This window comes from Medicago truncatula, chromosome 2 (genome assembly GCF_003473485.1).
Source record: "Medicago truncatula cultivar Jemalong A17 chromosome 2, MtrunA17r5.0-ANR, whole genome shotgun sequence".
NCBI lineage: Eukaryota > Viridiplantae > Streptophyta > Magnoliopsida > Fabales > Fabaceae > Medicago > Medicago truncatula.
The window spans coordinates 19932702-19993823 of NC_053043.1; the positions used below are offsets into that span (position 1 = coordinate 19932702).

The following is a 61122-nucleotide window of genomic DNA, read 5'->3' on the forward strand; positions in this document are numbered from 1 at the left end:
ACTAGTGGTGTGTAGAAGTTCCATCAACTGAATCTGCTGGCTGCACTCCCCTTATATATATATAGTTTATGCATCAAAAGTTAGATCCTCACATGAACTATAGAGCATCAATCAACACAAAGGCTACATAAAATGGAAGAAAAAATTCAAACAATGAAATTGCTAGAACTTGATGAAAGGCCACCATATGATGATAACAATAAAGATCTACAAAACAAGATCGATGAACCCTCTTCCTTCCATAAGAATACTGTAAGTTTTCATTTATGTCATGTTTGTGTATACTGGATTAATTTCCATATTTTATATTTGATTGTTAGCTTTGATGATCTTGATTCATTCATACATAAAATTAACAATTTTGTTCATTGTTTTATTTTCTTTTGTTTATTAAGAATCATTTACTTTGTTTTGGTGAATATACTTGATTATCTAATCTAATGCTTTATAAGTTGAAGTAGTTTTTGTTGTTTAATAAAACTTTTAGCTTATGATGAAAATCATGGGTGTGGACAAAGATTTCATCTCATCATTCTTTTATTTCAATTACTTGCTTTCTTAAAAAAGAAAACCTAAAAAACTTGACATTTTGATTGGAAAATCATGCAGCCAGGATCTACTCTTTTATTAAGTTTAAGCCTTAATAACACAACACAACCTCCCCATCAAATTCAAGGAGAGCCCCAAATCCAAGTAAGTAATTAATCTTATTAGTGAATTAAGAGCATATAGTATTTTTAATTAACTTTCATACATATATTTTATTTTATTTTATTTTATTTTATTTATGATAGTATATAAATTAATTTTTTGAAATTGATAATTGCTCTAAGATTGGCAATATACGAGTGAAGCTTGATGAAGCAAAGAAGGAGAATGAAAATTTAAGAGGTATGCTAAATCTGGTCAACGATCGATGCAATGTTCTTCAGAATCGTTTACTTTTGGCTATGCATATGCATCAATCATCTTCATTGTCTCAAAATAATCACAACTTGCTGCTGGTAAGTTTGACTTCAAAATTTTGTTCACACTCATTTTTTTGTTCTATTAAATTTGCTTTAAATATTTTACTATTATTTAGTTATACGAAAATGATCTTATGTCTTTGGTCAACACGTCTTAATATTTTCAATACTTATAGCTACAATTAATTAATTATATCTCGTCTAGCTACAAATAGATAAACACAAAAAATTAATGATTATAAAAAATTAGAAACGTATAATTTTTTGTTGTTTATGTAGTTAACATGGCATAGATGCTGTAGTGTTGTCGATCATCAATAGGTTGGACACATCCAATATGATAAATTAAACTTTAATTTTGGATTTGGTGAATGTGGTCAATTAAACTTTTTAAACCTATGTTATTTTCAATATGTTATAAATATAATTAAATATATTAATCTTTGTACATTTTTTCTTCATAATTAATTAGAAGGAAAATACACAAGATGCGGGGAAATCAGTGTTACCTACTCGGCAGTTCTTTGATGAGCCTTCACCTTCAAATTGTAGCAAAAATAATGGATTTGCCATAGTGGAAAACAATGAAAACAACATGGGAAGAAATCTTGCATGTGAATACATTAATGAAGGTGAAATAAATAGCAAAATAGAGGACCAATCATCTGAGGTTGGATGCAGGAGAGCTAGAGTGTCCATTAGGGCACGATCAGATTTTGCATTTGTAAGGACATGCATGCAACTCTTCTTTTTTTAATATGTACAATAATATACTAATCAATTACTACTTATGATTGATTAGTATTTTAATTATTTGTTAATTTGTTTAGATGGTTGATGGGTGTCAATGGAGAAAATATGGACAAAAGACGGCCAAGGGAAACCCTTGTCCACGAGCCTACTATCGTTGCAGTATGGGAACTTCATGCCCAGTTCGAAAGCAGGTAAACTATTATTTATTTCGTTAGCTCGTACAATTTTGTTACGATATGATATGACCTAAAAATTATTATAAGTTCGAGTTGTTTTTTATCTTACAAATCGATTTTATAGAAGTGTGTTGGCTTTTATATGAATATAAGAATTTCATTTGGAAATCGATAAATATAAGCCCAACCTAAATTCTAAAAAAAAATTATTTCAAAAATTGAACTGTTTTTTGTTATATATATGTGGTATCACTTCACTTGCTTCCTCTCTATTGAGAATGATACGCACAAACTATTTATTTGAGGGGAAATTTTAAAGAAAAAAATACAATGCTCTCAATAATTTGTATCTTGATATTTAAGCAAATATCTTATTGTGGGTTACTTTGTTCTGGTGTTCCTCCTTAATTGATGATGCACTACAATGAGACATCACAAAAATTTTCATGCATTAAAAAAGGGGAGGAACATTGCAAGCTCTTCAAATTTAGGCTCTAATTATTTTCTAAAAACTTTTTCAGTTTTTATTTTTTAATATGGGGTTCATCTGTTTTTGAATATATGAAAAAAATATGATGGTGAAAGTATTCTCTTATGTTTAATAGTTTAAGTTGAAATGAAACCAGAAACATGGCAAGGAAACAATACCTTATTTATTTGAGCTTTGATACCTACAAATTAAACCTAAAAGAATGAAACTGAGAATTTCTCTAGCTCCTATACTTGAAAAAAATTAATTCTCCTCCAATAGTCAGTTCTTTAATTTGCAACACTTTGAATAAAAATTATTTTAACATATTTTTCACTTATTTATATTCTCAAATATGTACTTCTGTTCAAAACCATGAAAACTTGTCTCATTTACTATACATTGGTGTAATTGTAAGTGCACTTCTTCGTAAAAAGTCATAAATACTCCCCCGTTCCAAAATGTAAGTAAAAGTTAGTCAATAAAAGTTAATGTATATGGTTCAAAATTTGTACCAAATACATCAACTTACGTTGACCCATTACTTACAATTTGGGACGGAGGGAGTACATCATAAGGATGGATGAGACTCTTTTAAGGATCAAATGATTATGGTGTAATTCTCTTTTAAAATGGTGTGTATATGAATGAAATTTTCTTGCATAAAGTTAACTCAATATATGATATTAACTACATTGCAATTAACAGGTTCAAAGGTGTTTTAAGGATGAGAGTGTGTTCATCACAACCTATGAAGGAAACCATAATCATCAACTTCCACCAGCAGCAAAACCAATAGCAAACCTAACATCATCAGCACTCAACACATTCCTTCCTACCTCATCAACAACTTTACAACAATATGGCAACAATCTAACAAACACATTCCTCTTCTCTTCACCATTATCTCCACCAAACTCAAATGCTATAGCTACTTTCTCTCCATCTCCAACATGCCCTACAATTACACTTGATTTTACACTCCCTCCAAGTAACTATTTACAATTCAAAAATCATAAACAATCATCATTGCTCCCTTTTCCATTCCAAGGTCATTACAATCAATCATTTGAGGTGTTTCCAAATATGATAAATAATGAGAGAAAACTTGCTTTGGTTGATGTTGTGAGTGAAGCTCTAGAGAAAGATCCTTCTCTAAAGGAAGCATTGTTTTCAGCCATGTCTTCATTCACAAATGGAGATTCTTCAAATATTATTAATAAGCAAAGCCAATTACCTAGTAAGAGTAGTGGTTAGTTATAAAAAGTTGGGACTCGGATCCTCTCCCATCGTATACAACGGTGCAGCAAACAACGTGGGAGAGGATCGGAATCCAAAAAATTGTCATAAAATTAATAATCAAGCAGTAAATGTGGCTTGTGTACTAGATGAATAGGTGAATGTATATACATACATATATACATGTATAGGTAAGTTTTTTTTTGAGAAATCTACAATATCTTTACTCCAAGACATTAATCTATCTTGGCACAATATATAAATTATTGAAGATTTTTTGGTTCTTTGTCATGTAATATTACTTTGTAAGAACAAAGGAAGCATGCATGTGTCTCATTAGTATCACTTTTTGTTTATATCCTTTTTGAGCTTTTAATTGTGAGAATGATTCACAGTCTAGGATTATTTTCTGTAGAATTTTCAGGCATTCTGTTATTTTCTTTAGAATTTTCTGGCATTCTATTTATGTATCACTTTTTGTTTATTCCGATCGTCGTTTTAAAAAAAATACCATACTTAAAAATTATGCGTTTCTCTCTAATCGTCGTTTTTTATAAAAGCATAACAATTTGTCAGATTTTATGCAAAGGCGATTAAGAGTAAATATTTCAACATATTCAGCATTTCGAATTCAAGAGCTATATTTTTGCATGTTAATTAATATTGTGGAGTTACACATAAATGATAATCCAACAATTGATAGAGTTGTTCAACATATTATAAATAATGTTACTGCTCATGAATGTGTTGAAAATAATCATAAATAGAGATTTGTGGACTCTATAGTAAATTGAAAAGCATTTTTTATGAGAAAATTGTTAGTGTTGATATCTTGCAACATGAAGACATATGAGTCCTCAAATTGTTGAACAAAAGTGGTTTAAACATTATTGTGTTGACATTGAAGAGAGTTCTAAAACTTCGAGTCATGAGTTCTTTGGCTCCATCTAACTCGGCTACTCAGAGATATTGAAGAAATTCCAGACATGCGTATCGTAGGACCCTGGGTTATATAGTGTAAGAGGAGGACAATCATCAAACTGTGAAATTTTGAGAGATAGAGTTAGGAGAGAAAGAAGAGAAGAGGAAAGGAGATGATCAAATTTGCTCACTAAACCCCAAAATACAAATGTTTAGAGTTTGTTTAGATTGAGAGTTTAAAATTAAGAGGGGAGAAATGATTTGCTCTTTTAAATTAAAAACACTGTATAGTATTTTTAAAATAAATAAATGAGATTAAAGTATTATTTGATCATTAATCATATGTTCTTTTAATTTTTTTAATAGACACACTTGGCCCTCCAAAACTCTCTCCTCCCTAAAATTTAAACATTTTTTTTCAAAATATTTCAAATTTTTTTTTTTCAAAATGAAGACAACTTTATTTTTTCTTCAAAAATACATCATAGACACATTATAACTGAAATATGGTAACATAATACATAATTCTATAACCCATTCTCAAGTGTCACTTTCAGAGATTGGGGCTTCTCCTATCTTGACCTTCAAGATTTCATGAACATTTTTTTTTTGAAGGAAGATTTCATGAACATTGATGAGTTACTCATCAATTAGTTATTTTAATATAATACTCCCTCCGGTCCTTTATACAAGAAACAAAAGCCATAAAACATCAGGACCAAGGAAATACATTGAAAATATTTATCTTCATTTAATACACCTCTACTTTTTTTTCTTCTTCAAGAATACCCCTAAATTAATTACTCTTTATTCCACCAACTTACTTACTTTTAATATTCTCTCATAATAAATAAGGGCACAAATGAAATTTAGTTTCAAACATACTTAAAACTTGGTCAATATTTCTTATAAAAAGGACCAAAAAAAATTTCACTTTTGTTTCTAATAAAAAGGACCGGAGGGAGTATTTAAGTCTATTTTATTTATATTTGAGTTTATTTTATTTAAGTTTATTTCCTTTTTAGAACTCTTTTACTATAATTGCATATTATTATATTTTAGGAACAAATATTCTAAAGATTGAGTCTTGGAGCAAAAGAAAAATGAATTAGAGCTGATTCGTGCCAAAAATATAAAAGATCTTATACAAAAATATCTGGTGCAAGGATTGAGGACAAAAATATCAATATCTCATACAAAAATATCCTGCGCAAAGAATTTGAAGATCTTGTACAAATATATTTAAGAGGCAGCCCCACTTTAGTCCTTTTGCTTAGATTTTAAGCTACTCTATTTTAGTTTTCTTGTGGAACATTCTAGTGATGTAATTGCTTAGATTCTAAGTCGAATGTTAACTATAAATAGAGTAGCTAGTGTAACGCCCACTTTCGTTTAATTATTTATTTAATCGAGTTTAGGCGATTATATTATATTTTTATAATATATGTGTGAGTTTTGTTGATTTAAGATGATTTAGTTGATTTGAATAGAAAATAAAAATATAAAAAATATTTAGTTGAGGGATGTTTTGAGATTTTAGAGAGTTTTGGGGGAGAAAGTGAGATAAGATAAGAATTTAGGAAGAGGTATATAAAAGATAGACCTAGTTTTAGAAAAACAATTGCACGTACGACTGTTTTGGAGAAAAAGGGAGAAAAAGCCAAGAGAAGAGAGAATCACCTAGGAGAGCTGCGATTTCTTCATACAAGGTAAGGGTGAGACGATTAATTCAGTATTGTTAATTGATATAATTCTGATGATTAATTGACAAAGTTAGGATTGATTTAGAAAAGTTTTGAAATTAGGTCAAATCCCTAAAATTGATGATCAAACGGTAAAACTTGGTTAGATTGATGTAGAAACCGTCCTATAACCTTAAAATATGTTTAGGATGAATTCTGGAATTGAAATTAGGCTTAGAGCCTTGTTAGTTGATGAAAATTGTGTGAAAACTGCATTCTGCCCGAGCCAAAATTCATCGCTCGCCATAGCGAGCTATGATCCTCGCCTCGCGAGTGATGAAGTTCATCGCTCGCCACGCGAGCCATTCCCTTCGCCTCACGAGTTACAAGTCGTAGCTCGCCACAGCGAACAACCCTGCTCGCCATAGCGAGCTTGACCAGATAGCATGTCATTTTCTGAGTTTTTGACTTTTGAGTTGAACCTTAGATGCCTTTGAGTACCTTTAGGTGCCTACTATTGATTAGGGAATGATTTAGAACGAGATTGAACCTGGAACAACCTTAGTCGGGAATCTGGCTTGTACTCGCCATGGCGAGCAGATGCTCTCGCCTCGCGAGCACTTCCAGAATTGAGTGTTTTAGAGGATTGTGAGACCTGAGTGGTTTGGATCGGTTAGGAAAGGAACTTTAGGTACTAATGTGACCTATTAAAGATAATGACTGTGAACTGTGAAGTTTTTATGAATTGTTAGGAGATTATGAAATGAAATATGGATTGATTGTCTTTATTTGAATTATTGTTGAATGATCAAGAAATTGTTGAGAATGATTTGTTATTAAACCTGATGTGATTTGATTATGCTGCAAATGTTATTTAACTAAGTTGCATGTTTATGAATAAGCTGATGATGAACTCCAAATTATTGGATGTATAAGTGATAAGTTGATTAAGATGTTTTGTTGTTAGAGTCCATGCATTAGCATTCATTGAGCTTTGTCCTCACCATGATAGGAGCTTTGTCCTCCGCACGTTTAGGAGCTTTGTCCTCCGCACGATGAAAGTATATTAATACTTATGATGACGATCGGTACCACATGCATATAAGTGTCTAAGTTGCATTGTCACATTTGTCGAGTTTAAAGATGTATATGTTATTGATTATGATTGAAGCTGTGATTACTTGATAATTGTTTATCAAAGATGCTATATTGTTTAAGACTGATTATGATGTTAATTATGATTCGAATTACATTGATTAATGTTATTGTGTTATGAAATCTCACCCCTTCTGCTTGAAAATGTTGCTCTTCGTATGAGTAACTTGCAGGTGATCATGCTTAAGTTTGCAGTTGCTGTCGTGAGTGGCCCTTCCTCACTGAGTCGTCTAGGTCTCTCTGATACGTAACGGGATGGGGTGTTTGTTATGCATGCTTCATTCTCTTACGTGAACATTTATGTTATTTTTATAATGTTGATTAACTATTGAAATATTTTGATGGGGCCTACGTGCCAAAATGATTTATGGATTATGAAATAATTTCCGCTGCATTGTTTAAGTAATTCGTTGAAAGTTAAATTGTTATTTAACTGATTTTGGATTAAATTTGTATGTGATATCCCGTTTATGCTGTTTACTCTGATAAATGTTTAAGAAATTTTTATATTGGGAAAACGGGGTGTTACAGCTAGCCATCACAAATATTCATCTTTTGTTCTCTGAAATAATAAGTGACAATTGTTTCTTTGAATAAAAGTTCACCTTTATTTTATGTTCTTCTTCTTCTTCTTCTCTTCTATGTCTACAATGAACGTTAGTGAGTAGACTTCTCTTGTCTTGGGATTGTTGGATAAGTCTAAATGACATAATCCTAATCAAACCAAGCTTTAAACCTTAATCTTATGTAACCCTAATATGTAACCTTAATCCTAATCTAAATTCACCATTTTAACATGAATTAATCATTATCAAACTGTGGAAACGAAAGTGGAGGGTTTGATAATTGTTAATCCATCATCTCAAATATCAATTCATAAAATGAAAGTGGAGCTTTGATATTCGAACAAGTGAATTTAGACAAAGATTGTAAAGGCAGCGAAATGGTCTTTACAATCTTTGAGACATATAGTTTCGAACTTCAAGGATTCTAATTGTGATCAAGTCAGCGAAATAGGCTTGGTTGCAACCTAGAACCGAAATCTAATAGTAATCAAGTCAGCGAAATAGGCTTGGTTGCTAGAGGAACAAAAGAGAAAATGTCTTTAGAAGTTAGGTCTAACATCTAATCATTATTTAAAGTTAATTGAATTCATAATTCCCTGTCGAAATGATACTCTATTTTTACTATTTCGATAGAACCGTGCACTTGCGGTTTTATCCCATCAAACATGTATTTACTGCAATTTCGCAAAGCTAAGTTCAAGCCAAACAAACATATTAAATGAGTGAGTTTCAAAAAACATGTAATAGTATATAATAACTACAATGATCACGTAAATTATCAAGTGTTGTTCTTATCAAATGATTTTTATTAGGAATCATCAACATAAAAAAAAATATAGTTCATACCATCAAAATATTATATCAAATCATCAAGAAAAACATCAATATTTCCTTCAAAAAAGTAAAACATCAATATTATTTGCAACATAAATAAAAAATCAAGCAATGACATGCATATGCTCCTTGACTCTAGATTTTCCCTCTTTCATTAGTACCACTATACTATGAAACACTTGGTTAGAAGGTTTTATGCTATGCCACCACATCGATGGACGGACAATTCACGATTGGCCATGCCTGTGCAAACAATTTAAAGTTGGCCCTGCCATCATAGACTTATCCTCAACTCGAGATACACTTTTATAGTTCATTCAATAGTACTTTTCCGAAATGTACCCAATGTGCACACGATCATTCTCTGGACAAACATGTTCGGAAATTCCCTAACCCTTTTATGAAAGGGCTTGGGCGCTGGTTTTGTTCAAATTGAAGTTACGACGAGGAAGAACAAAACTAAATTAATGAATTTGATCAATGGGGAAAGAGTAATGATACATAGACACCTTTTATTCCCATACACCCTTGTACACCTCATGCATTAGGAAGAGAGAAGAGGAGAGAAAAGAGAAAGTGTGTTTGTGCGGGGTCCACATGACTACGTGTCAGATTTTTGTGTGGATGTCAAAGGGTGTATTGCCACCTAAGGGTGTCTATGTATCATTATTCATGGGGAAATTGGGGTTTTTGAGAGCGATATTTAAATGGCTAAAATTTAAATGAACATATTAAAATAATTAACTCAATGTTTGTAAAATCATACTGAAATTTTAATACGAATATATGAAGTTTATTGGAAATTTATTTGTCGTCTTAGTGGATTTCCTCTTTGTAATTTTCTATTGTCCCTACATTGTTTCTTTGCATGAGCTTATGTTTCTTTGAGCACTACAATAAATGTTGGAATCAATGTTAAATTATCGTTTAAAAATAATTTTCGGCCATTAAAGCGATTATTGGGATGAGTTGCATACTAGGTCACTCTATTTAGACGTTTCATGACACTTTCTGAAAATGTGCAGTAGACAATCAACCACGACGTCTCCAAAATAAAACTTTTGAAATTTGGGTCTAACTCTTGGGCTTGTTTGTCCACCAATTATTGGGTCTGACACTTCCTTTAAAAAAATTGAATGAAATCGGAAGTGAATTATTTTCATCTGCAAATTATTGGCTTGTTTCGGGTATTTTTCCACCAATTATGAATGCTACAAATATTGTTCTTCCACCTAAAGGGGATCATCCATAATCTACGAAGGACCTTCGTCCCATGTCTCTTTACAATGTATTAAACAAAGGTTTTTCTAACTGGCTTTGCCCATTGATTAACAAATGGATCTCCCAATAGCATGCTACCTTTGTTCACTCATGTTCTATCATGTACAACGCTCTGACGGCCTTGGAAGTTTTACATATATCATATGCATTGCAAAACAAAGGGTAAAAATTGGTGAGGTAGCCTTGAAACTTGATATTTCTAAAGATTTTGATAGTGTTAGTTGGTCTTATCTTCAAGAATTTATTTGTAAGATGGTTTTCTACACTTAGTGGGTCTCTTGGATGATTATATGCGCATTACCACGATGGAATATAATGTCATTTTTAATGGTGATCGCATTGGTCCTATTGTTCCTGAACTAGGGCTTCAACAAGGCCGCCCCTTTCGCATTGGTAAGCTTCATGGTGGCTAGTTGCATTTGCCGCACGACTCCACCTATTAGCCACCTACTTTATGCAGATGATAGCTTTATATTTGGCAAGGTTACAACTGCTGAAGCCCAAAGGCTTAAAGATATTCTTATTCATTATGAATGTTCTTCAGATCAAGCGATCAATGATGGGAAATTCGCTATCTCTTTTTGTGCCAATACTCTTCATGATACTATTGTTGTTATTTCCAACTCTCTTGTTGTTTGCGGTCAATTGGTAGTGGTAAATATTTGGGACTCCCTTCTATGCTAGGACGTAGCAAGAAAGCAATTTTATCTTATTTAAACGATTACATGTTGAAAAAATATTAATCTTGGAATGCTAGATCACTCTCTTGTGTCAGTAAAGAAGTTCTAATTAAATTAGTAGCACAAGCAATCCCCTCATATTGTATGGCTGCCTTTCTTATCCCCACCTCTATTTGTGATAAGTTAAAAAAGTAAATTATGAATTCATTTTATTGGGGCTCTCAAAAAAATTATCGACATGGTATAAATTGGATGTGGTGGGACAAACTCACTTTACACAAAAGTCTTGGTGGCCTTAGATTTCGTAACATGGTAGCTTTCAGTCTCTCAATGCTTGATAAACAAAGTTGGAAACTCTTGACCAGCTTAAATTACTTACTTACTCAGATTCTCAAAGCCAGACAATTCTCACAAAGGGATTTCTTATATGCCTCTCTTGGACATAATCCAAGATATATCTGGAGGAGTTTTTAAGTACTCAGTCTTCACTTACACCTTTAAGGCATAGATGGAAGATTGGAGACAGTACTATAATAAATGGTTGGGATATGCTTTGGATTCGCAACCTCCCTTCACTCAAGCCTTCCACTACTCCACCATTACACTATGAAGACCAATATGTTTCAAATCCCATAAACACGGTTACTAACTCTTGGAATCGAATGATTGTGCAATCCATATTTAATCATTTTGATGCTTCACTTATACTCACGGCTCCTCTGTATTCAGGCATGATGGGGGATACTCGCATCTGGAAGGCTTTGGTAGATTGTTCTTACTCTATCAAGACAGCCTACCGTATTTGTATGGACCTTCTCTGTGTATCCACAACTTCAAGTAAACGTTTGAGTAACTAGTACAACAGATTATTTGACCTTCTTCGTCTCATATACAATTGTCTATATGAGGGGGGAGAGATAATGTGTTATGTACTCCTTTTCTCTTAACCTTGATTTTATCCACGTGGATTTTCCTAGTAAGAATTTTAACGATGCAGATTATCACACAAAATGATGCTGTACTTTTTTCCTTCAATAAGATTTTGTTTGGATTTTTTTTAGTAACGTTTTAATGATTCATATCCTCGATGGACATCCAAGGAAAAATTTACGAATATTATAAGGAGATGTTCTTTAGTTTTTGAGTTGTTGTGTCATACTATATATTACCTCATATCATATTATTTTATTTTGCTATAAATAGAGTTCACATGTAACATAAATGTAAACTTATAGAATAATAGAGTACTCTCATCTTCTCTTTCTCTCTTTTCTTTTCTCTATTTTGGTAATATCAAAGAGTTTAATAATATATATTGAGTTTTAGGCGAGTTAACCCATCAAATCAAAAATAAAACTTAAAGATTTTTGGAAATTAGATTTTTAAAACACCAATTATTTCGAAACATAATAAAATATTAAAACAACAAAGTTTTGGAATAAAAGTAATACAAATATTAAAGTTTATTAATGATTGACTCCGGAGTACTTTTTAAAGACATTAAAGTAAGAAATTATTTTTTAGGAAAGTCCAATATTTTACTTTCCAAACATTAATTACAAAAGTTTCAATAAAAACCGATTATTTAAAGCTCTTAAAAAGACCGTCTTGGGACCGTTGTTTTTGAGAGGGAAAACCTTATAACATATCATTAATTAAAATGTGTTCAATACAATGTGGTGGCGTAACCAAAATATGGAAACTAGCCGATAATGTGGCAGCCTTTGCTAATTCATGGGCAGCCTCATTTGCTTGTCTCCGAACAAACTCTACACTCGAGTTTTCATAAAAATGATTAAACAAAGTTTTACAGTCATTAATAATAGCTCCAAATTCCGTCGAATCATGCCTATTAGCTCCAAAGCTATCAACCACTTTTTTGGAATCAAGTTCGAACTCTATAGGACCTAACTGTAACTCATGCACCCATTGAAGAGCTGTCAACAAACCCAATGCTTCACCAATATGCACATCACACTTTGGAGTTAAACATTTTGTTCTTGCAATCACAAATGCACCTTCATCATCCCGAATGCAAATGCCTATTCCAATTCGGTTCTCATTATTAGGAAACGATGCATCAATATTACATTTCATTCGACCTCTATTCGGCTTACTCCATTTAATCACCCTTGTTGACTGCGAGTGCTCACCATCTCCGTTAACAACATTGTTGTTCAGCCTTGCGTTTCGAGCTGCATTCCAATCATACAACAAAGAAGATGCTCTCTCCAAGACAAAGTTTTGCGCATCTGTGACGTCATTCCAAATCTTGTTGTTCCGCTGTTTCCATATGCTCCATAAAATAGTTGCAAATAAGGCTGATTCTCCCGCGGACAGAACCTGTAGCAGATGAAAAATGACAGCGCTGCTGTTCAAACCTTGAGAAACAACAATTTTGACATCATTTGACAGATTTGACAAGTTCCAAATATTGCTACTACTAGGACAATTAAAGAAAAGATGCAAGCTATCTTCATCTGCTGAATTGCATAGCACACAATGTGGCGGACAATTGACTATCTTTTCCCTCAACCGCATCCTAGTTGGCAGAATATTTCTAGCAACTCTCCACACCAAGTTTTTCACTTTAGGGGGCACTTTAAGGTTCCAAATATAATCCCACGCTCCCAGAACTTTAAACTCAGATATATCTAGTAGCTTCTGCATGCAGAGTCGGTATGCACTTCTGACAGAATATTCTCCGTTGTTCTCTTTATTCCACACAAATCTATCCTCCTTGATAGATGTATATAGCGACGTTTTGATAATAGCAGCTACAGTTTGCTGATCAAAAATAGTTTCCAAGAATGGAACATCCCACATCTTATGGTGTTGAAGCATACAATGAGAAACTCTTAGATGAGAAAGGTGAAAATCACCTACAGTGGGTGGAATTAAAGTAATATCACCTGCAATCCACTTATTGTTCCAAATTGAAATCGTGTCGCCATCTCCTATCCGCCATCTACTCCCCGCCTTTAGAATGAATTTTGAATTACATAAGCTTCTCCAAACATAACTGGGATTGTGTCCTAGAGAGGATTGAAGAAAATCACATCGTGGAAAGTACCGGGCCTTATAAATTCGAGCAATAAGAGTATCCGGGTTAGTCATACTACGCCATCCTTGCTTTCCAAGCATTGCCAAATTAAACACGGGTAAGCTTTTAAAACTCATTCCTCCATCATTTTTATGGGCAGCTAACCTGTCCCAAGACAACCAATGCAAACCTCTGCCTTGTGTACCAGAGTGACCCCACCAGAATGAATTAAGCATTTTTTCAATCTCATCACATAAAGAGGTAGGGAGGGTGAAGATACTCATAAAATATGTAGGTATAGATTGAAGCATTGATTTCATAAGTACTTCACGTCCTGCCTTTGACAAACATTTACTGCTCCATGAGTTAATTTTCTTCCAAATGCGATCTTTGATGAAATTGAACGTCGCTTTTTTACTTCTTCCAGTCATAGAAGGTAAGCCCAAGTATTTTCCGGTGCCAAGAACAGCTTGAACTTGAAGAATATTTGGGATGTTAAGTTGCTTAGATTGTGATCCATTCCTGCTGAAAAAAATTTCTGATTTTTGGTAATTGATAGCTTGCCCTGATGCACTTTCATTCACCTCTAAAATATTCTTCATTACCATAGCCTCAGATGGTTCAGCTCTAAAGAATAAAAAACAATCGTCCGCAAATAGAAGATGAGAGACAATAGGAGCATTGTTACATATTTTCACACCATGAATAGTACCACTAGCCTCTGCCTTCCGAATAAGAGAAGATAAACCTTCAGCACATATAATGAAGAGATAAGTTGACAAAGGATCGCCTTGACGGAGACCTCTCCCATGAATAATCGGCCCAGCAATCTCCTCATTAACAATAACCGAGTAGTCGACAGTCTCCACACACATCATTATCCATTTGACCCACTGAATAGAAAATCCCATTTTAAGCATAACGCATTTGAGATAATTCCAGTCTATTCTGTCATAAGCTTTGCTTATATCAAGCTTGAAAGCCACATCCCCTTGCGTACCTTTGACTTTGGTTTTCTTATAATGAACCAGCTCAATAGCCGCCATAGCATTATCCAAGATTGACCTGCCTGGAACAAAGGGAGATTGATTATCCGAGATGCATTTGTCTAACACTCTTTTAAGCCTATTCGCAAGAACTTTAGCCGCAATTTTGTAAACAACATTACACAAAGCAATCGGACGCCAGTCCTTCATAGAGACCTGCATATCACCTTTAGGAATCAAGGCGATATTTGTCATATTTAGCGTTGTTGGGAAAACGCCTGTGTTCAGCCAATTGCAACATTGCTTAAAAATTTCAGCACCACAAGTAGAAGTAATCAAAATACAGGTAATATATATACTAGGGGTGTTCAAAACCGAACCAACCCAATAGAAAAACCGTGAACCAAACCAATCCAAACCGAAACCGCAAAAAACCGCACTTGGTTCGGATGAATTCAGATGTCTTTTTCACTGAACTGCGCGGTTCGGTTCGGTTTGCAGTTTGTATCTCAGCAACCAAACCAAACCAAACCGCAAGAATAATGAATATTACTTATACATGTACTAGCTCAAATACATAGCTCAAGAATAATATATTTTGATTCGATTTTTTCATTGTTGCACCATCATGTTCGATTCTAATTTCTTTCCATCTCATTCAATTCATTTCCAGTGCTGAATTTGTTTCCTTTACTTCCCAATAATTTGTTTCATGCTTATGTTTCTTCTTAATTTTACTTATTTTGATATAAATTTTACCTAATATTTTATCATATAAACAACAAAATAAAATGTCTTATGTTTATTTTGTAACAAGTTGGCAATATTAGAGTTAATGTAATATTTTTGTATCTCACGATAAACCGCACACACCAAACCAATCCAAACCGCATTGGTTTGCTTTGGTTTGATTTGGATGACTTTTTAAAAATCAATCGAACCAAACCAAACCCATGTTTTTTTATCTCGCGGTTTGGATGACTTTTATGCTCAAATCCTAACCAAACCGCACCGCGAACACCCCTAATATATACTCCCTCCGTCTCATGATAATTGTTTTTTTAGTTTTTTTTCTTTTTCTCATAATAATTGTCACTTTAGTATAACAATGCAACATTTAATTTTTTTTTCCCATTATTATACCTTTATTTATTGAATTTTATTCAACTTAACTACTCCACTAACTACAATTAATAAGAGTATTGTACTTGCAAAAGTACAATAATCAATATTAGGGTTTAGACTGTTTATGTGATGCCTTGGGAATGATCCCAAGAGGGTTATTTATAGCCCTTTGTGGGCTTGTTTTCGTGTGACTTAAGCCCCAAGCAAGTTGGGCCTTACTTAATTTTACTAAGTTGTAGATGCTTCTAGAAGCTAGTTGAGGCGGCGCCTCTGGAAGGGCGCGCCTATGCCGTAGGAGCCCTTCTAGAGGGCGCTCAAGCCTTTCTATAGGGTATTCGAGCCCTTGGGAATATATTAACGGTCCAGGTATTTTAGTAAATGATATTAATTTTACCATTGAAATCAACACAATTAATCATTTCCTTAATAATCGTGCACAAACCTTAAACGACTATAATTTTAGAACGGCGGGAGTACTCATATAGGTTTAATGTTGAATGGCATTAGGCACAGGAAGAGACCCAGCCTCTCATGCACATCCAACTATGAACGTTGTGCAACCTTCCAGATGCATTTTTCCTTGACCCTTGAGTTCAAAATAACGAGTTTTCCCTTCCCAAAAATATTTGATGGACTCAACATTGTATATTCCAGATGAAACTGGAGACAACACTGGTTTTGCTTTTCGGTCAACATATCATGCTACTGCGATGTATCATCGTAATAATGACAAGGAATTATGCACTTATGTAGGATCTATGTTATGCTCAGTGGTTCCTGGATTCAGAAACTCGATCGAGGAAGCATTAAATGGAATAGGCGTCAGACCTCGATTCATCAGCTTACCATCTCAGTCCCAAGTCCACAACATCGTTGAAGCTGAGTTTCCTTTGTTAGACTGGCCTTCCATCCTTGTTATCTACGGGTATTGTTTCCTTACTATTTTCAAGCTTATAAAGTTTGATGAAGATGCAAATAGTTTTCGAAACAAAATGACCAAGTGGATTTCTGAACTCCGAGTTAAAGTTGGATGTGCTCCGAGCAATATATTGAATATACCATTTGGTGCTACAAGAGAAAATGTAATTAGGACTATGCTTGGTTCGCATAGTTTTTGCAAAACTGCAATTACATTCCTCACGAAGAATTTCAATCTTCACGTTCGGGATTTAAAAATGAATGATCTGTGTCATTATATGAGCAACAATATTTTATCTTGGTCTGGAGATATGTCTCTGTGATTATTCTTATGAAGGAGATGTTGGTAAGGACTAATTCTCCTGTTCTCTCTGACTCTCGGGTTTTAACTGAGGCAGATAATTTTGAGAAGGCTTGTTTAGCTGTTACATCTCATATGTATCCTCAGTTTTTCAATCATGTTTGTTCTGTTTCGGAACTTTCCTATTTTGATCTTTCGAGGTTTCCTACTCTATTTGCTGTGGCAGTAGAGTTGGAGAAGGGAGGTGATGGTTCATATGGTAATGGATCAGCGGCAATTTCAGGGGTGAACCGAATAAAAGTCAAAGATTTAGTGAAACTTCACTTGACGGCTATGGCAGAAAAACGACGCTCAATTGATAGATCACTCAGTCGTAGTTTTTTTATTCGTGGCGTCTGAATTTATCATGTTAACGCCTTAGTAGTTTTTCTGGCTTCTGGTTCTACACGGATATTTTGATTAGAGTAACTCACTACATTGTCATTGAAATTGTAAGGATTGGTGATTTTAATCCCTAAAATTTGTGATGGCGAAAATTTCATTTTAGTCCTTTTGTTACCAGCTCGTATATATTTTTATTTTCTGCATTATTTCCATCTATGTTTATTAATCAGGAAAATTGAATTTTTAAACAGACTATATACAAGAAATACTCATACTAACTGTTACCTATAACAGCCTTACATACTCCCTTAAAACCAGTAACATCATCTACACACGACCAAACTATTATTTACCGATGTGAATCATGTATCCAATGACTATGTAGATTCTGCAAATCCTATGCGGAGATTGGCGTAGTCAAACACCGTATGATATGCCTGCAAGAAAATATCTCCAACAACCCTGCACATACATAAAAACGAGCAACAAAATATCCTGATGAGAAAAACGAGCATGAAACATGAAGCATATTAACAGTATTACGATACGTATGTATTACCAGAGGGGACCCTGCGGGGAAGGCACATCAAGAGCAACAAAACCGCTATAGCACACAGGAGAACAATCTTCATCGTCTGATTCAACTCTAAGAACATACTGAGAAGGAAAAAGGTTCTATTAAATTACTTGATAAAGAAACCAGATACGCTATAGATACATTCTTTTATCACACTCTTTTCAATACGCTCTTTAACATTCATAAGAAGGAAAATGGTTCTATTCAATGCGAAGCGAATGAATGCAGGACTCGTGAAATTGAGACTAACAGAAATTCACGTTGATCTAACAAACAGAGAGTATATCAAAATGACACGAACATGAAATACAAACCTGTTCTGGAGAGAGAGGAAACAACTTGTTTCCAAATGTGAATGTAATGTGTGGCATATCCGAGACACTACTGCAGTTTATAAATGATTGTCCAACCGGATTTGGAAGCTTCTCGCACAGCTTTAAAAGAAAGAAATTCAGATAATGAAAAAGCTTCTGAGTTCCTCATTGGATAAATAAAGTTATAAAATATTGAGTAAACAGTCAACTTCGTCCCTAAATGTGTGACGGTGTTGTCATTATAATCTCTAAATGTATTGAAATTTCAAAACATCTTTGATTGCGTCTCCTATTAGTAATTTCACGAACCAAACTAACAAACATAAGACACAGAAACTACCTCATCGACATATTTTAATACTTTTTCCTTTACATTGCTTTGCTTAATCTGAACTTGCATCCAAAGGACAACCATATTGCAAAAACTACAAAAGAGACTCTCTTTTAATGGTGATCCATCCCGACTTTCATTATGCACCACTGTTTCAATAACATCGCTGCAAGTAAAATTGGACTTTCGTTAAGTTAGCTGAAGCAAAGGAATTTGTCATAAACGAATCGAGAATAGGAAGATGGAAAATTGTACTTCATTCTTTGAAATCCATTATCTGAACAAAGTCTAATGTCAGCACATAAGATTTCAGGATTTAACTGCAGACATATGACATACAAAGATAAGTAAAGAATGCTTAAAATTTGAATTAAGATGTGGATAGTCATTGAGAATTTATATATAAGCGCATAGTCGCAGAAAACAAACCCCTGAAATCAATGATTCCCATATCAAATTTCCGTAGTTGTGGACAATGTTTTTGCATTCATAACTAACATATCCTTCTGTTCCAATGACATGGTTAATTTGAGTCACAACACCCTGAAAACAAGGACTAGTAAGAAAAAAGGGAGCGAAACGATCTATTAAGATGAATGTATAATTTTGGAGATGATATACAGTTGGACCAGCAATTAAAGAAGTCCCTGAGTCCACTATTGCAGCACAGCCACCCTCACATAAACCTGTAAAATATTTACACAAGTTTCTGTTGAGGCAGCTCAACCATAGTGAACATGAGTGCCAACAACGGCGACAATGCTTTTCATCTTAAAATTCGGGCCGGGCGAACTCAATTATACAAAACTAGTTTGTTAGGTGAGGAATGTCTCCCACTTATAAAGTCATTTTCATACCATATCTTATCCAATATGAGACTCTAAACACTCACCCCTCACCCTCGAGACTTGACATTTAGAGCGTGACACGAGTAACATGATAGAGGGTGGCCTAACGGATTTTGGATATACACTAATAGCAACAAAAAAATTAGGTCGGACCTAACTCAAACATATAACCACCTAATGCCAAGCATTATTTAGCATATACATTAAGCATCATCGCAAAATAGAAATGCATAAGAACCTGTTGTATTATTTGCAAGTAGAATATCTCCCACTTCAATCTGCAGGTGAAAACAATAAAAGTAAAGAATGACATGGTTGCTAACCAAAGCTACTGATGAATTTCTGTTATATAATAATACCTGCCAATAACCCTTTTGAGAAATCGGAAAGTAAGTGTGGTCACCTCTAAAATGCCTCTTGTCCACACCACCAAAGACAATCTCACCCCCTACTTCTGCCATTGGATCCTTGTTAAACCATAGGGAGAAAACTTTGTCCGAAATATGCCCTTGTTCTATCATATTATACCTGTAGAAACAGACTTAATCGTTGCTTTTTCTTGGGCCTATAAAAATTTCAGACTATATTGGAGTTTTATATTTCTTCTACCCGACTGCAACCAAATATAATCACACACGAATCGTAAACACATACACCAGATACGACACTGACATTGATACATCAACACTAGTAATAATTTGAGAAAGTGGTATAATTAAATGTAAGCACATGTGTCAGTGTACCATCGGTGTTTGACACTGACACGTGTGGTGTCAGAGATTGGACATGTCTTTAACCGAAAGTATTGGTACATCCTGGTGTGACTTAAATAAGACACTAATCAGTAAAATGAATTAAAATAGTTATTATCTGCAAATATTACCACACTGGTGTGACTTTCCCAACTGAAACATCCTGAAATCCAAGTCCAAGTATACCATCAAATGGAAGAGCTAAAAGTGCAAAATTTCCTTCCCTTGTAATCTCACAAAATTCCTGGATGATGAAAACAACCAAACATCAATAAAACCAAAGAAGCATATAAAACTTTATCACAATACTTACTGAAAATACAAAAAAGAAAAAAAATACTGACTTGATCTTTGACATTTATATCCCCAACTTTTACATTGTCTTGGCTGAAGAATCCATAAATGTATCCTTCGTCATACGGGATTTCGCAAGGTACTCCTGAATTTTATCCAAAATGTGACTGAAGTATGCAACATCGTAACAAACACAGATACGGACACGGACACGGGACACGACTCGGACACTGTCGGTGTCGGACACGGCATGTGTCTGACACCGGGACACGCCTAATCCGAGGAGTGTCCATGCTTCATTAGTTTGTGCACATAAAACCAAATAGAAGCGCCTTAAAAAGAAAGTATTAAATTTGTATAAGATTAAATGATATGATAATCCAAAGTTACCAATTTCGTTATAGGTGCTAGATATCCCCGACCTATACTTCGAATGAAAATAGCAAGCAATCTGCATCAGTCGTATAAACACATAACTTAAAGGACCAAAGGCGAAATTTTACAAAATATTTTCAATGTTCGTTCCATCAATTCAATTCGATATAAGAATCAAATCATTAAGCAACGTACCGAGAAGATGCATCTGGAAGATGGAACCCAAAGATTAGAGCTACCAGTGTCAAACACAACATTGAAATACTGTGGTGGTGAACCAATACCAATTTCCCCATAATATTGTACATCAAAGTAATTCTTAAGATATACAACATCTTTTGAGCCATAATTTGTATCAACACTCTCTAAATCTCTTTCATGAATTACCTTTTTAATTCTTGAAGTGTTAAGACTTTGAATATCTAAATTCCTCTTCTTTAGACTAATTCTCATCAAGTTATCATTAGAAATTGTATAAGCCAAAGATAGAGACCAAATCCAAAGACATGTAACAACCAGCATGTACTTCAAACTCATCTGTTACAAATTTCAACATGGTTTATATAATTTCAGCTCAAGTAATATAGGAGTAGTTGAGTAATTACAATTACAAACAATAATACTATATTTATAGTTTTCAGTTTCTAAACTACACAAAGAAATTCAAGGTTCTGTGCATACCTTATGATGATGATGCTGAATTTTCTGAATACTATTTGACTAAGATACGTGTTCTACTACAATACAGTAGAGTAATATACCTTTCATAATATAATATAAATAAATATAACCATGATACTGGATATGAATGTTGTTTGAACAATAAAAAATTTAGTACTGCCATTTTGGCTAAAAAACCAAAGTTGACTGTTTTTTATGTCAAAATTGTGGGTCAAAGAGGCTAAATGGATTCTCTCAAGTGGAATTCTTTAAAAAAAATAGATATGATTAAATGATAGAATTATTAATTTATGGGATCTTCTTTTCCTACTTTATTGAGATTCTCGCGTGTCCTATGCAGTTTGGATTATAGAATCCAAACGGCATAAACAACCTATAAAATACTTCCAAACACGTTGCAATCAGTTCGAGATAAAGTAGTTTTCGTCTCTTTTTATAGTAACACTTTACAAGTATTAAGAAAAATTGTTCCAAGTATTAAGAAAAATTGTTGAATATATCAGTGACTTATTGGTATAAAGTTATTGGGTTCGAATCTATGTGGGAGTTTTTTTTTCGTACAATTTTTCTAAGCTAAGCTAATAAAAAAGGGTAGGATTAGGGTTAAATCAACACAAATTAATGTTAATATAATAAAGATAAAGATTATGTGTTGCAACTTTCTCTACTATAAACAAGTTCATGACATCTTTACTCAGTGTGATCAATCAAAGGTTCTAGAGGATCCACACACATATACACAATAAGTACAAAATATATATGTAGTTCCTTTTTCCTAAGGAGGCCTCCCCTTTTGGTATTGGGGATTTCCAGCCAATTTCCCTTGTGTTGTCTCTAAGTTGGTTGCTAAGGTCCTGGCTGGTAGATTAGTGTTGGTCATGGTTAAACTTATCTCACCAAATCAATTGGCCATTCTTAAAGTTAGACAAACTCATGGATGGTGAAATGGCCGGTAATGAGATTATCGATTTCGCCCAAAAGACTAAGAGTGAGTGTCTCATTTTTAAAGTTAATTTTGAAAAGGCATATAATTCAGTTAGACGGAGCTTCCTTGACTACATGATGAGGAGGATGGGTTTTGGGGAGAGATGGTGTAGTTTAGAGCTGTCAAAACGGGCGGCCCGACCTGTTTAGGATCGGCCCTAACGGGCTTTATCGGGTCGGGCCAAAAAAGCCCGACTGAAAAAAACGGGTTTGAAATATACTACCCGAGGCCGACCCTACACGGGCTGCGGACTAAACGGGCCGACCCATATTAAAAATTACATTTTTTTATAAAAAAAAAAAAAGCACTATATACTACTCCTATATAAAAAATTATAAATAATATTTTTAATATGTTTAAATAATTTCTAGCACAAAAATAAATTGTAAATATTTTCGTACAAACATCGTAAACTAAAACTGCGGGGAAAACAATTTTAAATAAATTAGATACGTTATGGTTATAGATATTTATATATTTGATCTTTAAATTTATAAATAACGAAACGAGTAACTATAATTTTATATTACATTTATATCTGTGTTAATTCATTGAATTTTCACTTTTATTTTTTACTTTGATAATCAACTAATTAAGTAAAGAATTATTTGAAAAATATATATAATTTATAGGATTTGTTTTGTTATGTGGGCTAACGAGCTACCCGCAGCCCGTTCGGGCTAGCCCTAATTTGTACCGGACTTTTTAGGACCGGGCTAAAAAGCCCTCTTAAAAATCGGGCTCAATATTTAAAGCACAAGCCCTATAATTAATCGGGCTAAACGGGTCGGCCCCTGCGGCCTGGCCCGTTTTGACAGCTCTAGCGTAGTTGGATTAGAGTGTATGTTTTCTTTGGGAACCTTTCGATGCTACTCAATGAGTACCCGACTAAGGAAATCAACATCTAGAGAGGGGTAATACAAGGGGATATGTTGGCTCAATTTCTTTTCCGATTTGTTGTGGAGAGTCTTAGTGGGGCTGTCAGGACTTCCGAAGAGCGTAAACTTTATTCAGGTCTCAAGGTGGGGAGCAATGGCCTGTCTGTATGACATCTCCAGTATGTAGCTGATACCCTTTTCTTGGGTGAGGCGTCAGCGAGAAACATGTGGGTCTTAAAATCCACTCTCTGGTGCTTTGAGCTTGCTTCTGGTCTTAAAGTTAATTTTGCTAAGAGTTGTGTTATGGAGTGAATGTTAGTCGAGAGTTCCTTCCTGGGTTTGGATGAGTATTAGGGATTGCATAAGAATAATATCTTTGAGATTTCGGCTTACACATTTTTATTAAATGTGGAGAAGTGAGGAGCTTGAGGTTCCAACCACGACCCCTATATAATATTGTCCTTGCAGCTATCAACCGAACAGTGTCTACATAATATGACTGTCAGATATCTAATTACTTATTCAATGAAATATCTAATTATCCTTTAATAAATCGAGTACATGTCTTGTACCAAAAAAAAAAAAAAAATCGAGTACATGTCAAATTAAGAATTTTGTGTGATAAATGCTAACATAGATCGTAACCAAAACAAATATGCTATCATAGATAATTCAAAAATGGAAAATGATAGATACAGTGACAAAATTTATCAAGAAAATTTTAAGACAGTGTATTTGTTAATATCTTTCCTTAATTACACACCATTACCTCCCTTAATTTCCGTCAAATAACAAATTTAATTGACCGAGACATTTTTTTAATAAATTCTTAATAAAAACTCTCTAAATAAATAGCAATGCTCTTCAAAAATATTTGCCCTTATATTGTTAGAATACGAAAGTACTACAAATTTTCACCAACGTATTCTTCAATCAGGTCAGAAATAAAACAACGTCTTCTTCAATGTTCCCACAAGTCCACATTTCAATGTTCTCACCAAATGATGCAAAGCAACAAGTAACCGTATAAATATTAATGCCATTTATCTTATTGACAATATATTCATATGTGTGACTATATCCAATTCTTGCATTAAAATCACATGTTTGGTTATCACCAAAAAATAAAAATAAAAAAATCACATGCGTGTGGTTCAGACTTGATGGAAAATAGTGTATAGTTCTTGTTGTATATGCCTTTAAATCTTGTATCTCTGAGTGTTCCAGTTCTGCCTATTATGTAAGCCGTATGAAGGCTGCGTGAGGCGTAGAGATGTGAAGGATTGCAGGATGTCCAGCTACTGTCTATTACGTGCAAAGCGTAGGAGGGATACAAGAGGCATACGCGCGAGTTTTCTATTTTCTTGGTCGCCAAGTTTTAAGGGCGGGAGGAATCATATAAATAGGTGGCTCGGAAAAATTATAGGGTTTGAAAACACCTTCAAACACCTTTGATGTGAAGTCATCGAGTCTCTTAACCATGGGAAGAGATTCAGGAAAAAGTTGAAACTATTTGACAAAAACGTACTTAATTAATTGTGGTATCATTATAAGAAAGAACAGCGAAAGATGATGTTCTCAAGAAAACAAATTGTGGCCACAGTTAATATACAGATTTCTTAGGGACCCTAGAGAATGACCTGGGTTATGGACATAAACCGACACTCATAGCTTTGTTAAGCCTCACAATTAATGGTATCTTTTGTACTTAAAAATATTTGAATAACATTTGTTCAAGTATTTTACTCAATACAAACATTATCATAGTTTTAAATTGTGATTTGCAGCCACTGCGGTTGTGGGTTGCGTCATGCATGTTAGTGTTGTTGATATTCATGTGTATTATATCGAATTATTTTAATTTATAACACCGGATTCGTGGTTTAAAATTGAAGGAAATAGAATATTGATATGTTGTTCCTGTGAGTTTAGCTCATCTGACAAGGACAATATATTATATATGTAGGATCAGAGTTTGAATCTTAACCATCTCATTTATTCATCTTAAAAAAAGATGAATTTTTAGTCACGGACTAATTAAAAAAAATAAAAAATAAAAAATCATTGGTATGACTGTGATAACGAGGGAAAGCAATAGACGTTCTCAAGTAAATAAATCAAAGCCACAGATATAATATGTTATTTCTTCCTTTGGGACCAGGGTGAGAATGACATGGATTATTATATTATTATTATTATGGATGAATGGATGAAAATAATATGACACTTATAATATAATTAAATATTTTTATATGTTAAAAGTTTTTTTTTTTTAATTACGAGCATTCCACCACTTATAATTGACTAATCTCTGTCAACAAAAATATTGAGACATGCAAGGTGAATTCTCCCTTCACAACTGAATTTTCTACATACGTAAGAGTCATGAACGAACTCCATGTTTATAAGAAGGGACATAAGTTATTTACCATTTGAATCAATTCGTTGTTAGTGTTGTTGAGTATTCTACAATCATGAAGAGGATATTTTTTTTACGTCAAAATCTATTAACAATCAAGTCCCTACACAAGACAAAGAAAGACCGGTAAAATAGAAACAATAAGCAAAGGACGTGGTATATAGGCAGAACACCCAAAAGAAATCTTATACACCTCGAACATCAAAACAGCAACAAAGACACTTCCCTACTCAAGGATACCACCAAAAATCAACACAAAATCAAAGCCAGCACCAAAATCAAAGTCAAAGCTCCACATACCAATATAAACCAAATTTGGCCCAAATCCTCAATCTCCAACGCGAAGAACCACAAAAGATAGTTTCAAATCCCGCTACTTGCAAGAAAACCCCTCCAAAAAATCAAAATAAACAAAGTACCTTAAATTCTCTTTCAAAGTAGAGCCCAAATAAACAACTGAAAACTGCTTATTCTAAATTTGGATTCCACCACCAATCCACCCTCAGTTTGTCGGAGAATACGCCAAACAAGCCCTAAACTTGAGCCTATAGAGTGACTCTCAATCTCGAAGCAAAAGCGATTGGTCTGTCAGACTCCAGAAACAAATCACTAAGGCACCCCTCAACTTCCATCTCACACGAGAAGATACCATAGCCCTCCCAAAAACTTGAAACTAGACACTAATTTCCAATCTAGCAAAAACGATCGGACCACGAGAATCCCGAAGGAAAATCTTGAGGCAGCCAACAGGTGGAGCGGTGGTGTAAATAAAACCAGCTGAGAAAAGAGCTAGCGGAGTCGGAGGCGGAGGCGGGGATGGACTCGGATCGGAGGTTACCATGAACAAATATCAGAAGAAAAACAAAGAACCCAAAAAACATAAACAACTCACAAGCTCCTCATCAAAAGAAAAATAAAAAACCTAAAAACCGGTATACCTACCATTAGGCTGAGGAAACTTAAAATCCTCTTTTATCGGTTATCCTTTAGTCTATGTTGATCACTTTATATGGTCTCTCTTTGATGCAACCAATACAAAAATGACATTATTTATTAGTAGATGGAAGAATCTCCATAACACTGTTTCACAAATCGAGTGTTAACATGTAAACTCGCCCGAGTTTACATTTTTAGGTGGCAAAAACGTGTTAACTCGGAGGTAAACTCAGTTTTTGGTGAAATCGGAAAGTTTGACGAGTTTGACCGAGTTAACACGTGTTAAACTCGGTAAACTCGTGTAAACTCGAAGTAAACTCGTCCGAGTTTACGAGTTTACCTTTGAATTTTTTTTATTTTTTTTTTTGGTTTTTTTTTTGTGTCATTTACTGACAAGTAGTAATTAAAAAAGTCAATGAACTGATAAAATTTTAGGTTGTCAGTACCTATTTAATTCTACGAATCAATTTACAAGGTTACACTCGTAGTTAACCAATTGTTGAAGCATTAAGAACGGGAATAATCTAATATAAATCTCAACACAATACAAAGAATAAACTGAATGAAAAATTTATCCATAAATTTCAACAAATAAGAAAGGATTCATCGTGGAACCCTAATCAAGAGGTTTAGTTGCTCATGGCAACAAACATCACAACAATAGAAAAACATACCTAGAAAGAATAAAAGGAGGAGAAATTCCGCCTTGAATCTCTGGTGTTTGACAGTTGCTCTGAACCATCAATGTTTATGAATAAATAAAATAGTGGGCAAGGGTCTCTATTTATAGCATTAAGTTACTTAGGGATTAAGAGATAAAAATTAGGCTTTATCCACCGATCCAGCTTGAAAAACAAGCAAAAAGTAGTTTTTACCCGCTGCCAGGCGCAGAGGCACTTGAGGCAGCATGGAATGTTGTCCCAGACGCAGAGGCACGTGGTGCAGGTGCAGGGCGCCTGAGGAAGCCCCTCATGTGCGATTTCTTGAGTTTTCTTCCCGTTTCCAATTGTTCTTTCATCTGAAAACTCCTAGGAACTTGAAATGAATTTTCTTCACTTTGTTTTTTTTTAAGAGGCAATTTTCTTCACTTTGTATTGTCTTCAATAACCTTTTGAACCCTTGATCTCTACTTCTTCATCCTTGATCCTTCACATGATGTTTTGATTTGATAATCTACATGATTCCTTACTACAAAACACTCAAAACACCTATGGAGTTTCATTATCTATAATAAAACTATATTACAACGACTCAAGTGAAAATAATACAATATGTTCCTCAAACTATTAACAACTCCTCAATCTCTCATGTTATTTATCTTCAAATACAAAGAAAAAGTACTAAAAACATAGAAAAAATATCATATGATCAATTAGCCATAATTCATTTTAGTTCTCTCCTCCTCTCTCTTTTCTTTGTATATGATCTATATATATCATCGGTCAATAGCTGATATCTTTCAACCTTCACAAAACTCATCATCTACTCCCTCTCTTCTTCTATTATTAATTTCCTTATTTCTACTATCAATTGTAAATATAAGGTTATAGAATTTCTTAGTTAACATATATTTATTTACAAATAATAACTTACTCAATAGTAAATAGTATAAAATAGTATAATAGATATGTACATCCCTCGGATCTCATCACCTCTAATAGAGAAGTATATTGTAAGACAACCGTATTTTGTAATTTATGAAAATATAAATGTTTATTGTACTATGTTAGTCGTAATACAATTTTTCTTATAACTTACACCCTCCGGTCACTAATATAAGCAAAAAACTATATTTTAGGTTCATTTATTTAATGATGCACATGGTCTTTATTATATACCACATACATCATTAAATAAATGAACCTAAAATATAGTTGTTTGCTTATATTAGTGACCGGAGGATGTACTATCTAACATCAATGGAAATAAATAATATAATTTATTGGTCTATATTACAATCAATAAGGAAGTGAATGCAACTCAACCAATGCTGCCGTAATTCTTTTTCAAAGCAATATTCATGCATATTATTACGATACAATTGCAAGATCACGTGCATGGTTCATACTTGAAGGGTTCCCAACAATAAATAAATAAATATTGTTCCCAACAAAACAAATTGTGGGTTTGTTGCTGCACACCTTTTAAAAAAAAAAAACTAAAACCAATAATATTTTAAAAATCGAAATCAAATGGACTGATCAAGTGATCAATCGTGAATGTATATCATTTTTTAAAAATTGTTTAACACTCTTTTTTGTTTCTTAAAAATTACATGTATTTCATTAAATTTATATGTACTCCACAAAATTTTGCAAACTCGTATGAATTTTAATAAAAAAAAAAATGTGATTGAAAAATATATAGTATTAAAAAATGTGTTATTTTCCTATTGTTTAGTTTGATTGCGTTCCCAAATCGATGAATTATTAACTTTGATCTTGATGTTCGTCATTTCGGTTTATGATTCAAATCATTGTTTTCCTAAAAAAAAAATTGAAGGAAAATCATTGTTTTTCTTAATTAAAATGATATATATTTTGAAAAGCAAATCATTGTTTTTTGGTATGGTCATATAGGGACATGCAATTGATTACCAACTATTTGACACCACACATACACATTTCCTTCAACTACAAATTAACAAACCGACCATGTGAATTTCACGTTAATTTGTGTGTAAACTCAACAATCCATAACAATTAAAGAAGAGAATTACATTTGGTGGTGGAGCTAGGGTTCATAGTGCACCACATGGCACTACTTAAAGCCATGGACCTCAACTTCAACCATAAAGAAAGGGTTGGTAATATCACTATCGGAGTATTATTTGCCATACATTTTCAGAACAAAAATCTTTGATATTTGAAGTCTCTTGATGAGTGTACAAGGGTCCATACAAGTTGGATAATGTCTTTACTTTGATTTTTCATCCAATGACAAGATTAGCTTTTTTTGGATGGTTGCGTTCTCCATGCTCCACGTGAAATTATAGAGGTGGATAGATTGATTGAAAATCACGACTGGTGCAACAAATGTAACTTTTCTTGGGCCTTGCTAAGCAGGAATTTTAAAATGAATTTTACACTCTCCGGTCACTACTATCATAAAAAATTAATATCATATATTCATTTATTAAATAATGTATATGATCTATAATAAAGAGCATATACATCATTAATTGAATGAATATAAAATATTGATTTTTGTTTATAATAGTAATTGAATGATGTATGTATTTAAAATACAATAATTTAAGAAAACTTAAAAAATTAACAGCATGACTTATAAGATTTATTTTTAATTTCCTATAGTGTGTGTATATATGTGCGTGCAGTAGCGGAATCAGAAATTTTATAGAGTCTGGTCAAAATTTTAACCGCAAATTCACATGTAACATAATATATAAATAGTCATAAATCGAAATAAACGAGACTCATCATTTTGTCAACAAAAGTATAATTTGAAATAGAGATATGAAATATAACCTGTCAATAGTGTGCTAAATTAAATTAGAAGGTAAATGCCCTTTTCGAGACCTCTTTGCGGTGAATGTTCGAATAATATCAACATCATCAAGTGACTTGAATATCTCTCGCTCAGTGTGACATATCGTCAAGTCATTGAACCATACATCGTTAATCTTGTTGCGCAATTTAATTGACAATAGAAGAAAAGAAATTGAAACGGCTTCGTTAAATATAGTTGGAAAGAATAGGTTCAGACTTGATAATTGATACTAGTAATCACACATTATGATGATTCACAATTTCACATGTAATCCCATATAATATAACAAGTTCTATTAACACATGAAATTCCACCTCATGTAGGCAATGTACAAAATAACAAAAAGATGTGCAAAATAGAGTGCTATATAAATGATAATTTACACAAGGAAGGAAGGAAGGAGAAATTGTATAATTTACACATCCAATTTTTCAATTAACACAATTCTCAATTCTAAAACCCTAAAAAAAGGAAGAAAGAAGAAATTGGAGAATCAATTGACTTACCTTTAGAGTGAGTGAGAACCGAGAGATTAGCAATCAAATAGCTAGAGAGATTGAAAAAGAAAAGAGACAGAGAGCTGAGACAAGAGAGAGGCAGAGAGTTGAAGAAGAAGAACGTGTTTCTGTTGTGCGCGTGTGAGAAATTTTAGAATTTGCCTAATTTTTTTTAATTGGGTTAATGGGCTATTGAGGTGGGTCATATATAAAGAAAATATCGATTGAGTCCAGGCGAGTGTCTGGGGTCGCCGGGTGGTGAAACCTTCCATGTGTGTGTGTTTTTACTGAATCTCTTAACATATGTTTTAAGGCGCGTGTTAGGATACTCTTATTTCATATTCTTTTGGCTAAAATCTAAAGAGGCATCATTAACTTATTCTTTTTATGACCGGTGGAACATCCACTCTATTGTATGGCTGTGTGCTTGTAATATTGTTTTTTGGTTGGCCCTTCAAAGGGCAATTTGACATTGTAACTTTGTTAGTGTTTCTTTCTTGCGCATCTTGTGCGATTGGAAACACTTTAGAGTGTGTGTGTGTATATATATATATATCATTTGATTTGTTCAAAAAAAAAATGTTTTAAGGCGCATGTTAGGTTGTTAAAGAGGTTACTCATACATATGACATAGAGTACTACTCATAACTCTTTGCTCATCTTGTAAAGTTCAACATTGTTAGGATACTCTTATTTCTTATTGTGAATTTGGATTGACTTTTATATCAGTTAAATGTAAAATAATACATTTCTCAATGGCGATATAGAAGAAGTGTACATGGATGGTCCTCCAAATTTAGAAGAAAAATTTGGAACACATGTGTGCAATTTTAAAAAATCTTTAAAATGGTTTAAAGTAATTTTCAAGAACGAAATAGTTAGACTTTTTTTTTTTAAGAACGAAATAGTCAGACTATATTGTTGTCTTCAACTCCAATACTTTATGAAAGAACATTCAATCTCTCTCTCTCTCTCTCTCTCTCTCTCTCTCTCTCCATCATCCATCAAAGAGGGGTGATTTATGGTCAATTTTTGACCCAAAGAGGAATGCTAAGGACATTCTCTTCAACACTCATTCTTTTATTGGATGAAACCAATGTATGACCCACCACTTTAAGTGGAACCCATTTCCAAAGTGTGAGACTCACTATGATTTAATCCAATAAAAAAGTGAGTATTGGAGAAAATGTTAAAAAGAGAGTGTTGCTAGCATTACTCTTGATTCAAAATCACCTATCTAACTCGTTTTTCTCTTTCCCTTTTATTGAAATAAGTGATTTTCACATCTATTTCGTTTTTTCTTTCGTAATTTCGTCGTCTTAGTACGACGTTGTGTTGTTTGTCGTCTTTGTGCGGCGTTGTTTGTCTTTCTTGTTTTGTTCAAGTATTTGTTCGGTTCAGATTGTCAGATCATCTTAAATCCAATGCAGATCAATCAATGACTTTGACGTTGTCAACGTTGCGAATCCAGAGATATGTGTAGGTTTTTGTACTTTGCCGTTTTAGGCTATTAACATGGATGTTATGAGTTTGTTCGGAGATTCATCATTTTTGTTTTTAGCGAATTTGCATTGTATAGATATACTCTATCAATTTGAAAGAATGAATATCATTTATTTTTGTCAAAAATTAAAAAAAAAAAATTAAAGAAATTATTTATGTATCAAATTATTGCTATACATTTTAATTTAATTTAATTTTTTTTTACAAGAATTTAATTTAATTATTATGCAATATTTTCATTAATACTAAAGATCTCTTTTAAACACTCTCTTCAACACTTATTTTTTTATTGGATAAAAACAATGTATGTCATTTTTAAAACCCACAATATTATTTTGTTAAAGTTACAAACATTTGGTTTAAGTTTGATTGTTTTCGACCTTTTAGAATGCATAAATTTTTATTTCCACGTAAAAATATTTATGTGTTAATTTACGATCAAATTTGACCATTCCCTTTGATCTTGTCAAAAGACTAAGTTTTCTTGTGATAATCATCCCTCAAGACTTACTATTCAGAAGCTTGAGTGTGGTTTCATCCTCCTCCATTGCTTCATATTCTTCTTATTACTATCCTTTATTTTAACCTTATAATTCTGCATATTTCCGTCGTCATATCAATTCTAGCAATTTATATTTCTTGTTCTAATCATCATCATTCTTGAATTATATGTTAGAATTGCCAATGATATGCACATAGAATGAAAAACCAATCAATTGAGTAGTTATCACTTATAAAGAAGAGTGACTATAAAAGTTCCATTTTTTTTCTTCACTTTTTGCAAGGTAAACATAATGAATGGTATTAAAAGAGATAAACTTTGTGAAAATATGACTATGTGGTTGGTGGGTTATTGATTATTTCCATTGAGAATTCTCTTGATTTTTTAAAGTGGAACCTCAGCCATTCAATTTAAGAGAAAAAAAACAATTATAAAGAAAAATGAATGGTATTTTTAATGGTTATATTAAAAATAGAGAAAAATCAAATGAAAAATACAATAGAGATGATTCAAATAAGAATACTTTTTTTTAAAATAGACGAGATGACAAAGTCATCATAAACTCACACACAAAGTAGAGGTATCGGGGTTCGAACTCCGATCATGACATCCGACTTAACAATTTCGACATATTCTTTAGTTGAGCTGGGATTTGTGGGATAACTAAGAATACTTTTTAAAGTCTTGTTAACAAGTGCCTTAAGAGCATTGTTTAAGGAACCCACAAAAAGAAATTATGTTTTGAAAATACAAATCAAACACTTGTTAAAGTCATAATCATATAATTTCCAATAAAAAAGTTGCTACTTTTATATGCTTAAATAATACCTTTAGAATACTTGTTAACATTTTTATATTTTTTAATGGTGACATTAATAAAAATAGTGACTCACACCCTAATCAAAGGTTCCCACCTATTTTCTACCTGCCATGTGTCCTTTGATTCTTCTCTCTCCCACAATCTATTTTCTTCCAATCTTATCTCTCTTCTCATCCTTATATTTTTGGCTGTAGAAGCAAACCTATGATCAAGTCTTTGTTGTTTTTATTGCTGATGATGCAAGGGACTTTGCTTCTCTTTTCCATCTTTCTAAAATGCAATCTCCATGTCACTTTTGTCCACTATATCCAAAAAAAGTCATATTTGTCAATTATCCAAAAAAGAAAGACTTGTACAAATTCCAATTCAAACAAGAAAAGAAAACGTGTGTTAAAAATAAGTGATGAAATCTATTACCAGCCTTTTTCTAAAAAACAAATCAATTAGGTTGTTAAGTAAAATTATATCACGTTTTTCTCTTTAGAAATAGTCGAATATTTTTTACTCTTATGCATTATTATATCCAACACACACTCTTTAATGAGTCATGACATTTACGGATATCGCTTAACATGAAGCAACCGCACGAATCATGTTCCAAAGTTGAAACGTGAAAGCTTAGTATGGTTACGTGTGGGGAATCACATGTTGAACCAATCAAAAATTTAGAATGGTTTATTTAAGTATTTAACCATTTAATTTAATGCAATTTGTTGTAAATAAAAATGGTTAAATAATCTCTTTGGGAATACGTCTCCTTGTACTTCCATAAATAAATCCTTTGCCTATGGAAAAATAAATAAAAATGGTTAAATTACAGTTTTTTACTTTATTTCTTTTAGTTTTTTAAATTGGTCTTTCTAAATTTTTAAGTTTCAAATTTATGTTATTGTTTCCTAAAACAAAGTTTAATATATGTTTAGCTCCAACAATATAGGCGAATTTTGATTTACCTTTTTCACCCTATAATATGAACATTATTTGGTTTTGGACCCTGATGTCATCTGACTAGATAAAAACGTTGACATTGCATGCTGACTGTGTAATTTACTGATGTGAAATGATGAGTAATTAATTTTTGATGACGTGGTGTGGTAATTGTATAATTAATTTTCTTTTTCATTTTTTTGGGGTACACGTGGCAGTCTCAGTATCCTCCTGCACTTCTGAAGCGTCTTCATTCGTCCTTTTCACCTTCATTTGAATCACCCCCAAAGGATCACTCTAGACAGGATCATCCTTTTTCCCAGCCTTTTTGTCACGAGACTTCTCCAAAAACTGCTCTCCTCTCAACGGCTGACATATGAGCCATATACTCTGCAAAGAAATGAAGGAAACGAGTAAGCATAGAATTCAATCAAGAAAAACAAAGGCATAAAGATAAATACTCACGTAAATAAGACTCAAGCTCTACTGTGTCCATTTCCTTATTCATTAACTCTCGAATATTGAGAGGTACCACCCTCTTAAGAAAAAAGACCACGTCCTTCTCGTAGTCGTTTAACTTCTCGAAATCATAGCCAGTCCAAGAAGTCGGGTTGCTTGTCCAACATAAAGGAAATTATCGTTCACCATTGATAGTCACAGCCACCTCTGGACAATCCTTAGCTCCACGAACACGAAACTCGAAAGTATCTCTGCTTCTAGTTTATATAATAGGAGGTGTAAGTTGGAAACAAACTCTTGTTGGGGTGCAAGCTGATAAATACCCAACATTGTCGGTAAACTCCTTTAGTCCCATAAAAGAATAAGAACATGCCCATTGAAAGTTGGAACCCTAAACTTTCATATAGGATCTCAAGTCCGCGCATGAATCCCGAGTTGTTAGGCTGAAGTTATGAAGGGGCAACATTGAGCCCTATCAACATGTCCACCTCGAAGGGGGTAAAATGAAACATTACCCCAGGTCCTAAAAAACTACCAAATACATATGGAAGATGTCGTTCCTAACTCCCCGAGGGCGTTGGAAGCAAACCTTCTCGCTCGGTCAGCAAAGGTTCCAGGACGACATTCTCTTCCCGCCTAGTAAAGGAGATGTCTATCTTACTCCTAAAGAAGGTGATGTGCTTCACATCCGTATAAAAAGAATCCAAACGAAGGACTGCCAATATTTAGATAAGGGCCTGCTAGCCCTTAGCCAGGGCGTCGCCTATTCCTACATTAAGGCGCCCCTCTTTCCCTATCCTCCGAAACCGCCAAACCCAAATCTTAAGGCTAAATATTCGGCCGAAATATTTAGGTATAGGGATATGCGGGTTTTCCTTATCTTAAGTGAGTTAGGGAGTAAGTCGCAAAATAAGGGACCCAAAAAGGCTATAAATGACACCCTTGTTTCAATATTGTACTCGGTGCAAGGACAATTATTATTTTTTTGCACAAGAAGTGCAAGTACAATTCTTAAATGCTTTTCAATTCATTTGTAATTTGTTTTAATTTTTCTAAAATATAAGTTTATGATTGATTAAATCTAATGACTTTTTAAGAAAAAATAGAAGTTTTTTTTTTCTTTTTTTATATTTTGTGAAACTATTATTATGATAAATGATTTTTTTTTGTTTTTTATTAAAATATTTTCAAATTAAAAATAGTTATGTAAGTGGGTATTTTTTCACGATTTCATTAAAACTCATAAAATGTCAAAAAATGGGACCAACTATCATATTAGTTAAGTTTCTAACCTAACCCATCTCCAAGAATTTAATTAGATTTAAAAATATCATAAAGTAACATGATTAACATGTTTTTTTTGTTACAAGAAAGGGGATCAACATTTTTTTTTACAGGTAACTTACCAAAAAAAAAAAAACTTATCATTTTTTATTATCTTTTCGAAAATCAAATATCAAACTGAAAAAAGATATAATAACATCAATAAGTCATATCCATAGTTTAAAGGAATTAAAGCGAGTCCCCGTGAGCTTAGCTCAGTTGGTAGGGACATTGCATAATTTATATTGGGGTCGGGGTTCGAGGCTACCCACCACTTCTCCACAATTAATTGTGTGAGCTCCAGCCACTAAGCTACTAGACAAAAAAAATAAAATAAAGGAATTAAAGTGAAACTAAAAAAAAGTAAGATAAATAAAAAAAAAAAAAAACACATTTTTAGTCTTGTTTTCTTAATTGCTGTCAACAAAAAATATAATTTTTTCCCTCAAAAAAACAAAAAAATATTATATTTAATTTATTTTGAAAATAACATTAAATTATTTTTGACAAAAACATAACATTATTATATATGGTTGATTATGTATCCAGCCACAAAATGGCTTTTGAAGTGTATAAATAGCCCTTTAGTTCAAAGCAACAAAAAGCATATACAAACAAAACAAAGGCTGCCTACAACAAAAGAAAGCAAAGAAAAGTGTTGGGTTGAGTTGTGTTTATTTTCTTCAACCATTTGATCCATTCCTATTCCTACTAATCCTATTAATAATCATTTTTTTTTTCTTTCTCAATTTAATATTTTCACATGTTATTTTTATCCTTATTTATAGCCGATTCGTTTTCCAATACCATTTCCACCTGTTTCTTTGTTTCCCCGTTGTTACTTAACTCACAATTACTACACAGTTAATGCAAATAAATTACCATAAATCAAGCATTGCATAGAACAAAAAACCAAGATGCCAGAAGAAATAAAATCACAAAAAGAATAGAATTTTGTGATTATTTTCATTGGTTTTGTGTTATAGAGAAAGAGGGTCAAAGAGAGAGAATTTTTGTTGGGAATGGTGATCATAAATCAAGCAAGGAGGATTGAAGGAAAAATAGTGCGATTAGGGAAATACGAATTGGGAAAAACACTTGGTGAAGGAAATTTTGGAAAAGTGAAATTGGCTAGGGATACTGATTGTGGACAATTTTTTGCTGTTAAGATTCTTGAAAAGAATAAGATTGTTGATCTTAATAACACTGATCAGGTTTGTGTTTCATTCTTTAATTTCATGTTTTTCTTTTTAATCTCTTTTGTGTTTTTATTACAAATTGATTTAATTAATTGGGTGCAATTTTCACTGTGTTTGGTTTTGATTTATGAAACTTTATGTTCTTGTATACATTATGGCTTTTTGGAATTAAACATGTTAATCTTCAATTATGTTTTATTTTGTTTCATAGAAAGGTTGAAAAACTAAGTTTATTTTGATTTGTGATGGTTGAAAATTTCAGATAAAGAGGGAGATATCAACCTTGAAGCTTCTGAAACATCCTAATGTTGTTAGATTATACGAGGTAACATCCTATGATTCATCTTACTATGTCCCTGCAATTATCTGGAATCAATAAGAAATCTTAAATGAATGGTTTCTAATTTTACATCGATTTTATGTCGAATCTTAGGTCGGATATCGAGTTTAAAAAAAATTAATTTTCAGTTTATGAATGGATGAACAGATTTCTAGTATAAAATAACAGGTGGCACCGAAAAAGAAACACGGTTTTGTGTTTCTCCCACGTTGCTTGTTTTCTTCCTTAATGACACTGTTTTGATGCACAAGTGAATCCTAAATTATTGCTTATTTTTATCTTATTTTTTGTACCAAAATTCAAAAGTGTTTATACAGACATTAACCTTTATATATATGTGTTAATTATTCATATATAAAGAACATAAACAGACACGCTGACATCGTTAATAATTTGACAAAATCACATAATTCAATATATACATGTGTGTCAATGTTGTATCGATGTCAGACACGACAAGTGTCCGACACCGAGACGCGTCTAATCCAAAGAGTATCGGTGCTTCATAGTTCCTCACTGTTAAAAACTATAATCTTATTTTAGCAGTCTTTTACACTTTACAGGCTGGTGTTTTTTATGTCTAATTTTCTTTTAAGAAGTACTTTATGTTGATTATTATGGCTGAAATTTGAAGATTTTAAGGATCAACGTAAAATTTATGTCTTATCAGGGACAATTGTCTCCCTTTATGGATAATTTATTCTTTCCAGGGTGCAAAAAAATATTATTGTACTGGTTTTGCTAAAATTGTTAAAATTTCAACCACATAAGCAATTTATTGCTAGCTTTTTATGTGTTGTTCTTTAAAAAACTATGCATACAAGTGCATGTGATTTTCAGATTCCAGAAATAGGAAAGGTGTGAAAGAAGCATCTATGCCCTTCATAGACAATGTCACACTCATTAATTTGCATTTAATGCAATTACTCTTCCATAAATTCGGTGTCCGTTCGGTCAAGATCGATCGTTCAAGATCAGTCGGTCCAAATTTAGATTGATATTTCAGTGTCTTTTAAAATCCAAATATTCTTTAAAAATACGAACTATTTGATCTGATCCAACGATGTCCGGTCGGTCAAGATCGTTCTGTCCAAGTATTCATTAAAATATAAACTGTTTGATCTGATCCAACGGCGACCAACGTAACCTACCTACTTGAAAGTCCAACTCCCATTAATAGTGAACAATCCAAGCATCTAGGTCCACAATTCAAACAATTATTGCTTCTCCTATGTCTAAAATACATACACTCATGGATGCACGTTATGTGTGACCCATTTGCCCCTAAGTTTAGATCATGTGTTTTGTCTTTGTCTTCAACCGAATATGAAAATATGAATGAGATGTTACAACCAAGATAGTTACTTCCAACACCCCAATTAACTCATTTCTTGCATTTTGTTATAACTACAAAGACTTTTCTTTTTAATTGATTGAGTTATATATATTTGTGGACCCATAATAATGTGCCGTTTTGTAAAGGGATATGAATAATAAAATTTTGTGGTGATGCTAAATTTTGGTTCAAAGTTATCTACCAAAACACGTTAGGAATCCATAATTTTTTGAACCTTCGAGTACACCTTTAGACTTTATGCTTTTTTTAATTATTGGTTAGGTTCTTTTCAAGGTAACATGAATAATTGAAAGCCTACACAGTTGGCACATCTAGTCATACCTTTCTAGACTAGTTGTGGATAATATTTTTTTTCCTTGTTGATAATTTGTTTTTACCTGTGGATAATTTTTTTTTACTAATATATATATATATATATATATATATATATGTGTGTGAGATGTCATTTTCCTATCAATTATAGTATATCATGGAAATCTAATAATTTATGCTCAAATTGAAAAATAAACAATTTAGTCCCATTCAGAGCTTTCAATATTTATTTGTTTGGTCTGTGGACACATATGGCAGCAAGGTTACTTTCTTTGATTTTTTTTAAATGGTTCAAATACATTTTTACAAAAAAATAAATATATGTTAGTTTATACTGAAAATTGTTTTCATATTTGTCCACGTAATTGATGTTATTTGAATACCGTAAGATTAGTATAAGGTAAAACGTGAAGGAACAAATTACTTGCTTATATCATTGGTCTATGTTAGTGGCATTTATTGATTAGTTTAATCTCTTCATAGTTTATTGTGATATAGAGTTTCCAGCTGTCAGCAAATCACAGCCATTTAAATGGATGTGATCGAAAAAATATTTATGATTAAAGTTAAATTTTTAATAATTTAATAGTCATGATTGATTGACAGTGTAAAAAGTTACGCACTATTCGTATAAAAATATTTTTTACATATATTTAATCATATTTCACCATATAGATAACTGCGATCATATTTAGAATATGTATTAAACTCTTAAAACTGTATATTTAAACAAAAGTATATTTTAATCTTGTGCTAATCATGAAGTTTCCACCCATAATAAAAGATTTAGTGGTTCACCATCAACTAGTGTATCACAAAGATACAATATTAATCAATGAAAGGGCCCCAATTTGTATCTGATTATGTCACCACTCACAAACATTTATCTAATACACAAAATAAAATATCACTCTTCACACACACACACACACACACATATATATATAGTTAATTTTTTTTGCTCTTATCTGTTGCATGTGTAGCTTGGATAGAAATATCAAATATGTATAAAGCCCCTTTGTAACATTTTTAAATGGTTAATGCAATAACTTAACCAATGCAAGTGCAACTTGTCTTTGAAGCCTTGGTGTTCTAATTATTATATTATAATTATGATGATTATGCAGGTCTTGGCTAGCAAAACCAAAATTTATATGGTACTTGAGTATGTGAATGGAGGAGAGTTATTTGACAAAATTGTAAGCAAACTTTGCCTTTTAATTTAATTATACACCTTAAATACATTATTTTATAATTTATATGGCTATCAAAAGCCACTTTTTATTAGCTCAGATCGAAGACATGTATAGTGTCCGACACGTCTAGTGTTGGATATGTGTCTGTGTCCAACACCGGTACATGGACATCTTCTCAAATTACTATCGGTGTCAGTGCCAATGGCGTGTCTTGTGTCTGTGTCGGTGCTTCATGACACCGACACGACACATGTTGTTACATTCAATTATTCCATTTTTCAAGACTTGTCCGTGTTGTGTCCTTGTTTGTGTCGATACTTGGTATGCATGATCTTATTGGATATGAACTAAATGAGGTGCCTAATTGTCTCTAACAGTCATCCAAAGGTAAACTTACTGAAGCTCATGGTAGGAAGATGTTCCAACAATTGATTGATGGTGTGAGTTACTGCCACAATAAAGGTGTCTTTCACAGGGATCTTAAGGTTCTTTCACAATCTTCTTAACAACTGTTGCAGCATTTACCCTACAATGTTTGCAGTTTTATCACAAATATTGTTTCTTATTGCAGCTAGAGAATGTTCTTGTGGATGCCAAAGGGAACATAAAGATAACTGATTTTAACCTCAGTGCTTTGCCTCAACATTGTAGGGTAAGAATATGATATTTGGATAATCATCTTAATCAATTGTCTGTAAGCTGTTTTTCATATACTAAAGAGCTTATGGAAATAAGCCAAAAACAACTTAGGCCCGTAATGGCAAATTACATCATTTTGGTAACTGATAAAGTGTGTGAAAATTTCAGGCTGATGGGTTGCTACATACAACCTGTGGAAGTCCAAACTATGTTGCTCCCGAGATTCTTGCCAACAGAGGCTATGATGGCGCGAAATCGGATATTTGGTCATGCGGTGTTATCTTATATGTAATTCTAACAGGATACCTTCCTTTTGATGACAGAAATCTTGCAGTTCTCTATCAAAAGGTGAATATTCCGATGTTATTTCTTTGTTTTTTCGTATGTTGTGTAGTTTTGTAGACTAAATACGAATTGATGTGGTTTTACGTCTGGGGATCATAGATTTTTAAAGCAGATGTTCAAATACCAAGATGGCTGTCACCTGGTGCTCAAAACATTATAAAGAAAATTCTTGATCCCAATCCGAAAACCCGAGTAACGATGGATATGATCAAAGAAGATGAATGGTTTAAAGAGGGTTATAATCCTGCAAATCTAGAGGATGAGGAAGAGGAAGAGGATGTATTCATTGACGATGAAGCTTTTTCCATCCATGAAGTGGTATACCTTTGAACTCTAAGTTAGTTGTCATTAGTGCTAATTTATTAATAAATGTTGTCAAATTCCGCTATATCACTGTTATTAATAAATGTTGTCAAATTCCGCTATATCACTTTTATTTATAGTTACCTTTCTTTATATCTTTCTATTATTGTAACACAACATTTATATTCGTTATAGTCCCTTGACGGAGACCAGAGTCCAAAATCACCAGCACTTATCAACGCATTTCAGTTGATAGGGATGTCTTCATGCTTAGACCTCTCTGGATTTTTTGAGCAAGAGGTGTGTATCAGCGTATAATCTTGTGTTTTAACGTCTAGAATTTCTTTACTACTTTTAGTGTAAAATTAAATTAATTTAATGAATAATATACTTGAATTCTAGGATGTCTCGGAGAGGAAGATAAGATTTACGTCAAACCATTCACCGAAAGATTTGACTGAGAAGATTGAGGACATTGTAATAGAAATGGGATTTAAAGTTCATAAGAAAAATGGAAAAGTAAGTGACCAAGTAATTGTTGATTATATTTGTTAATCATAATTGAAAAACTGGTTTTGCTAAACATTGCATCTACAACTTGAAATTTCAGTTGAAAGTGATACAAGAGGATAAAGCTCATAAAAGTCTAGATAGCCTCTCAGTCGCAGCAGAGGTAAATAAAAGCTTGTCGAGAATGAGAGCTAAAATCTCGATTTTTCAATTTTCATATATAGATTGCTGACATTATGAAACTATTTTCACTTCAATTGCAACAGGTTTTTGAAGTTGGTCCATCTTTGTATGTAGTAGAACTAAGGAAGTCTTATGGAGATGCTTCTGTATATAGACAAGTATGTATATTACTGCTATCACTTTCTATGCACTCTTTCTGAGAAAATCTGAGGCTAACATGTAGTTTTTTTTCGATGATATTTGATGTAGTTATGCAAAAGGTTATCAAACGACTTGGGTATAGCCGAGGTGGCAGAGGTAAGCTCAGAAAGGCACGGCTTGGGTATAGCCGAGGCGGCAGAGCTAGTAAGCTCAGAAAGCCTAGACATATGAAGAAAATACATTAGAAGCCAGATAATGTAAATTTCCCCTTTTTGTTTTCTGGATAGGTTAGCTATATTAGATGTCCTAGTTTTGAATCAAGCCATTGAAACTCTTTAGGGAGTGATTTGCTTCCTACTATGGTCCTATGGCTCTAGGAATTAGTCTTAGTCTTTGCAGTTACGTGCAGAGGATATCTGATTTACAGCAAAAAGATGTGTCCGATATCAATTGTATACATACCATTTGAAATTGAATTGGTGAAACATGATATATGCATATATGATGAATTTCATAATTATAAATATAGTATACTTTGTAACAACTACTAGTAATAATATTTCATTCTACTTAGCCAATAACTATTTCATTAGACCGTGCACAAAACGGATACCAAAAGTATTTATAATTCATGGCAATGGCCATTGAGCAACATGAAGTCCCACCCATTTTCGTGCTCCCATAAATGGATGCGTAGTAAACAAAGAAAAGAGTGAGAGTGATGGGTTGAGATGTTGAGTCTGGTGTATCCATGGATACATGGTTTCCTTTCTTACTCACTCTTTCTATTGTATTCATATCATATGCAACACTTCTTTTAGCTGAGGCTTTGATACCAGACTGACCGGGAGCTTCACATATCATGAGATTAGTATTAACTAAATCATCAAGCGAGATAATAGATAGCCAACCATAGGCATAAAAAAGTCTCAAGCACAAATTGTCAATTAAGACTGACATCCCATAATAGAGAGCACCGTAGCATGGATCTATAGTCAGATGTTTTTTAATCCACAAGATGATATGATCATAATAACTTAGAGCTTTCAGAAATAAGAGAGAAATTTAGAAGAACATGTTTTTCTTGAAACACACTAGGATTTTATTTGATTCAAGTTGTGAGAAAGATGTTACAATTCTTCTCCTTTTATAGCCAATGAGGTACACTAAAGACAAAGATAGAACTATTCACTCGCATGCCACTGAAAACACTATTGGCATGCATTATAACTATGGAAGACATTTTTATGACACTTTTGACTAAAATGTCACATTATTTTGCACACTTAATACTAAAAACAAATATACAACTAATCGTACATATTGCTATTATGCAAGACACGTTTTTGACACCTATGCCGCCTTAGATGTTTTCTGATACACAAGATCCTCGTTTCAAGGTATACGTGGCTTCCATCAAAAGTTTGAGTTGACAATTATTGTTCAGGACGCAGAAGATAATGTTTAGTTAAAGAAAAATATGAAGAGAAAATTATAAAAGGATTCATGATTGGAGTAGACTATGTGCATGAAATCTTGATTGGAATAGCCTATATTCAAGACTCCAAAATCACTCTCTATAGTTAAACATATGATTGGAATAACCTATATTAAAGTACCAAAGTTTAGAATTATCATCCAAATTCGTAGTTGCCATTAGCAAAATATCATCTAAATTAGATTCTTTTTCAGGTGCAAGTTGCACCTCGTCATTCTTTCCTTAATATTGAGAGAAATTTGGTGAAACTTTGTCAATACGATTTTGATTATTTCATGATTGAATATATACAATGAGTGAAAGTAGAGTAAAACATGATCTTAAAGACTTTCTTCTAACCGGATTTAGAGGCATCATCTAAGTTTAAGTAGAGTGAAAGATGATCATTCCTTCTACTTACTTTTTGTTAAGAGCATGTTTGTTATAGTTTTTTTTTAAATAATTTTTTTATACTATTTCATATTTTTGCTATAACTTTTTTAACAAAGAAGTTTTTAAAGAAAGTTTCAAATGAAAACTCTTTTGAATAGTTTATTTTAAAATATCATTCTAAATATTTCATCATCTTGTAATTTTTTTTGGATAATAAAATTTAAAAAAATCTCTATCCCTTCGGTATGATGAACAAAGTCAGTATCTGGTAAAAAAGAAAATGTTGTTCCTTTATGTCTTGCAGATATTGGTAGATAATATTTTTGGATTGGACCACAATTTCTTATTGCAATATTGTTATTGGTAGATAATATTTTTGGAACAAACCTTTATCCCTTTGAAAATGAAATGATAAATTTTGTTTATGAGAGGTAATTATTTAAATTAATAGTGGATCTATTTTTGTTTAATATTACTGAAATAGAAAATAATAATTATACTGAATTCAATTATATGATTCGGCCTTTTCTTTTTATTGTGATTTATATATTTCAAATTATCATAAAGACATGCAACATGTAAAGATGTAGAGAAATAAATAATTGAAATCGGACTGAGTGAGCGTTTTTTTCCCATCAAAATTTAAGACCCCATGAGTCAACTCACCAACTTTGTATATTTTTTATTCATAATAGTTTAATTGTTTAACTCACCAAATTTCTCAATTGGGTAAAATATAAACATATAAAAAAATATATTTTATGGCACGTCATAAATAAATTTTTTTTTTATATTAGTCTATACTATTATTTTATAAATATAAATCAAGTATTGAGTTTAAATGTTTGATGAACTTCGACTAAGAACTAACCGTGCAGAGAATTTAATTTGATTTATCAATGAAGAAATTTGTATCCACCTTTAGTATCTTTCAATCGAACTTTTGATTGTAAAATTATTTTTATATCAAAATCAAAGGGTTAAAAAAATTGTACTTTCGATGTACTTATAACAACATTTATTTTATTAAATATTCGTTTGGTAATTTTATATATTTTGTCAATGTAAAAAAAAAAAAATATACATAAATCTAATGATATATTATCATATCAATGAATAATCCTCGTGAGCTTAGCTCAGTTGATATGAACAATGCATAATATGTGCAAGGTTCGGAGTTCAAACCTCGACCACCACCCAAAAAAAAATAAAATATGATAAATTGTCCTTAAAAAAAAAGTATGATAAATTGTGTTTTTAATTTGTAAATAAAAAGACAATATATCATTTTTGACAGAAAAAAAAGACAATATATCATTGAATTTGTATTTAAAAAATTTGTACACCATCTTATGTATAAATTATATTTTATTTTAAAATAGACATTAATATAATTAAAATTTAATGTTTTTATATCGTTGGGTAAAACTTTACTTTATGGTCTGTAAGTCCTAGCTCAACTGGCAAAATACCGAAATTGTTAAGCCGAACGCCATTATCAAGGTTCGAATTCCGATACCTCCACTTGCGTGTGTGAGTTTATAATGACTTTGTCATTTCGTCTATCTACAAAAGAAAAACTTTACTTTATGTTTTTTTTTTTTTTTTTCCAAACTTTACTTTATGTATGAACTTTAATGTTTTGGGTAAAACGTTATTGATTGCATAAAAAACATAAGAACTATAATAATTAATTTAGGAATTAATTTATTGTTAAGAAAATAATAAAGGAGTTAACGCGCCGGGTCGAGTTAAGAAGGTCTCACCCAGTAATTCAACCTCAACTCACGATTCCTAACCGATTTTCGTCAACAACCGAACGATTCCACCGCCGTCGATCTTCCACCGCCTGAAACTCTATCTCCACCGCCGATTCCACTTCGATCTGGATCTTCTTCCGTACTTGAGGTTGTTTTCTCACTTTCTCTTATTTTTATGATCGAATTTCTTATTCTCGCAATTGGGAATAGTAGCAAAAGGAAATTTTGATTTTCAGGAAATTTAGGTATTTCTGAAATTTTTTGATGCAGTTGATTTTTCAGGTTATGTTTGGATGGAAGTAAAGTAAATTTTTTATTTTAAATTTATAATTTTTTTTTCACAGTTAGGGTTTAAGGTTTAGGGTAAGTCATTAGGATAAAAAATTATTAAAAAGAAGATTAAATTTTGCAATTTAGTTTGAAAGACCTAGGTCTACTGACAATGTCGATATTGATAGGCTGGACACCTTTATTCTAAATTACATGTTGCGTTTTGGATATCCAAAAACCGATCCAAATAAATATATTTGGATTGGATCGGATATTTTTAGGATAGTCATCCAATTCAAACCGAACCGTGATTTTTATTTTGGATTGGATAACTTTTTGCCTCAAAACCGATCCAAACCGCATTGCGAAGACCCTGATCATTCAGGTTTGAACCTTGGCCCCGCAGTTGTGTGTGTGAGTTTCGAGTTGTGCTTACCAGTTATCTACAGACGAAAAAATCCGTAATTTAATGATTTTGTAAATAAATAACTGATTATCATAAAATTTCCCTTTCCTTGCAAGATAGCATCGTAAGAGAAGTAAGGTGAGATAATTTTATAAATAAACTCACCCACACTCAAATATATATAAGGGGAAGATGATATCTTTGAGTGTTGATGAGTTTGCCTCGACATCTTTGAGGAAATTGTGGTAAATAGTGATATGTTCTTTTTATGTATTGCTTCGTGATAAGTAAATAAGAAAACTTAATGTGGTATTTAAGCCATGACTGATCTAATGGGTTGGTCTTTTTGGTTGGGCTCTCGGCTCTTCTCATGGGCTTAAGTCATATCATTGTTACTGTGAAAAACAAAGGTAGTAGAAATCTCAACATCCTTGTTGCTTATTAAGTAGATTAAAAGATTGGAATTGACATAGGTTATGAAGGAATGTAAATCTGAAGGTGAAGCAGATGCTGTGCTAATGAGTAATCAGTATTCACTTAATCATAATGAGTTGATTCTTTTGTTGGTTTAATAATCTATATATGTTTGAAATAAATCCTCCTTGTGATTTTGTTGAGGGGTAGATAATTAGAGACATGAAAAGGAAATGAAGAATATCTTCAAGTTAGGTTTCCTTTGTTGCCTTTTAAATTTATATGGGCGTTTTCTAAAGCTCATAGGTAGAATACATGAGTTATTTTCGGATTGATGTGATGCGGAATTAGGGAAATATCTCTCGAGTCTCGGTGGTAGTCCCAACTTGGCATCGATAGGACATTTCAATTCAAAACTCTTGAAGATTATTGTGCAACTGTGTTTCTGTCGGTTGCTGTTTCTTAATGCCCTTTTGAGTGTTCAACAATGTGTGTTTCTATAATGTGGTTTGTGGTTATGTAGGCTCTATTGTAGAAGTTGATGGTGCTCTTTTTATACAACATTAGGCCCTTCATTTTTATCTGAAAACTGCCTTAAAACTTGTTACAAAGTATTTCATATTGTTGACCTTTTTAATGTCAACGAAGCAAAAGGTATTGACGTTTCTTTGGAATCATCCTACTCACCTTAGCTATACGGGGTTTTCTTTCTCTTATGTACTTTTTTTCTCGGTGTCTTTGATGCCTATTGGCATGCTTCCTTTGCTTTAGTTTTCAAGCATCCTCTATTACTTGACAACTAGAGATTTCGGAGTTTGATGTATACGCTACGGGAACTGGGGAGGCTCTCGGATTATTTTATAATTTATACGCTATAGTAGTTAAATTTTTATGTGCCTTGTATTCATCCATCACATATGCTTATGCAGGTAGAATTGTGATATCTCAGATTTGGATGTAATGGCTCCAATACGCTCCACAGGATTTGTTGATCCTGGTTGGGATCATGGCATTGCTCAAGATGAGCGGAAAAAGAAGGTTAGATGCAATTACTGTGGGAAAGTTGTTAGTGGTGGGATATACAGATTAAAGCAGCATTTAGCCCGAGTTTCTGGTGAAGTAACATACTGTGAAAAGGCTCCAGAGGAAGTCTACCTAAAAATGAAGGAAAATCTGGAAGGGTGTCGTTCAAATAAGAAACAAAAGCAAGTTGATGCACAAGCATATATGAATTTTCAGTCTAATGATGATGAAGATGATGAAGAGCAAGTTGGGTGTAGAAGCAAAGGAAAGCAATTGATGGATGGCAGGAATGTATCTGTAAATTTAACTCCTCTTCGGTCCTTAGGATATGTTGACCCAGGGTGGGAACACGGTGTTGCTCAGGATGAGAGAAAAAAAAAAGTCAAATGCAGCTACTGTGAGAAAGTTGTTAGTGGCGGTATTAATAGATTTAAACAACATTTGGCTAGGATTCCTGGAGAGGTAGCACCTTGTAAAAGTGCTCCAGAAGAAGTTTATCTTAAAATAAAAGAAAATATGAAATGGCATCGCACTGGAAAGAGACATAGGCAACCCGAGGCTAAGGATCTGATGCCTTTCTATCCAAAGTCTGATAATGAAGATGATGAGTATGAACAGCAGGAAGATACTTTGCATCATATGAACAAGGAAGCTTTGATTGATATTGATAGGAGATACTCTAAAGATACAGGAAAGACCTTTAAGGGAATGTCCTCTAATACTAGCCCAGAACCAGCGTTGAGAAGATCAAGATTAGATAGTTTTTACTTGAAACATCCCACGAATCAGAATCTTCAAACTTGCAAACAACTAAAAGTTAAGACAGGACCCACTAAGAAATTACGCAAGGAAGTTTTTTCTTCAATTTGCAAGTTCTTTTGCCATGCAGGAATTCCTTTACAAGCTGCAGACTCTGTATATTTTCATAAAATGCTGGAATTGGCTGGTCAATATGGACAAGGACTGGCATGCCCATCCAGCCAACTTATTTCGGGTCGCTTTTTGCAGGAGGAAATCAATTCCATTAAGAATTACCTTGCTGAATATAAGGCTTCCTGGGCAATCACTGGTTGTTCGATAATGGCTGATAGTTGGAGAGATGCACAGGGTAGGACAATTATTAACTTTCTTGTTTCATCGCCTCATGGTGTATACTTTGTTTCTTCAGTTGATGCCACTAATGTAGTAGAAGATGCAACATATTTATTTAAGCTTTTGGACAAAGTAGTGGAAGAACTAGGTGAGGAAAATGTAGTGCAGGTAAAATGATTTTTTCTATTCTTGTGGCATCCTCCTTTGTCGTAAATATTAACTTGTATCTGTTATTAATCTGGTTCTCCTATATCCCCCTTTTGATGTAGGTAATAACTGAAAATACTCCTAACTATAAAGCTGCTGGAAAAATGCTTGAAGAAAGGAGAAGGAATTTGTTCTGGACGCCTTGTGCTATCTATTGTATTAATCAGGTGCTTGAAGATTTTCTGAAGATTAGATGTGTAGAAGAGTGCATGGAAAAGGGCCAGAAAATTACAAAACTAATATACAATCAAATATGGTTGTTAAATCTTATGAAAAGTGAATTTACCCATGGGAACGAGCTTCTAAAGCCAGCTGGCACCCAGTGTGCTTCTAGCTTTGCTACATTGCAGAATTTGTTGGATCACCGAGTTAGTCTCAGAAGAATGTTTCTTTCAAACAAATGGATGTCATCCAGGTTCTCCAGTTCAAGCCAGGGGAAAGAGGTGCAAAAAATTGTTTTGAATGTCACATTTTGGAAGAAAATGCAGTCTGTGAGGAATTCAGTATATCCGATATTGCAAGTGTTTCAAAAGGTGTCTAGTGGCGAGAGCTTGTCAATGCCATATATATATAACGACTTGTACAGGGCAAAACTTGCAATCAAATCTATTCATGGCGATGATGCACGGAAATATGAGCCATTCTGGAAGGTGATAGACAGGCACTGTAACTCTCTGTTTTGTCATCCTCTTTACTTGGCTGCTTACTTCTTGAATCCTTCATACCGATATCGTCAAGATTTTGTTTCGGTATGCCAGAATAATATTTTTCTAATGGTTGTGAATTTTCTAATTTTATTCAAGTTCTCTTCTGAAGTGAATGTTTGATATGTCTGTAGCATTCTGATGTAGTACGTGGTCTGAATGAATGCATTGTTCGGCTAGAACTAGATAATATGAGACGAATATCTGCATCGATGCAAGTAAGATATCCTTAATGACTGCTATATGATATATTTTATTAAATATTTTCTAATTATTATATCTTATTCACAATGATATTATTTCCAGATTCCTCATTATAATTCAGCTCAAGATGACTTTGGAACTGAATTGGCAATTAGCACAAGAACAGGTCTTGAACCAGGTAAATTACTGCGTTAGATGCTTCATGTAACAATTAGATATGCGGAGTTGTGTTGCTAATTCTATGAGTTGATTGATTAATTTACCCTCTTTACCTCACTAGCTGCTTGGTGGCAACAACATGGAATAAGTTGCTTGGAGTTGCAAAGAATAGCCGTTCGCATATTAAGTCAGACATGCTCATCTTTTGCATGCGAGCATGATGGGAGCATGTATGATCAGATATATAGCAAAAGAAAAAATCGCCTATCACAGAAGAAACTTAATGACATTATGTACGTTCACTACAACTTGCGACTTAGAGAATGCCAAGTAAGAAAAAGGTCTAGGGAGTCAAAATCAACCTCTGCTGAGAATGTTCTACAAGAGCACTTACTTGGTGACTGGATAGTTGATACTACTGCACAAAGCTCTGACAGTGACAAGGTAATCAGTGCTTAGCATTAATTGCTGTTAATTGGATTCCTGATACATTTATAGTTGTCTTGGCGATTGTTAAGTTATATTTTTATGTTTACATGCACTATATATGTTTTATAAATTAAGGTAATCAAAATCAGACCTGATTAATGCATGGAAACATAAAAATCAGGATAGTCACCGTTTCAAAGTATAATGTTCTGAGCAGGGTTGGACCGGTAGTAATTAAATATTTTTTTATTGATTTTTAAAATCTTATACTAAACAAAATACAGATATTAAACAATATATTTTTTTTTAATCTGATTCTAATTTATGGAAAAAAGGAGGATTTGAGAAAAGAGACGACTAGTAAAGAACTTTCTTTAAAACTCCCAAGGGTCTTCGAGACCGGAAACAGATCCAGTTTCGGGCCCAACTTGTCAAACTGGCCTGTCTGGTTTTGATGACCTTGGAGTTTTATACAGTATAGTAATTGATCTGTAATAGTTCTTGATTCAATCTCTTGATTTCAAAGAATTCAAAAGTCTAACCCAATTTGGTCATAGATTGTATTTTTAATTATATGTTGAAACTGTTGGCATCACTTGCATGCGACTTTCAGTTACATGTTAGATATTGCATTGTTACATGCACAACATAAATTGGGTATTTCTGTGTTTAAGATACTTATCCATATCCTCTCAAAAAATAAAAAAGATAATTCACCATATGTTTGTCAGCAGCGAAGCACCAACAATGTGGATATCTGATTGAATATCCCTTTTGTTTTGCCTTTTGTTTTTGTAGAATATCCCTTTTGGAGTTGAACTAGACGATGAATATGAAAATGATTCAGTAGACTATGACGATGGTTCTGAAAGGCATCTAAAGGGTTCCCATGAGCTGGTTACTATGGCTGATGGAGCAGTAGGATCTTCAGATGCAGATCATGCTAACATTGATGGTGCCAGTGACGATGAGTCGGATCTGAATTATTTTGATGATGATATGAGTGAGTAATCAGTTACACGGTTTTCCTTGTGGAGGAATAAGGATTTGGTTGCTGGTTGTGAGCCTGTATTATTGGCTTCCCTGTGAAAAATCAAGATGGTGCCATCGGTGTGTATAAAATCGTGTTCATTTCATCTATTGGAGCATGGAATATTGAATGTGTTAAGATCCCCTGGTAGCTATTTTTACCAATGATATTATTGTAAGATAAATTTTGACATTGAATTATGTACATAATACTAGATTTATGTGATCACAATTTACAAAGATTTATCTGTGTTTGTCATGGAAAGAAAAGCTGGGGTATATAGAAGGACTGTAGTTGCAACGCTCAACATCAAACGTTAGATTTTATTTTTCCTGGTTCGCTCGCTAACAAACAGTCTGAACAAATAAGTCGTACATCAATCACATCCTTCCTTCTAGTTATATACTCGCTAATTGGTTAAAGTTTAAACAAGTCCTGCAATTTTTCTGTAGATCCTTGATTTTGTAAAACTCATTTGAATTTCAATCAATTAGACAATAGTGTATGCCCAGCACTCCTCATCATAGTTACATTTGCAACATTTAGTTCATTTTGATACTGCTGGGGATCCAAATCTTGTTCGGGTAATACCGATACAATTTTCATTGATTTTAATTGCATATATATGATAAATTATTAGGATTGAAACTATAGTGATGGAGGGACTTTGACACTTTACGTGAGTGTAAATTTATATTGGCTTAAATGCAATTTTACCCCCCCTATTTTGATTGAATCTGAATTTTACCCCCCCTATTTTAAAACTCGGAATTTTACCCCTCCTATTTTTATTGATTCTGGATTTTGCCTTCCCTATTTTAAAACTCGGAATTTTACCCCCCCTATTTTATGTTTTTCAGGATTTTGCCCCCTCCCTCTATTTTATCCACATAATTAATTATTTGTATTAAATGTTTTTTAATGAAAAAATAAAAATAAAACCAAAAAAATACTAAAAAAAAAATGAATAAAAAATACTAGAAAAAAAATGCATTAAACTAGTATAATCTCTAAAAATAAAATAAAAAATTAGTATGAAAATACATGAAAATAACAAATATTTAGAGGTGCAAACTAGTTTTTTCATGTATTCTTAATTGAATTTTTTCTTGTAATTACAAATTTTTTCTATTTTTTAGTTTTTTTTTGTGTTTTCTTGTTTTCCTTATATTTTTTTACCAAACTAATATTTTCTAATCGTTTCTTTATTTTTCTAGTATTTTTTGGTTCTTTATTTTAAAATAGGGGGTAAAATTCTGAAAAACGTAAAATAGAGGGGGTAAAATTTCGAGTTTTAAAATAAAGGGGGCAAAATTCCGATTCAATCAAAATAGAGGAGGTAAAATTCCGAGTTTTAAAATAGGGAGGTAAAATTCAGATTCAATCAAAATAGGGGGGGTAAAATTGCATTTAAGCCATTTATATTTATAGCTATCGTTTATTCTGACAAAAATTATTTATTATTATTATTATTACTACTATTATTAACATGGTAGAAAAACATATACGATACAAAGGGGTTGTGATTTTTGCTAGGAACTTCCTACTTGCACGATACCATGCAAAACAACAAAGGTCTAAATTTATGTATACTACCTTACCTTGTACAAATTTGTCACACTTGAGTTTTTATGTTATAACTTGTTTTGTTAAGGTAGAATCTTCTCATAAGCTTAATATTAAAATCATTCAGAAAAACTATCAAATGTTTGATAAGTTTCTAAAGTTGTCATTAAAAAAAAAAGACAAGTTTTTCAAGTCGTTAAAAGTTAAATAAAATCATTCAAAAAAACAATAATTAATTTCTTCAAAATCGAGTAAAAGTTAGATGAAATCAAGCTGGTTTCTTCATATTCTACTCGATTTTACCCGATTTTAACTAGTATATACGAGTTAACTTCATATGAAATCATTTGAGTTTTGATTTAACACAAATTTCACAACTAGAATGTAAAATTCGGCAGTTTTACTTGTTAACACAGTCAAACTTCACCTTATGTGCTTCAATCACACTTCAATGCATTAACAAAATACTAAAAACCTCTATTTCATTTTGAAGATAAATAAAGAAATTTTTTATCTCCGAGTCGAAGCGTTGATAATTATTATATGTGAAATTTAGAATTCAATCCTTGCTACTAATAAACCCGCTCTCTGTTCTCGTGAGTTTAGCTCAGTTGGTATGGACAATGCATAATAATATGCAAGGTCCGGGGTTCGAACCTCGACCACCACAAAAAAAAAAATAAACCCCCCTCTCCTTAACAAATTAACTATTAACATTTTTTTTCTATCAAATACAAGAGAAAAAACGAGTAAAAGGATATACTTTATACTCCATCCGTTTCACAATACTCCATCCGTAACTTTTTGAGAAAATTACCCGTACCAAGAAATCAAATAAATTTTGGTACTTTTGATAAAATTATGTGTTTTTTTCTATAATACCCTTACCTATTTATTATTTTATTATATTATCTCTCTCTACAATAAATAGATAATGATATTATTGATAAACTAATAATTAATGTTGCATTGAAACTTGAAAGTGACAAGTAAAATGAAACAAAATTATTTTCCAAAAACAATATATATCGTGAATAAGGAGGGAATAATTTTTTTGAGGTAATAAATTTTTAATTATTTGATAGTAGAGAAAATAGGAAAAAGCTGGTGGAACAGTGTTTGGACACGAAAGTGGAAGGGAGGGACAAGAGGAAGAGGACATGTTGAAGAAAACAAGGGTAGGTTTAAATGTCACATTCAAGTATGGAGCAGTGCATTTGATCAAGTGATTAATGAGTTTTTTTTTTCTTTCGCACCGATTTCCGATTCATCAAAGGTGGGCGACTAATTCGACTTATGCGTAGAGACATGCGCACTGACCAAACGTTATTCCCCCTGAAAATCGAACCCGGTATTCCCCGGATACGTCCTTGGAAAGAGCTACTTGCCACTGGAGCCCAAACAATTTGGTTAGTGATTAATGAGTTTTTTATATGAATAAAACGAACCAAAAGAACCGAGTTCAATTTTTGGTGGAAACAATTCTTGACCAACTTTTACTTACTTTCAACCGAACTCCAAATTACTAAGGTCTCTTTCGACTGACCCACTGAAATTCGAAGTTAATAAAATAAAATAAAATAACAAATTTAATTCCTCTTATTCTCTTACTGCAATAGTGATCATGATCACTGAGTATGAAAAAGAAGTTATAATGAGTGGTTAATTTGGATTGGATTTTTTCAGGACCACATAGAGATGGGTCTCCATAGACATCAATTTCCTTATTAATTCTAAGCAATAACAAAAGGACATATCCCCAAAGCTATATTGAAAGGCAAAACAACCTTATGTATGAATTATTTACAAGAAATTTCTTAATGAAAAAAATGCCAACGCATATGTCCTTTTTTTTAATGTGATTTTCCTACCACGTTCTTTCTTTAATGTTGCATACTGTGCCTTTTGAGTGTGACTGAAAAGTAATCAAGGTAATGGCTCTTGTGAATCTCCCAAACGAGACAGATGTAGATATGCATCAGTCCCTACAAAGAAAAGGCAAAAAAAAAAAAAAATTAAACGAAACAAGTCAAAAAATATATTATAATAACAAACAAACTACTTTAAAATTTTATACAATATGACCCTCTTTGGATATAAAGTGCTTTTAACATAAACAGTTATCATACACATGCTTATGTATAAGCTATTAAAAAAGGGTAATCTGGTGCACTAAAGCTCCCGCATACACAAGGCTCGAGAAGGGGTCCCACCATTTGGTGTATTGTACGCAACCTTATCCTATTTTTTACAAAAGAGGCTGTTTCCAGAACTTGAACCCGTGACCTTTCGGTCACATGACAACAACTTCACCAGTTCCGCCAAGGTTACCCCCTACGCTTATGTATAAGCTATTGCTATAAGAAAAGATAAAACAAAGTCAAATTGTTTCTATAAGTTATAAATTGAAAGCTTTTGGAAATACATTGAAAATTGAAAACAACTTATGAACGTGTTATAAGTTGTTTCTATAAGTTCTCTCAAACAGTCTCGCAAGTGCTTATTTTAATAGATAAACTAAAATAAGTGAATCCAAACAAGTCTTATATTGGCAAGATGTATAAGTATGCTAATTCTGAGAAGATAAAACCTCAGCAAAATAGAACCTCACAAAGTCCTAAGGAAAGAATAATATTTTATTTGACACTTTGCTAAAAGTAGTAATTATTCTTGTAGAAGTTCAAAAGGATCTTTAACTAAGAAAATGACAAATGAGATTATCATATCAATCTTCAATCAGATCTCATATCTCAAATCTCACTCCTTTATGCTAAGGGGAGAATAGATACAAACAGTTGTCAAACAACGGTTATAGCGCTATAGCGTAGCAGAATTTGAACAAATCCTTGTTCTTATGCAATACACTATTTATATTTTATAATTATTGTCAAATAGTGGCTATAACAACACTATAGCACGGTTGTGTAGCGGACTTTAAACAAGCCACACGATTGATAACATTGGATACAAAAGGAAATATATTATAGTTATGAATTCAAAAGTCTACTCACCATAATTTTCCATAGAGATTATTTGAAGATCGCCACCAAAATACCGAGCATATAGACGACTAATAGGAAGACCATATCCATATCCAGCCATTGTCACATTATCGCCAACTCCAAGATCGGCATGCTCATCCAATGGATTTCTAGCAGTACTATACAGATATGTAAAAATCTTTCGCAGACCACTTCTTGGTATTCCACCTCCCTCATCCGAAATCTACAATGCCGATTAGACCAACTACTTTAACAAAGAATCATGATAATAGCAAGTGAAAAGAACCGATGCATCATAAATTTTAACAAAGGTTACCTTTATGGTAACATCCTCTAATCCATCAGCAACTATTATTCTTATGGGAGGTGGATCTTTGTCGGAATTCATATAACGCTCTTCAACGGCACGCAAAGAGTTCTTAACCAACTCAAATACCATAAGATGCAAGTGTGCTGGAACATACCTATTGTAAAAACATCTATTTTAAATAACAGAACAGAAAATAACTTCTTGAGTACAGTTTAAAACTGTTATGAGATAACAGCCACTCCTAGCATAAAACATAAACAAACGAATTCATAGAAGTAAAAAGTATGCAACTCACGGAAAAGTAAAATCAGGATCACCGTAGATATGTACGTCAGGGGCACTTCCATATTGACGAGAGCATATAGAGCGTGCATCGTCAACGGCATTCCTTGCTACCTCCACCGGAGACATTCTTGTATGTATATAACCTACGACATGAGGAGGAGGATTTGGACTGTGCAACTCAACATGCTGCCCTGAATCCAACAAAAATGAAAAACACACATAAGGTAACGGTGTATACTGCGACTGCACAGATTTAAAACGTTGTAGAAAATAAAAACAGCCAAGGAACTAACCTATGAGCATTCGGATTCCGATTCTTGACATGTAAAAACGATCAAGGAACTGATGAATCTCAACAAAATCCTGATTAATAATCTTTGGGTCCACATCTTTTTTCAATTGCTGAACACCTAAGGCCATTGTAGGTACCACATTGTTGTGTCTCACTTTTATGGCCTTGATCACTTCAGTGAATTCTTTTTCATCATTCATGTTCTTGATCTCAGAAAAGGATCTAATATCGCGGAACGAATCCAAGTACCAATCTCTAACCTAAAATGATAAAAAATGTACACAAACATTTAATAGACATTTTTAAAAAATCAATTTTACAAGTCATTCTGCCAATATCGCTAAAATTGCCATATAGCACATGTTAAAACCTACACCAATCCAAGAGCATCATACACAGTTTTAAATAAAGGCCTACGACTGTGAAATTAGGCACATCATAACAGTTTTTAATGTTTATGAAACTGAAATGTGCTCATGATTTAGGCGACAATGCCGCATTTCACTGTGATTCTCCACAATATCGAGAATCATGACGTGGCCGCAACTATTACCATGACTGCTATATAAAGCCGTGATCATAAAGCTCTCATTTTCAGGAACTCGGGATCTTAAAACAGGATCTCAGTCCCAATGAGTTATAGTATCTGTCACTATAAAGAATCACTGAATTTAATAGCAGGAAATTTCCATTTTTTGGAACAAAAACCGGATGACTGTTATTTTTTATTGGTTGGTTGTTCCGGATAATATATTTTCAACTCTAAGAACATGTTAAGAAGTTCGTTTCTTCGAATTAAAAATTGCAATGCATTGTTACCATTCAAGTTTTGATGTTGGTGAAGGTTTCTGTTTAAAAAAATGTTCTATTAAACAATTCTAAAAAAATAAACATGGTACACATTGAAACAGAACAAAACATCTTCACATGCCAATTGCAAATATGGTTTAACACGACATGTTCATTATCCACAAATATTATAAACTAGAAACGTAAAGCAATAATCTACATTATATAATCTTAATGCCAATCCCCAAAACCACATTTTTAGTTTTTTATTAATATTAAAATTCAATCAACTTAATGATTGCAAGACACATCCAAAACCAAAACACTAAAATAATCAAAATAACACTACAAATAACAGAAACTTGCAAGCAACATAAAAAAACTAAAATTAACAAAGTAACACTACAAATAATTGAAACTTGTAATCTATGAAGCACAGATACGGACACGGACACACCTAATCCGAAATTATATGTGTGAGTGTCGTGTCTGTGCCGGATATGACACATGTCCGACATCGAGACACACCTAATCCGAGAAGTGTTCATGCTTCATAGCTTGCAATAAACCTCAAAAACACTAATTAGCAAAATAACACTACAAAACAAGTAATTGAAACTTGCAAGAAACAACCAAAACTCATTTCAACATAAACAGATAAGATCAAAGAATCATAACTATACTTATAATAAAAATCAACACAAATAGAAAACTAAAAACAACCCATTATTTCTTTCCATAAAACAATCAAAAGGGTACCTTCAAAACAGCAGGTTTTTGTGACAAATCACAAGGAAGCCTTTCAAGCTCAACAGCTCTTCTAGCAATTCTAATGGCAAGTTCCTTATGAAGAAACTGTGCAGAAATCAACAAATTCTTGGAAGTTGGTTTAGAACCAAAATCCATCATGTATCTTAAACTCACACCAGTTTGTTTGAAACAACCCCATTTGTGTACTTCTTCTATCAAGCTTTTGGAGAATGTTTCAATAGCTTTCTTTGCAGCCATGGTTAACAAAAAACTTTTTTTTCTTGTTCTAACCAAAGAATTTGAATTGAACAAACAATTGTAACAGAAAAACAGAATCTGAAACTAACAAGTAACAATAGCAATAACAATAACAAGCATGTTGAAGAAAGAGAGAGAAATTGTACTATACTTTGAATAAGAATAATAATGAATTGTGATAGTGAATGAAAGAAAAGTATATAGTTATCATCATAGAGATGAAAAGATTGAGACTTTGGTTTTGCCGCAAAGTGGGAAATGTGAATTGTTAGTTTTGTTGAGAATTGATTTGTTACATGATATGTTTATAAACCCGTTTTCTTGAAATAATTAGCACATGCTTTGGAAATTTTTTAATAATGATTTTCAAATATAAAAAAGATTGATTATTTTTGTTGATAAAAAATTTTGTTGTCTTTTTTTTTTACGTGTAAACCGGATATCCTCTACCTGCAATAGAGACTCATTTCTTAGTATAAATTTGAAGTTATAATTGATTATTGTTAAAGAGTCCTTCATCACACAAAAGATGATCTAAACATGTATTTATAAATGGAGGAATCCTCACTTCACAAGCAAGTTTTATAGAGTTGTGTTATACTCAACTACGATTTCGAAGATGATATCAGAACCTCTCTTAAGATCCATTGAGTCATCTTCTACTATCGGACCACCCACCATTTGTGTCTACGAACCAAACTCAATAGTGCTAATTGTGAGAGGGTGTGTTAAAGCTCATATGGCACAAAAGATGTCCCCCAAACTTGTTTATAAATTGGAACAGTCCTCACATCACGAGCCGGTTTTATAAGGACAAGTTACATGTAATTTCAAAAATTATATCTAGAAAACCATTATTATTTAATTTCTTCAATAAATTTTTTATTTAGTATTTCTTTGTGCTATATGGCTGAAATAATTTTGTCAAAAAAAACGTATGACTGAAATAATTAGGAGGAGAATAGTTTTCTAAGAGGAATATGTCCTTATTCTTTGGTTATTCTTAGGGTGTGGTTTTGTGTTCATCGCCATCAATGGTGGCCATTCAGTTTTGCAATGCGATTTCAAACAAATTTCACGTGTGTTTTCCTTTAGTAGTGTCGTGTGGTTCTTATAATTCACGAGCCTTGCCTATAACTTTTATTATCACTATCAACTTTTTTAAAACCGTTGATTTAGTCCATATATAGTAATATAGTCTTAAGTTGAGACAATTTTTTGAATGAGCTTATATAATCAAACAGAGATGATACTACACACTTTTATTTGTCATGATACAATATAGTTCTTTACTTCAAAAATATATTAAAATAGTCTTTGATTTTTTTTAAACGCTTTGGTTATGAACAACATCGTAACGTGACG

The 61122-nt window shown here is 32.9% G+C and overlaps 5 protein-coding genes across 8 annotated transcripts in view; 3 read left to right on the forward strand and 2 right to left on the reverse strand.

The window, feature by feature from the left end:
* The window catches only part of LOC11406904 (probable WRKY transcription factor 47), a 4054-nt gene extending 50 nt beyond the window's left edge, over window positions 1-4004 (forward strand). Inside the window, exons 1-6 of the mRNA XM_003595383.4 lie at window positions 1-252; window positions 610-693; window positions 834-1004; window positions 1441-1692; window positions 1799-1912; window positions 3075-4004. The exon at window positions 1-252 is cut by the window's left edge and continues 50 nt beyond it. Coding sequence (XP_003595431.2) covers window positions 133-252; window positions 610-693; window positions 834-1004; window positions 1441-1692; window positions 1799-1912; window positions 3075-3623 — 1290 coding nt within the window. The 5' untranslated portion in view covers window positions 1-132 and the 3' untranslated portion in view covers window positions 3624-4004. The remainder of the gene's footprint in view (window positions 253-609; window positions 694-833; window positions 1005-1440; window positions 1693-1798; window positions 1913-3074) is intronic.
* A 13663-nt stretch (window positions 4005-17667) lies between these two features.
* Window positions 17668-21803, reverse strand: LOC11422330 (cyprosin). Its single transcript, XM_003595386.4, has 14 exons — window positions 21654-21803; window positions 21168-21509; window positions 20988-21048; window positions 20648-20742; window positions 20435-20547; window positions 19911-20079; window positions 19790-19829; window positions 19325-19389; window positions 19133-19246; window positions 18959-19023; window positions 18713-18869; window positions 18373-18492; window positions 18041-18138; window positions 17668-17943 (listed from the first exon to the last, which is right to left on the reverse strand). Exons 2-14 carry the CDS (start codon window positions 21507-21509, stop codon window positions 17859-17861), a joined length of 1524 nt encoding a protein of 507 aa, XP_003595434.1. The 5' UTR covers window positions 21654-21803; the 3' UTR covers window positions 17668-17858.
* Window positions 21804-37019: 15216 nt separating this feature from the next.
* LOC11427919 (CBL-interacting serine/threonine-protein kinase 1) lies at window positions 37020-43463 on the forward strand. Of its 3 annotated transcripts, none has more exons than XM_039830521.1 (13): window positions 37020-37626; window positions 37874-37936; window positions 40748-40819; window positions 41194-41301; window positions 41388-41468; window positions 41624-41803; window positions 41900-42118; window positions 42299-42403; window positions 42506-42622; window positions 42714-42776; window positions 42880-42954; window positions 43046-43084; window positions 43130-43463. In XM_039830521.1, exons 1-13 carry the CDS (start codon window positions 37435-37437, stop codon window positions 43166-43168), a joined length of 1353 nt encoding a protein of 450 aa, XP_039686455.1. In that variant the 5' UTR covers window positions 37020-37434; the 3' UTR covers window positions 43169-43463. The 3 variants fall into 3 exon arrangements, with proteins under 3 accessions (XP_039686455.1, XP_039686456.1, XP_003595438.1); XM_039830522.1 differs by having other exon boundaries at window positions 43046-43073; window positions 43119-43463; XM_003595390.4 differs by having other exon boundaries at window positions 37021-37626; window positions 43046-43463.
* Window positions 43464-46511: 3048 nt separating this feature from the next.
* Window positions 46512-52769, forward strand: LOC112419304 (uncharacterized). The gene is made up of 7 exons (XM_024776813.2): window positions 46512-46715; window positions 48587-49940; window positions 50042-50728; window positions 50818-50901; window positions 50990-51065; window positions 51168-51490; window positions 52274-52769. Exons 2-7 carry the CDS (start codon window positions 48618-48620, stop codon window positions 52484-52486), a joined length of 2706 nt encoding a protein of 901 aa, XP_024632581.1. The 5' UTR covers window positions 46512-46715; window positions 48587-48617; the 3' UTR covers window positions 52487-52769.
* A 2934-nt stretch (window positions 52770-55703) lies between these two features.
* Window positions 55704-60063, reverse strand: LOC11406905 (pyruvate dehydrogenase (acetyl-transferring) kinase, mitochondrial). 2 transcript variants are annotated; one of them, XM_003595392.4, is made up of 6 exons: window positions 59509-60063; window positions 57962-58220; window positions 57679-57859; window positions 57390-57537; window positions 57083-57296; window positions 55704-56056 (listed from the first exon to the last, which is right to left on the reverse strand). In XM_003595392.4, the coding sequence occupies exons 1-6, from the start codon at window positions 59755-59757 to the stop codon at window positions 55998-56000; spliced, it is 1110 nt and encodes a 369-aa protein (XP_003595440.1). In that variant the 5' UTR covers window positions 59758-60063; the 3' UTR covers window positions 55704-55997. The 2 variants fall into 2 exon arrangements, with proteins under 2 accessions (XP_003595440.1, XP_039686457.1); XM_039830523.1 differs by lacking the exon at window positions 59509-60063 and adding an exon at window positions 58514-58537.
* Window positions 60064-61122: the final 1059 nt, after the last annotated feature.

Coding starts and splice junctions, on each gene's coding strand:
- LOC11427919 (XM_003595390.4), top strand. CDS start 37,435: ATGGTGATCATAAATCAAGCAAGGAGGATTGAAGGAAAAATAGTGCGA. Junction 37,627..37,873: donor ATCTTAATAACACTGATCAG/GTTTGTGTTTCA, acceptor TGAAAATTTCAG/ATAAAGAGGGAGATATCAAC. Junction 42,623..42,713: donor TTCATAAGAAAAATGGAAAA/GTAAGTGACCAA, acceptor TTGAAATTTCAG/TTGAAAGTGATACAAGAGGA.
- LOC11422330 (XM_003595386.4), bottom strand. CDS start 21,509: ATGAGTTTGAAGTACATGCTGGTTGTTACATGTCTTTGGATTTGGTCT. Junction 19,024..19,132: donor GGGAATCATTGATTTCAGGG/GTTTGTTTTCTG, acceptor ATATGTCTGCAG/TTAAATCCTGAAATCTTATG. Junction 18,870..18,958: donor AATGGATTTCAAAGAATGAA/GTACAATTTTCC, acceptor TTTTACTTGCAG/CGATGTTATTGAAACAGTGG.
- LOC11406905 (XM_003595392.4), bottom strand. CDS start 59,757: ATGGCTGCAAAGAAAGCTATTGAAACATTCTCCAAAAGCTTGATAGAA. Junction 57,860..57,961: donor CGGAATCCGAATGCTCATAG/GTTAGTTCCTTG, acceptor TGTTGGATTCAG/GGCAGCATGTTGAGTTGCAC. Junction 57,297..57,389: donor TAGAGGATGTTACCATAAAG/GTAACCTTTGTT, acceptor TCGGCATTGTAG/ATTTCGGATGAGGGAGGTGG.
- LOC112419304 (XM_024776813.2), top strand. CDS start 48,618: ATGGCTCCAATACGCTCCACAGGATTTGTTGATCCTGGTTGGGATCAT. Junction 49,941..50,041: donor GTGAGGAAAATGTAGTGCAG/GTAAAATGATTT, acceptor CTTTTGATGTAG/GTAATAACTGAAAATACTCC. Junction 50,729..50,817: donor ATCGTCAAGATTTTGTTTCG/GTATGCCAGAAT, acceptor ATATGTCTGTAG/CATTCTGATGTAGTACGTGG.